General features: G+C 38.7%; 1 protein-coding gene across 1 annotated transcript; it reads right to left on the bottom strand.

Moving 5' to 3' along the window:
* Positions 1-50014: 50014 nt before the first annotated feature.
* Positions 50015-58438, bottom strand: kcna4 (potassium voltage-gated channel, shaker-related subfamily, member 4). Its single transcript, XM_061887252.1, has one exon. It carries the CDS (start codon positions 58436-58438, stop codon positions 56507-56509), a length of 1932 nt encoding a protein of 643 aa, XP_061743236.1. The 3' UTR covers positions 50015-56506.
* Between the last annotated feature and the right edge of the window lie 13651 nt (positions 58439-72089).

Genomic DNA, 72089 nt, shown 5'->3' with positions numbered 1-72089 from the left:
GCTGTATTTTACTTCTTTATCTCTTTTTGTCAACCAAAAGTGCTTTTCTCTGATTAGGGGGTACTTGAATGAAAAAAATGTTCACAGGGGGTACATCACTGAAAAAAGGTTGAGAACCACTGCTCTATATGACACAGTCTTGGAAATAACGCGAGCGATATTTTATGCACCCCAAGGACCGCGTTGTATCGAACTTTTGAGTGTAATACAATTAACACACTGGTTTTGACAGAGAACTCCTGTAGTACTTTTAAATGTACACAGTCTTGCAAATGTTTTTTAATAGAATAATCAAAAACCCCATTCTCAGTTAAAGGCCTACTGAAACCCACTACTACCGACCACGCAGTCTGATAGTTTATATATCAATGATGAAATATTAACATTGCAACACATGCCAATACGGCCTTTTTAGTTTACTAAATTACAATTTTAAAATTTCCCGCGGAGTTTCTTGTTGAAAACGGCTAAAATTTGTCTCTTTTTCATTGCATAATTACAGAGTAATTTGGACATCTGTGTTGCTGAATCTTTTGCAATTTCTTCAATTAATAATGGAGACTACAAATAAGAATGCTGTTGGTGGAAAGCGGTGGATTGCAGCTTTAAGACAGAGCGGTCAAGCGAACATGTTTCTCTACGTCAACCAGCAAGTTTTTGGATGGGGAAATTGTGATATTAAGTCAGCTCTTACCGGAGACTTCAGTGGATTATGGGACCTCCTCCTGTAGCTGTCAAAAAGGCAGCTGTGATCTTGCATCCTCCATTGGCTTCTCTCTGAGACACTGGCGTTCACCACAGCCATCCGACTTTCAGGTATGACTTTAGAATCTCACTAAAACACTATTAAATAAATAAAATAAATAAATTAAAACATTGGGCTTCACGGTGGCAGAGGGGTTAGTGCGTCTGCCTCACAAAACGAAGTTCCTGCAGTCCTGGGTTCAAATCCAGGCTCGGGAACTTTCTGTGTGGAGTTTGCATGTTTTCCCCGTGAATGCGTGGGTTCCCTCCGGGTACTCCGGCTTCCTCCCACTTCCAAAGACATGCACCTGGGGATAGGTTGATTGGCAACACTAAATTGTCCCTAGTGTTTGAATGTGAGTGTGAATGTTGTCTGTCTATCTGTGTTGGCCCTGTGATGAGGTGGCGACTTGTCCAGGGTGTACCCCGCCTTCCGCTCGATTGTAGCTGAGATAGGCGCCAGCACCCCCCGCGACCCCAAAAGGGAATAAGCGGTAGAAAATGGATGGAAATGGATGGATGGATGGAAATTAAAACAATTAGCAGATAAGGGATTTTCCAGAATTATCCTAGTAAATGTGTCTAATTACATCTGAAACGCTACCACTGCCGCCGCCCGGAGCCATCGCTTTTTCTTTTTCTTTTTTTTTTTTTAGTGCCTCACTAAATAACACGGTCACTACTGCCTACTTTGTCTTGTTATATTCTTATTTTACTGTTATATTTTTATATCCATTGTTGCTTTTTATTTTTTATTCTTATTGTAATGTTTCTCTATTTTGTTTCCATTTAAACCCCCATTATTTACTTTTTACTTTTATTTAAATTGATATCAACTCTGTACACTGCTGCTGGAATTTTAATTTTCCTTAAGGAACTCTCCTGAAGGAATCAATAAAGTACTATCTATCTATCTATCTATCTATCTATCTATCTATCTATTATTCCACTAACTTTCCTCATCCACGAATCTTTCATCCTCGCTCAAATCAATGGGGAAATTGTCGCTTTCTCGATCCGAATCACTCTAGCTGCTGGTGGCTATGATTATAAACAATGTTCAGATGTGAGGAGCCCTACAACCCGTGACATCACGCGCACACCGTCTGCTACTTCCGGTACAGGCAAGGCTTTATTATTAGAGACCAAAAGTTGCGAACTTTATCGTCGATGTTCTCTACTAAATCCTTTCAGCAAAAATATGGCAATATCGCGAAATGATCAAGTATGACACATAGAATGGACCTGCTATCCCTGTTTAAATACGAAAATCTCATTTCAGTAGGCCTTTAAATCAATCCGTGACGCATTATGCCTTGATTACTCATGTAAATTTGATCTGAAAGGGGGAAAAAAAAAAGATGACAAGCCTTGCTGGCCGGCTCGTTTTCAGTCTGGAGGAGAGAAAACGTTTTAATGGTACAACAGCTGCTTCATTTAATTAGATCGTAATGGAGGTTTTTTTTCTTTGATGACAAAATTCAGCACTTTTTGATGAGTCCATCTTTGATACTTTTTACTGAATTGGCCAAGCTATTGTGTGGCCTTCTTCTGACAAAACACCGCCGTTTATTAAGTCCATCATTTGTCATGGATATGATCTTATACACATCAAAACCCTTCACGTTTAGCATAAACATCACAGACACTCACATTAAAGGCCTACTGAAATGAGATTTTCTTATTTAAACGGGGATAGCAGGTCCATTCTATGTGTCATACTTGATCATTTCGCGATATTGCCATATTTTTGCTGAAAGTATTTAGTAGAGAACATCGACGATAAAGTTTGCAACTTTTGGTCGCTAATAAAAAAAGCTTTGCCTGTACCGGAAGTAGCAGACGTGCGCGTGACGTCACGGGTTGTGGAGCTCCTCACATCCTCACATCGTTTACAATCATGGCCACCAGCACCGAGAGCGATTCGGACCGAGAAAGCGACGATTTCCCCATTAATTTGAGCGAGGGTGAAAGATTTGTGGATGAGGAAAGTGAGAGTGAAGGACTAAAAAAAAAAAAAAAAAAAGGCGATTGCAATGGGAGCGATTCAGATGTTATTAGACACATTTACTAGGATAATTCTGGAAAACCCTTATCTGCCTATTGTTTTAGTGAGATTACACAGTACCTGAAAGTCGGAGGGGTGTTGACCGCCAGTGTCTGCATGGGAGGAGGTAATAGTCCGCCAGCAGCTGCAGGAGGACGCATCATAACTACGGTAAAAGCCAACTTACTACCACAATTTTCTCACCGAAACCTGCCGGTTGACATGTGGTCGGGATTCATGCTCGCTTGACCGCTCTGTTCCATAGTAAAGCTTTGGGAATTTTAAACAAGGAAACACCGGCTGTGTTTGTGTGGCTAAAGGCTAAAAGCTTCCCACCTCCATCTTTCTACTTTGACTTCTCCATTATTAATTGAACAAATTGCAAAAGATTCAGCAACATGGATGTCCAGAATACTGTGTAATCATGCGATTAAAGCAGACTACTTATAGCTTGGATCGGGCTGGAAAATAATGTCCACTACAACCCTACCGTTCAAAGGCAAAACCCAGTAACTCAATTTTGGTCAAAACTGAGCTGATAATAATTTAGGAGTTCCTAGGTGATACGCTTTACATTAGTGTATGCGATATTGTAATTTGTTCCGTAAGTAAGCTGTTACGCGCATGGCAGGACCTAGCAACTCCCACATAACCGTGTAGATACAACAGAAAAACCTAGTATCTCAAGGGACCAATCGGAGCTTCTTTGTCAGTCGCCTTATTGTCTTTAATGAGACATTTGCAGGAATGGGGGCCGACGGTCAACCCGATTATGTGATATTATAGCACCAGGGGATATTTGGAAGATTGGCCCAAGCACCTTCATTAAATGTATTGTTCTTGATTCTTCCCCTTGCATACTCTTTTGGGCAGATAACTGTGGAGGTCAAAGTAAAAACAGGACGCTGTACACGGCTCTTGCCCAATGTGCAAACGCAGAACGGGGCCCACCCGAGATTGTGATAAAATATCTGGAGAAAGGGCACACGTTCATGAGAGCAGATTCAATCCATGGCTCAATCGGCAAGAAAATGAAAGCTCAAGAAAACATCTACTCCAGGGGCGCTCACACTTTTTCTGCATGCGAGCTACTTTTCAATTGACCAAGTCGAGGAGATCTACCTCATTCCTATTTATAATTTATATTTATTTATTTATGAAAGAGACATTTTTGTAAACAAGTTAATGGTGTTTAATGATAATACAAGCATGTTTAACACACATAGATTCCTTTCTTTCATGAAGACAAGAATATAAGTTGGTGTATTACCTGATTCTGATGACTTGCATTGATTGGAATTAGACAGTGGTGCTGATAACGTCCGCATTTTCAAATGGAGGGAAAAAAAAGTCCTCCTTTCTGTCCAATACCACATGAAAGTGGTTGGATTTGGCATCTCATTTGTCCAACTTGCATACTCGTTTTTAAACACTTTGTTATGAGAGTAGCATATGTGTGTGGCCCTTTAATGTCTGGCAGCAGGTGAGTGACGTCAGTGACTGTGCGGGTGGGCAAGCAAGTGAGAAAGCGGTCGCTGAGGGCGGGGGAGAAATACATTGGCATCAAACTCCGTAGCTTGCTAGCTTGTGCACGCTAGCTTTCTGAGACTCTTATTTTGTTAGCACAGGCAGGATGAAACAGGTCTTTTATGGTGAAGACAGGAACTGTGCAGTCGGTCTTTAGAGTTTTGACAGTAGGTACGGAATCTCTAGAAATAAAATGTGTTTCTCTGTGTCCGCCCTGTTAGTGATTTTTTTCTTAAATTTGAGCTCGCAGCAGCCAGCGTCATCTCACAAGATCCTCGGGTGCCGAGAATGTCAAACAACTGACGAAAGTGAAGTCTTGGTATGATTGATGATTGCTCATTTTTATGTCTATTTTTTAATGCCTGGCTTGAGATCGACTGACACACCCTCCGAGATCGACCAGTCGATCGCGATCGACGTAATGCCCACCCCTGATCTACACGTTTGATGACTTTGTAGATCTTTGTAAGACGGCATCAAGATAGAATGGTTTCCCTTTGTTTTCTCAAAATCAGCTAGAAGTGAGTTACTAGGTTTTGCCTTTGGACGGGAGAACCGGTGACGTCAAACGCAAGCGTCATCATTCCGCGGACGTTTTCAACACGACACTTCGCGGGAAATTTAAAATTGCAGTTTAGTAAACTAAAAAGGCCGTATTGGCATGTGTTGCAATGTTAATATTTCATCATTGATATATAAACTATCAGACTGCGTGGTCGGTAGTAGTGGGTTTCAGTAGGCCTTTAACATGAATGAAGCGGCTGATTTCTCCGTGGGCGGGTGAACCTGACACTAATTAGCAATGCAATCTACACGTCTAGGATGAGGTAACATAATAAAGGCTGGGATATTGCCGGATTAATGCAGCCAATCGGAAAGAGGGGACCGAGAAGCAAAGAATCGGGTTGCTGGTCTTCAGCAGGGTAACATTGCATGACGGCTACCCAGAAACCGCGAGATGGTTTTAACTTACACCGGGCTTGTAATCTCCAGTGTGCTTTAATAACCGCTCTTGTCACACCCAGCTGTGAGCACTGACTTAATGTCGGTAATGGGAAGTGACAAATATTGTTTATCGAGCTCCCGATGGCCGGGCACAATTAAAAAGTTATCAAGGAGCGACTCAGCTGCCTTTGCAAACACCGACGGACTGTTTTATGGCCCTGGGGCAGGCTGCAGGGGGAATATATTTCAAGAGGCCAAATAAAGTTAAGATAGATTCTGACCTGTTTTAAATAAGACCGTTTGAATCGCTCGCCTCGTAAAAAAAAGCTGTGTAGTACAATACAGAGAGTACGTGACCACGCTGGCCGTTTCATTAGCTGCACAGAGAACCAAGAAATGCTGCACAAGGAACAAAACAATAAATCTTCCCCTTCGGGGGTCATTATAATGTTTTGATTAAAGGTGCTTGAGAGATGTTGCTATGGAGCTGACGAACTGTACGCTACTGGGTTTTGCTGCTAATAAGTGTTATGAAAATGTAAGGCTGTCATAGATTAAAATATTAAATCGTGATTAATCACTTTGGGTACATAGTTAACTTGTAAATAATCATGATTAATCGCAGTTTGTGTACGTGTATATGTACTAGAGATGCGCGGATAGACAATTATATCATCCGCAACCGCATCACCAAAGTCGTCATCCAGCCAACGCCGTTTTATCAGGACCGTACCCGCCCGCTGAAATACACCAGAGGTCGGCCGCTTTTACCACTCACAGAGCTATTTAAACCCGTTTCACAGAGTAATAAAGGCAATTGGTGCCGCTAACGTTCTCGCGACTATCCATTAGCGTTCATCCTAATGACAAGACGATGGGCGTGCTGTGAAGCCATTGCCTTAGACAACTTCAACAACATGTGCGAAACGATTGATGGTCCGGCATCATGTTAAAAGGCATACATAGTTAACTTGTAAATAATCATGATTAATCGCAGTCTGTATACGTGTATATGTATTAGACAATTATATCATCCGCAACTGCATCACCAAAGTCGTCATCCACCCGCCGTCCACCCGAACCAACGTTTTATCAGGACCGTACCCGACCGCCAACCGCCCGCTGAAATACATCAGAGGTCGGCCGCTTTTACCACTCACAGAGCTATTTAAACCCGTTTCACAGAGTAATAAAGGCAATTGGTGCCGCTAACGTTCTCGCGACTATCCATTAGCGTTCATCCTAATGACAAGACGATGGGCGTGCTGTGAAGCCATTGCCTTAGACACCTTCAACAACATGTGCGAAACGATTGATGGTCCGGCATCATGTTGAAAAGCATACATAGTTAACTTGTAAATAATCATGATTAATCGCAGTCTGTATACGTGTATATGTATTGGACAATTATATCATCCGCAACTGCATCACCAAAGTCGTCATCCACCCGCCGTCCACCCGAACCAACGTTTTATCAGGACCGTACCCGACCGCCAACCGCCCGCTGAAATACATCAGAGGTCGGCCGCTTTTACCACTCACAGAGCTATTTAAACCCGTTTCACAGAGTAATAAAGACAATTGGTGCCGCTAACGTTCTCGCGACTATCCATTAGCGTTCATCCTAATGACAAGACGATGGGCGTGCTGTGAAGCCATTGCCTTAGACACCTTCAACAACATGTGCGAACCGATTGATGGTCCGGCATCATGTTGAAAAGCATACATAGTTAACTTGGAAATAATCATGATTAATCGCAGTTTGTATACGTGTATATGTACTAAACAATTATATCATCCGCAACCGCATCTCCAAAGTCGTCATCCACCCGCCGTCCACCCGAACCAACGTTTTATCAGGACCGTACCCGCCCGCAAACCGCCCGCTGAAATACATCAGAGGTCGGCCGCTTTTACCACTCACAGAGCTATTTAAACCTGTTTCACAGAGTAATAAAGACAATTGGTGCCGCTAACGTTCTCGCGACTATCCATTAGCGTTCATCCTAATGACAAGACGATGGGCGTGCTGTGAAGCCATTGCCTTAGACACCTTCAACAACATGTGCGAACCGATTGATGGTCCGGCATCACGTTGAAAGGCATACATAGTTAACTTGTAAATAATCATGATTAATCGCAGTTTGTATACGTGTATATGTACTAGAGATGCGCGGATAGACAATTATATCATCCGCAACCGCATCACCAAAGTCGTCATCCACCCGCCGTACACCCGAACCAACGTTTTATCAGGACCGTACCCGCCCGCAAACCGCCCGCTGAAATACATCAGAGGTCGGCCGCTTTTACCACTCACAGAGCTATTTAAACCCGTTTCATAGAGTAATAAAGACAATTGGTGCCGCTAACGTTCTCGCGACTATCCATTAGCGTTCATCCTAATGACAAGACGATGGGCGTGCTGTGAAGCCATTGCCTTAGACACCTTCAACAACATGTGCGAACTGATTGATGGTCCGGCATCATGTTGAAAAGCATACGTAGTTAACTTGGAAATAATCATGATTAATCGCAGTTTGTATACGTGTATATGTACTAGAGATGCACGGATAGACAATTATATCATCCGCAACCACATCACCAAAGTCGTCATCCACCCGCCGTCCACCCGAACCAACGTTTTATCAGGACCGTACCCGCCCGCAAACCGCCCGCTGAAATACATCAGAGGTCGGCCGCTTTTACCACTCACAGAGCTATTTAAACCCGTTTCACAGAGTAATAAAGACAATTGGTGCCGCTAACGTTCTCGCGACTATCCATTAGCGTTCATCCTAATGACAAGACGATGGGGGTGCTGTGAAGCCATTGCCTTAGACAACTTCAACAACATGTGCGAACTGATTGATGGTCCGGCATCATGTTGAAAGGCATACATAGTTAACTTGGAAATAATCATGATTAATCGCAGTTTGTATACGTGTATATGTACTAGACAATTATATCATCCGCAACCGCATCTCCAAAGTCGTCATCCACCCGCCGTCCACCCGAACCAACGTTTTATCAGGACCGTACCCGCCCGCAAACCGCCCGCTGAAATACATCAGAGGTCGGCCGCTTTTACCACTCACAGAGCTATTTAAACCTGTTTCACAGAGTAATAAAGACAATTGGTGCCGCTAACGTTCTCGCGACTATCCATTAGCGTTCATCCTAATGACAAGACGATGGGCGTGCTGTGAAGCCATTGCCTTAGACACCTTCAACAACATGTGCGAAACGATTGATGGTCCGGCATCATGTTGAAAGGCATACTGGGTGATACAGAGTACACTGATGGTACATAAACGCAACACAACAAATATCCATAAACCTTTGTATCCGTGACACTTCCTGACTATATTTCACACCCCCGCAACCCCGCCCACCTTACCGACGCACTAGCGAGGTATATAAAATAGTCAGCAAGTTTCATGAATACAAAGGATTCTGGGTATTTGTTGTGTTGCGTTTATGTTGTGTTACTGTGAGGATGTTCTCCCGAAATGTGTTTGTCGTTCTTAATTGGTGTGGCTTCACAGCGTGGCGCATATTACTAAGAGTGTTAAAATTGTTTATATCACAACCATTAGTGTGCTCTGTGTCACCCAGTATGCCTTGCAGTCGTGTGCGTGTTGCCACGGAAGCCACACACAACATGATGCTGGACTGACAAGCAGATCGTACATGTTGAAGGCGACAAAGTCAATGGCTTCATAGCACGCCCTAATACTAAATATCTGGGTGACTGCCGGCAGTCATTCAAGAGAATAATAGCGTCTCCTATTGTCTTCTTTGCTTTATGACACGGGTCTTAAATGGATCTTCGAATGGCAAAGGAAACCTATCCCAGAACCATGTATATCAATTATTTCCGGATGATTCAACCGCCACCCGCCCGAATCTAATTAAAATCTATTTTTTCGTCATGTCAACCGCCCGCCCCGCGGTTTATCCGCGGACTCCGCGGATGAGACCGCAAACCGCGGATCTCTAATATGTACATATGTATATATAGTACAGGCCAAAAGTCTGGACACACCTTCTGATTCAGTGGGTTTTCTTTATTTTCATGACTATTTACTGGGCGGCATAGCTCGGTTGGTAGAGTGGCCGTGCCAGCAACTTGAGGGTTGCAGGTTCGATTCACGCTTATGCCATCCTAGTCACTGCCGTTGTGTCCTTGGGCAAGACACTTTACCCACCTGCTCCCAGTGCCACCCACACTGGTTTAAAAAATGTAACTTAGATATTGGGTTTCACTATGTAAAGCGCTTTGAGTCACTAGAGAAAAGCGCTATATAAATATAATTCACTTCACTACTAGCGGTGTAGGAAAAAATTGATTCGAATCTATTCTCTTTTTTTTTTTTTATCAATTCAACAAACCACTACACAGCAATACTGTCAGGACTATGACTTAGGTTTAGTTTTGCTTCTTCGATGCAGAGGGAATTTGGGACGAGCCAGGCGTGAATTCAGGTACATGATTAATTTATTAAACACTAAATACAAAAATGAGCAAGGAGGTACTAATACTAGACTACCAAATACAAACATGAAACAAAAACACTTGCTCGATTGCATGAATAATGAACTTTAAACAAAACTAGCACAATGGCTTAAATAACAAAAACTTACTTGACGTGGACAAAACCGAATAGCATGGCATGAAGGTAGGAGCAGCATGTAGCAAGCAGTACAGCATAAGCAGGAAGTAGAATGCAACCAGCAATAGCAAAGTTCCCAGGCCGATGAACAGGGGAAAAAAATGGTTTAAATAGTGACTATGATGATGAGAAACAGGTGCGGGACTGAGGGCAGGGGCGTGACTTAAAGACCAGGTGGAAACTACTGCGTAACTATGGAGACAAACAAAATCAGGAAGTGCAAAATGGGAAACGAGAGTCCAAAAACAAAACATGATCAAACATAAACTGATTTACAGGCATGACAAATACCATAACAATGCAATCCAATTCCAAAACCAAACCTGACCCAGCAACACTCAGAACTGCAATAAACAGAACAATTGAGAGGAGACACAAACACGACACAGAACAAACCAAAAGTAGTTAAACAAAAATGAATATTATCAACAACAGTATCAATATTAGTTATAGTTTCAGCATAGCAGTGATTAAAAATCCCTCATTGACATTATCATTAGACATTTATAAAAAAAAAAAAGAACAATAGTGTCACAGTGGCTTACACTTGCATCGCATCTCATAAGCTTGACAACACACTGTGTCCAATGTTTTCGCAAAGATAAAATAAGTCATATTTTTGGTTTGTTTAATAGTTAAACCAAATTTACATTATTGCAATCAGTCCTTTACAATTATAAAAGCTTTTTTTTTTTTTTTTTTAAATCTACTACTCTGCTTGCATATCAGCAGACTGGGGTAGATCCCGCTGAAATCCTATCTATTGAATAAATACAGAATCGTTTTGTATCGGAAAAATATCGTTTTTGAATCGAGATTCGAAAAAAATCTATATATTATCGAATCGCGACCCCAAGAATCGATATTGAATCGAATCGTGGGACACCCAAAGATTCGAAAACCCTACTATTTACATTGTAGATCCAAACTATGACACCTGTGAAGTGAAAACCATTTCAGGTGACGACCTCTTTAAGCTCATCGAGAGAATGCCAAAAGTGTAAGGCTGGACGATATATTGATATAGTGGATATATCGCGATATAGAAAATGACTATATCGGGATATTCGAGTATACGTTCTCACGCAGTTGCTTTTAGCTGCGGGCATTGCACTACAGGCTTTTATCACTCTTTCTTGTCTCTCCTTCTCACAGACAGTAAGCGCACCTTCTTACACACGTCACTTACTGTCACGTCAAACGTCACTTACCTAGACGCCCTCGCGGAGCAGAGAGGTAGCAGCATGGGTAACATTAGCTGTGATGCTAGCGGAGCTGTGCGAGTGGTAATACGAGAGAAAGAAGGTGAAAATCTGGTAACAAATGAAGGAACAATTAATCCCCAAGAAAAACAGCAGGGGCTACATCGTTTGGCTGTGGTTTGGCTTCAAGTGGGAATATGTCGTACAGACAACCATAATTTGTCAAGTGTGGTGCTAAAGCGTTGCTACAAAAAGTAACATCACTGCTATTATGTAGCATCATTTAAAAAGTCACCTGCTGGAGAATGAAGAGTGCTTACTTCGCATGTCAACATCTCCATTCGGTGTCACACACCCACAAAATCATGCACAAAAAGTGCACTTTATTTGTTTTAAACTATTGTATTGGCGTTCTGTCCAAAAAGTGCACTTTCTTTAGTGTTGTTTTGATACGTCATCTCAGTGACATCATGCACAAAAGTGCACTTATAGCTTGTTTTCAAATGTCTCAATGTTGCACTTTCTGTTTTGGAAATGACATGAATGTTTGTGCCACTGCTTAATAACTGTTTAATAAACACAGTTTTGGTCAATTGGCTTAGTTTTGATTTCCTTCACTGCATGAAAGTTTAAAACGAGCATTTATTAATGCAGTATGAACAAGAATGTTTTAATATAGTTACAAAGAATCATCATACTGCTGAGATTGTATGCATCAAGTGTTCATTCAAGGCTAAGGCAAAATATTGAGATATATATTGTGTATCGCGATATGGCCTAAAAATATCAAGATATTAAAAAAAGGCCATATCGCCCAGCCCTTCAAGAGTGTGCAAAAAAAGTAATCAGAGCAAAGGGCGGCTATTTGAAGAAACTAGAATATAAAACATGTTTTCAGTTATTTCACCTTTTTTTATAAAGTACATAACTCCACATATGTTCATTTATAGTTTTGATGCCTTCATTGACAATCTACAATATGAATAGTCATGAAAATAAAGAATGAGAAGGTGTATCCAAACTTTTGGCCTATACTATATATATATATATATATATATATATATATATATATATATATATATATATATATATATATATATATTCATCCATTTTCTATCGCTTGTCTCTTTTGGGGTCGCAGGGGGTGCTGGAGCCTATCTTCGCTGCGTGTGTATATATATATATATATATATATATATATATATATATATATATATATATATATATATATATATATATATATATATATGTATGTATATACATATATACATATATATACTGTATATGTATATATATATATATTTTATATGTATGTATATAAATATATACATATATATATATACACTGTATATGTATATATATATATATATATATATATATATATATATATAGATAGATAGATAGATAGATAGATAGATATATATATATATACACTGTATATGTATATATGTTTATATACTGTATATGTGTATATGTATATATACACTGTATATGTGACTTGTCCAGGGTGTACACCGCCTTCCGCCCGATGGTAGCTGAGATAGGCACCAGCGCCCTCCGCGACACCAAAGGAAAAAAGCGGTAGGAATGGATGGATGTATATATGTACATATATGTATGTATGTGTCTATATATATATATATATATATATAGACATATACATATATATATATATATATATATATATATATATATATATATATATATATATATATATATATATATATATATGTAGGTGTGGGAAAAATCACAGAACTGTTTCATGAGGGGTTCCCTCAATCATCATGAGGGGTTCCCTCAATCATCATGAGGGGTTCCCTCAATCATCAGGAGATTGAGGGAACCCCTCATGAAACAGTTCTGTAGAGATGAAGTAGTCTTGCGATTTTTCCCACACCTACATATTGCGCTCTACCACGGTATCGAGCACTATTCTCTGGATAATCCAATTAAGACATATATATATATGTATATATATATATATATATATATATATATATATATATATATATATATATATATATATATATATATATATATATATATATATATATATATATATGTGTCATTTACTGTTTTTGGATGTTAGTGCTGTTACTGCACACGACATACAGAATTAATTATACACACACACATATATATATATATATATATATATATATATATATATATATACATGTGTGTATATATACATATGTCGTATGCACTAACATCCAAAAACAGTAAATGACACATATATATTTAGTGCTGTTACTGCACACGACATACATACATATATACACACACATTATATATATATATATATATATATATATATATATATATATATATATATATATATATATATATATATATATATATATATATATATATATATGTGTATATATACATATGTCGTATGCACTAACATCCAAAATCAGTAAATGACACATACATCTGTAGCTTAAGGAGGAACCTTGTAGACATTGGACATATTAATAATTAAATGTAATGTGTTTATATTATATGATAATATAGAATATATTGCCCTTATACAATATAATATTCAAATACAATATCATAATCAAAGATGTATAAATAATAAATTTATAACTGAATTTTGAGGCCCTCAAAGATTCCACCGCTATAAATGACAATAATAAAAAATAACCCATTATTTTCATCACGTTAACTTCACAGCCCTAATTTGAGGCTAAATGACTCTTAAGTACGGGTTTAAAAAACACAACATTGTATTTGGTGGATGGGTGGTGTCATAAACTCCAGTTTTTTCGGTTCAAGGATGGTTCCTCAAACCATCTTTTATCGGACAAAAAAATGTTTTTAAAAAAAAACTATGAGTTAAAAATGACTTTGTGTTTCATGTTTCAGAAACCTCCGGACAACACTAATCACCAATGCTTCCATGATGAAAACAGCTGGGAATGTCCGTTGGCAAACCTTTATCAGGCCTGATGAATGTTAAAGCGAGACACTTTAATGAGACGTTCCAGCCTTGTGACATTTCGCTCTGTTTTTGGCTGTTTTCCTTTCACGTTGCTTAGGTTACGTCCACATCGGTTATCCATGCCAGCTCATCTATGAGTAATTATACTAAATAACATACAGTCTTCTCAGACTTCATGATGTTTTTGGGACAATGCCGGATCGTTTGATTGATTACTTTTCCATAATAATCGTCATTTATCCTTTTTATGACTGCATCAGTGAAAATATAAACTGAGGTTAAGTATCGGGGTCGCATTTCAACCACAGACATGTGGACAGATGTTTGTAATCACCGTGCTTTGCAATTTACTTCCATAGTAATTGAAACCTGAAATATAATGCCAAATATTCATAGTCATGTGGTCAAGGGAGTTTGAGCAGAGCCTCATCATAAAAATAAGAACCAAACATAAAGTAAATAAATACATATTTTTAATTTTTTAATTGAGATATATATATATATATATATATGTATATATATATGTGTGTGTGTGTGTGTGTGTGTGTGTGTATGCATGTGTGTATATATATACAGTATATATACATACGTATACATACATACGTATATATTTATATATATATACTGTATATATATATTATATATACATACACAAGTGTGTATATATATGTGTGTGTTTATGTATGTATATATGTATGTATACATGTGTGTATATGTATATGTATATATATGCTTATATGTATGTATATATGTGTATATTTGTATGTATGTATATATGTGTGTGTGTATATATATATATATATATATATACATGTGTGTGTGTGTGAATATATATATATATATATATATATATATATATATATATACATACATACACATTGTAACTTCCTTCCAGTAAACCTGCAACAACTTGTTCTTCTCTGTTTTCCCTTTTTACGTGTTCATACTTTGCATTATTTTGTTACACTTTATTAAGCATTTCCTGCGTATCGCTTATTTTTACAATTCAAAGAGGTTTTTGGTAAGTCTTTATTGTGGTTTTAAAATGTGTGTTTTCCATTGTTGTGTTGACATTTCATTTCTTCTCTGCCTTGATAATAAGAAGAAAGTTAAATTTAACATGAAAATATTAATATCAATTATTTTTTTCTGTCCCATATTTTCCATAGATCATACAAAATATCAATTATAAATATAAACCAGTAAAAAGAACTTATATTCTGATGCAGTTTTCAGCGATATTGCCCCTGCCCTTCTTTATTCTACCTTTTTTATGTGTTTCCTCATAGCCTGAAGCAAAGGGGGAGTCGCTAAGAGCTTGACTTATCGTCCAAATAAGTACGTCCACCTCGCTGTGATGTCATAACGTAGCCAGAATGCAAAACCCCTGCAAGATCACGCCAAAAAGCATGAACCTTATGTTTTAATGCTTTTGCATTGTTTAACGCAAGTATCCAACATTGTAACAACATTAATAATCATTAACTTTTTATGGCAGCAACACATTACATAGAATGCTGCCATGGTATCATTTTTAATTCTTTAGTACCGCAGTACTTTATTAGTAGCGGTGTATCGTACAATCCAATTATCGCGATATAGATATCAGGCCATAACACCCGTCCCTAAAGGTAGGGTCAGACAATCAAAAGCACTTTTAGTTGGGACAACAATCTGTTGGGAGGTTTTTGCAGCTCTGAACGAAGGGGAACAGTTTTATCATCATTCCTCGACAGCAACAAAAACAAGGGTTTCAAAAGTTACCGGAAAATGAAAATGTAACATTCTAAATAAGTTCTTGATAGTGTACTTTGTTCACTGTCCACAGTGGTCTCCTTTCTTGCTCTGTATCAGAAATGGGAAAATTAAGGCCCGGGGGGCACATGCGGCCCGATAAGCTTTTCAATCTGGCCCGCCGGACATTCCCAAATATTTTTTTTAGATCTTTAGGATGGAAAGTGTAGCTGCCATTATGATGTGCAGTCATGTTTTCTAATGACCGTAAGCCTTGAACTATAAAAATATTTCAATGGTTGGAATATGCGCTTATGGATGATATACTAGTTACTATGGTAATCTAATTAGTTACTATGGTAACCTACGTCACAGCAGCTTAGACGAGGCACCAAGCAGTGTGGGCGGGAAGCGTTTCCACAAACGAAGAAGGAGCGTTTCACAACAAAGTTTCAAAGCTTAGTGATATATCAAATATATCAGATTGTTGGTGGGTTCATTTTGTACCCTTTGTTCATATTTCACTGTTTGTTGAATTTTTGTTGCGTTTCACTTGATTGTAAAATATGTCAAACATTCACATTTTGTCAATATTCAGTGTTTTATCATTCATAGAAAAATGTACAATTCCATTACGTTTTTTAAGGCGGTGTGTCATAACGTTTTTAGCATTCAATCAGACATTATTGTGAAGTTTTGTATTAGTGTACCTAAAAATAGATACACCGGCCCCCCCAAACACATTTTTTTCTCTAAATGTGGTCCCCGAGTCAAAATAATTGCCCAGGCCTGCTCTATATCAATGTCACCTGGGTAAAAAGCACATCTATTTTTTGCAACTTAACGCCAAAAAAACGGAAATGCTGATTATCGGTCCTGCTAGACACCGACCTCTATCTAATAATACAACTTTAACATTTGACAACCAAATAATAAAACAAGGTGACTCGGTAAAACATCTGGGTATTATCTTCGACCCAACTCTCTCCTTTTAGTCACACATTAAAAGCGTTACTAAAACAGCCTTCTTTCATCTCCGTAATATCGCTAAAATTCGCTCCATTTTGTCCACTAAAGACGCTGAGATCATTATCCATGCGTTTGTTACGTCTCGTCTCGATTACTGTAACGTATTATTTTCGGGTCTCCCCATGTCTAGCATTAAAAGATTACAGTTGGTACAAAATGCGGCTGCTAGACTTTTGACCAGAACAAGAAAGTTTGATCATATTACGCCTGTACTGGCTCACCTGCAATGGCTTCCTGTGCACTTAAGATGTGACTTTAAGGTTTTACTACTTACGTATAAAATACTACACGGTCTAGCTCCATCCTATCTTGCCGATTGTATTGTACCATATGTCCCGGCAAGAAATCTGCGTTCAAAGGACTCCGGCTTATTAGTGATTCCTAAAGCCCAAAAAAAGTCTGCGGGCTATATAGAGCGTTTTCCGTTTGGGCTCCAGTACTCTGGAATGCCCTCCCGGTAACAGTTCGAGATGCTACCTCAGTAGAAGCATTTAAGTCTCACCTTAAAACTCATTTGTATACTCTAGCCTTTAAATATACCTCCTTTTTAGACCAGTTGATCTGCCGTTTCTTTTCTTTTTCTCCTATGTCCCCCCCTCCCTTGTGGAGGGGGTCCGGTCCGATGACCATGGATGAAGTACTGGCTGTCCAGAGTCGAGACCCAGGATGGACCGCTTGCCTGTGTATCGGTTGGGGACATCTCTACGCTGCTGATCCGACTCCGCTTGGGATGGTTTCCTGTGGACGGGACTCTCGCTGCTGTCTTGGATCCGCTTTGAACTGAACTCTCGCGGCTGTGTTAGAGCCACTATGGATTGAACTTTCACAGTATTATGTTAGACCCGCTCGACATCCATTGCTTTCGGTCCCCTAGATGGGGGGGGGTTGCCCACATTTGAGGTCAGCATTGTCACTGGCGTCCCACTAGGTGTGAATTCTACCTGCCCACTGGGTGTGAGTTTTCCTTGCCCTTATGTGGGTTCTTCCGAGGATGTCGTAGTAGTAATGGTTTGTACAGTCCTTTGAGACATTTGTGATTTAGGGCTATATAAATAAACATTGATTGATTGAGATGCATTTGCAACTATAAAGTCAACGAAATCACAAAGGTAAGTTTTGTTGACGTTGACTGCCAGCTAATCGATGCTAACATGCTATGCTAATCGATGCTAACATGCTATTTACTGGCGGTGCTGAAGGAGACATGGCACAGAGATGTATGGATAACCTGCAGATGCGTTTGCAACTATATTATGTTTCCTTCCATCCACATTTAATGCGAAAAAAACATACCAATCGAATGATATGAGTTGCTCCAGTGTCACAGGATGCGAAAGTCCTGATCGTTTGGTCCGCACATTTTACCCGCGATGCTAATGCAGATATTCGGCCATGCTATGGCTATGAATAGCGTCAATAGCTATTGGCTCAATAGCTTCAGTTTCTTCTTCAATACTTTCATACTCCAACCATCCGTTTCAATACATGCGTAATCTGTTGAATCGCTTAAGCCGCTGAAATCCGAGTCTGAATCCGAGCTAATGTCGCGATTCGCCATTGTTTGTTTACATTGGCAGCACTGTATGACGTCACACGAAAATGGATAGTGTCTTCGCAAAAAAAAAAGGCACTTTAAAACTTTTTTTAGGGATATTCCGGGACCGGTAAAATTAAAAAAAAAATTAAAAAAATACAACAAGCCACTGGGAACTGATTTTTATTGTTTTTGACCCTTTTGAAATTGTGATAATGTTCCCCTTGAAAGAATGCACATCCTGCGCACAGCCCCACCCCGTCTTCAACCATCAACGTCTTTGTGTACAGTGCCTCTAAAAAGCCCAGCGTTAAACAAGGATTGATGACAAGTGTAAATGTACAGGAATGTGGCACGGGGACAGGCTCCGGCGTCCCTAAGCAAGTATTTGGCTGCAGGTACGACTTATTTTCTCAACGGCTAAATGGGCCATTTGTCAGCCCAGTCGGTCAGGACTTTTAGTGCTGCTTGTCAGCACAATTTGGCCATGCAGAGCAGGTCACTACAGTCTGTAGAATACCATATATGCTTTAGTACAGGGGTAGGGGACCTATGGCTCTAGAGCCAGATGTGGCCCTTTTGATGACTGCATCTGGCTCTCGGATAAATCTTAGCTGGCATTGCTTAACACGATAAGTCAGTGTTTTTCAACCTTTTTTGAGCCAAAACACATTTTTTTCATTGAAAAAATTCTGAGGCGCACCACTAGCAGAAAACTTAAAAAAAGATTAAACTCAGAGGCCGATATTGACAAAAAAAAATTGTTCTCGCAATAGCTCTTGTCTCTATGTAGGTGTACTGTCAAGCCGTAACTTATTTTGAGGTTTTTTTGGTGTTTTCCTATGTGACTTGTGCTCCTATTTTGGTGGCGTTTCCTCTTTTGTTGGTATTTTCCTGTAGCAGTTTCATGTCCTCCTTGAATGCTATTCATCGCACCTGCTTTGTTTTTACAATCAAGACTATTTAAGTTGTGCGGACGCACTCCTTCTTTGTATGGACATTGTTGACTGTCATGCCATGTACGGATGTACTTTGTGGACGCCATCTGCTCTGTAAGTCTTTGCTGTCGTCTAGCATTCTGTTTGTGTTTACTTTGCAGCCAGTTCAGTTTTAGTTTTGTTTTGCTTTAATGCCTTTTCTTAGCGGCACTCGCCTTTTGTTTATTTTTAGTTTAAGTGTTCGATACCTTTTTATGCCTCCAGCATATTTTGATCACGACATACCATGTTCCCGACATCTACAAAAGCAATTAGCTACCTGCTTCCACCTACTGATATGGAAGAGTATTACACGGTTACTCTGCCGAGCTCTAGACAGCACAGACACTCAAAAACGGCACATTTTTGAACTATAGTTACAGGTTTGCAAAAAATATTATCAACCCAATTAGGGGAAATGACATAATATCTCCCACGACACACCAGACTGTATCCCAAGTAATGAATAATTCCGCTGGTGTTAAAAATAACGTCCAAAATATAAAATATTCTATCGCATTTTAATCCATCCATCCGTTTTCTACCGTTCCTGTTCAAGACGTCGCATTAATGGTAAGAACTATTTTATTCATTAGCTTCAGAATAACAATGTTGTTAAAAAGAAGAAGATACTTACTATATTCTTAAAATGTTGGTCTTACTTAAAAATGCACACATTTATTTGTATTCAGTTTTAAAAAATATTATATGGCTCTCTCGGAAATACATTTTATAATATTTGGCTTTCATGGCTCTCTCAGCCAAAAAGGTTCCCGACCCCTGCTTTAGTATGTAATTGGGCTGCGACAATTAGTCGACATTGTTGGCAAATGTCGGCAATGAGATTTGTCACCGACAATTATAATTGTGTTGTTTTGATTATGAAGCCCTGTTCATAATGAAAACAGACCTATAATGCAAATCCAACCTTTTGGGATTTACATAAATCCCAAAAATGTGTAATCAAATCATGGAGGCATTTTGGAGATGTTTATAAAACAATCTTGCCTTCCTTCATGCTTCCTCCAAACGAGCCGTTAGGAATTTGCCCAATTTGTTACGGTTTTCCAAAGTGTGATGACAACGGATTGTCCATATAGAATGGAATAGGATATAATAGAATAGAATAGAATAGAATAGAGAGTACTTTCCTAATCCTTGGGGGAAATTCAGCACCATAGTTTGCTCACAATTGACAATAATCCATCCATTTTCTACCGCTTATTCCCTTTTGGGGTCGCGGGGGGCGCTGGCGCCTATCTCAGCTACAATCGGGCGGAAGGCGGGGTACACCCTGGACAAGTCGCAACCTCATCACAGGGCCAACACAGATAGACAGACCACATTCACACTCACATTCACACACTAGGGCCAATTTTAGTGTTGCCAATCAACCTATCCCCAGGTGCATGTCTTTGGAAGTGGGAGGAAGCCGGAGTACCCGGAGGGAACCCACGCATTCACGGGGAGAACATGCAAACTCCACACAGAAAGATCCCGAGTCTGGATTTGAACCCAGGACTGCAGGACCTTCGTATTGTGAGGCAGACGCACTAACCCCTCTCCCACCGTGACAATAATAATAATTAATAATATATAGATTCCAGAAAACACAGAGTGAGATGTTCTACCTCTTGTGCGAAACACAAATGTATAAAATGACTTAACACATTAAAATGACTAGTAAAACATTAAAAAACACAACAAACAACTTCTAAAACATTAAAAACGACTCCAAAACACATAAAATGACTCCGAAGAAATGTACAGTGACATTTAAAACGTAAATTACTCCTAAAACACATAACAAGACTCCTAAAACACATAATAAGACTCCTAAAACACATAAAGACTCCTAAAACACGTAAAAACTCCTAAAACACGTAAAAACTCATAAAACACGTAAAAATACTCCTAAAAACACATAACAAGACTCCTAAAACACATAATAAGACTCCTAAAACACATAAAGACTCCTAAAACACGTAAAAACTCATAAAACACGTAAAAATACTCCTAAAAACACATAACAAGACTCCTAAAACACATAATAAGACTCCTAAAACACAGAAAGACTCCTAAAACACGTAAAAACTCATAAAACACGTAAAAATACTCCCAAAAACACATAACAAGACTCCTAAAACACATAATAAGACTCCTAAAACACAGAAAGACTCCTAAAACACGTAAAAACTCATAAAACACGTAAAAATACTCCTAAAAACACATAACAAGACTCCTAAAACACATAATAAGACTCCTAAAACACATAAAGACTCCTAAAACACGTAAAAACTCATAAAACACGTAAAAATACTCCTAAAAACACATAACAAGACTCCTAAAACACATAATAAGACTCCTAAAACACGTAAAAACTCATAAAACACGTAAAAATACTCCTAAAAACACATAACAAGACTCCTAAAACACATAAGACTCCTAAAACACTGAAAGACTCCTAAACCACGTAAAAACTCATAAAACACGTAAAAATACTCCTAAAAACACATAACAAGACTCCTAAAACACATAAGACTCCTAAAACACTGAAAGACTCCTAAACCACGTAAAAACTCATAAAACACGTAAAAACTCATAAAACACGTAAAAATACTCCTAAAAACACATAACAAGACTCCTAAAACACATAAAAAGACTCCTAAAACACAGAAAGACTCCTAAAACACGTAAAAACTCATGAAACACGTAAAAATACTCCTAAAACACATAATAGGACTCCTAAAACACAGAAAGACTCCTATAACACGTAAAAACTCATAAAACACGTAAAAATACTCCTAAAAACACATAACAAGACCCCTAAAACACATAATAAGACTCCTAAAACACAGAAAGACTCCTAAAACACGTAAAAACTCATAAAACACGTAAAAATACTCCTAAAAACACATAACAAGACTCCTAAAACACATAATAAGACTCCTAAAACACAGAAAGACTCCTAAAACACGTAAAAACTCATAAAACACGTAAAAACTCATAAAACACGTAAAAATACTCCTAAAAACACATAACAAGACTCCTAAAACACATAATAAGACTCCTAAAACACAGAAAGACTCCTAAAACACGTAAAAACACATAAAACACGTAAAAATACTCCTAAAACACATAATAGGACTCCTAAAACACAGAAAGACTCCTATAACACATAAAAACTCATAAAACACGTAAAAATACTCCTAAAAACACATAACAAGACCCCTAAAACACATAATAAGACTCCTAAAACACAGAAAGACTCCTAAAACACGTAAAAACTCATAAAACACGTAAAAATACTCCTAAAAACACATAACAAGACTCCTAAAACACATAACAAGACTCCTAAAACACAGAAAGACTCCTAAAACACGTAAAAACTCCTAAAACACGTAAAAACTCATAAAACACGTAAAAACTCATAAAACACGTAAAAACTCATAAAACACGTAAAAATACTCCTAAAAACACATAACAAGACTCCTAAAACACATAATAAGACTCCTAAAACACATAATAAGACTCCTAAAACACGTAAAGACTCCTCAAACACGTAAAAACTCATAAAACACGTAAAAACTCATAAAACACGTAAAAATACTCCTAAAAACACATAACAAGACTCCTAAAACACATAAAGACTCCTAAAACACGTAAAAACTCATAAAACACGTAAAAATACTCCTAAAAACACATAACAAGACTCCTAAAACACATAATAAGACTCCTAAAACACGTAAAAACTCATAAAACACGTAAAAATACTCCTAAAAACACAGAACAAGACTCCTAAAACACATAATAAGACTCCTAAAACACATAAAGACTCCTAAAACACGTAAAAACTCATAAAACACGTAAAAATACTCCTAAAAACACATAACAAGACTCCTAAAACACATAACAAGACTCCTAAAACACATAAAGACTCCTAAACCACGTAAAAACTCATAAAACACGTAAAAATACTCCTAAAAACACATAACAAGACTCCTAAAACACATAAGACTCCTAAAACACAGAAAGACTCCTAAACCACGTAAAAACTCATAAAACACGTAAAAATACTCCTAAAAACACATAACAAGACTCCTAAAACACATAATAAGACTCCTAAAACACATAATAAGACTCCTAAAACACGTAAAGACTCCTCAAACACGTAAAAACTCATAAAACACGTAAAAACTCATAAAACACGTAAAAATACTCCTAAAAACACATAACAAGACTCCTAAAACACATAAAGACTCCTAAAACACGTAAAAACTCATAAAACACGTAAAAATACTCCTAAAAACACATAACAAGACTCCTAAAACACATAATAAGACTCCTAAAACACGTAAAAACTCATAAAACACGTAAAAATACTCCTAAAAACACAGAACAAGACTCCTAAAACACATAATAAGACTCCTAAAACACATAAAGACTCCTAAAACACGTAAAAACTCATAAAACACGTAAAAATACTCCTAAAAACACATAACAAGACTCCTAAAACACATAACAAGACTCCTAAAACACATAAAGACTCCTAAAACACGTAAAAACTCATAAAACACGTAAAAATACTCCTAAAAACACATAACAAGACTCCTAAAACACATAACAAGACTCCTAAAACACATAAAGACTCCTAAACCACGTAAAAACTCATAAAACACGTAAAAATACTCCTAAAAACACATAACAAGACTCCTAAAACACATAATAAGACTCCTAAAACACGTAAAAACTCATAAAACACGTAAAAATACTCCTAAAAACACATAACAAGACCCTTAAAACACATAATAAGACTCCTAAAACACAGAAAGACTCCTAAAACACGTAAAAACTCATAAAACACGTAAAAATACTCCTAAAAACACATAACAAGACTCCTAAAACACATAATAAGACTCCTAAAACACAGAAAGACTCCTAAAACACGTAAAAACTCATAAAACACGTAAAAACTCATAAAACACGTAAAAATACTCCTAAAAACACATAACAAGACTCCTAAAACACATAATAAGACTCCTAAAACACAGAAAGACTCCTAAAACACGTAAAAACACATAAAACACGTAAAAATACTCCTAAAACACATAATAGGACTCCTAAAACACAGAAAGACTCCTATAACACATAAAAACTCATAAAACACGTAAAAATACTCCTAAAAACACATAACAAGACCCCTAAAACACATAATAAGACTCCTAAAACACAGAAAGACTCCTAAAACACGTAAAAACTCATAAAACACGTAAAAATACTCCTAAAAACACATAACAAGACTCCTAAAACACATAACAAGACTCCTAAAACACAGAAAGACTCCTAAAACACGTAAAAACTCCTAAAACACGTAAAAACTCATAAAACACGTAAAAACTCATAAAACACGTAAAAACTCATAAAACACGTAAAAATACTCCTAAAAACACATAACAAGACTCCTAAAACACATAATAAGACTCCTAAAACACATAAAGACTCCTAAAACACGTAAAAACTCATAAAACACGTAAAAATATTCCTAAAAACACATAACAAGACTCCTAAAACACATAATAAGACTCCTAAAACACGTAAAGACTCCTCAAACACGTAAAAACTCATAAAACACGTAAAAACTCATAAAACACGTAAAAATACTCCTAAAAACACATAACAAGACTCCTAAAACACGTAAAAACTCATAAAACACGTAAAAATACTCCTAAAAACACATAACAAGACTCCTAAAACACATAATAAGACTCCTAAAACACATAAAGACTCCTAAAACACGTAAAAACTCATAAAACACGTAAAAATACTCCTAAAAACACATAACAAGACTCCTAAAACACATAACAAGACTCCTAAAACACATAAAGACTCCTAAAACACGTAAAAACTCATAAAACACGTAAAAATACTCCTAAAAACACATAACAAGACTCCTAAAACACATAAGACTCCTAAAACACAGAAAGACTCCTAAACCACGTAAAAACTCATAAAACACGTAAAAATACTCCTAAAAACACATAACAAGACTCCTAAAACACATAATAAGATTCCTAAAACACAGAAAGACTCCTAAAACACGTAAAAACTCATAAAACACGTAAAAATACTCCTAAAAACACATAACAAGACTCCTAAAACACATAATAAGACTCCTAAAACACAGAAAGACTCCTAAAACACGTAAAAACTCATAAAACACGTAAAAATACTCCTAAAAACACATAACAAGACTCCTAAAACACATAATAAGACTCCTAAAACACAGAAAGACTCCTATAACACGTAAAAACTCGTAAAACACGTAAAAATACTCCTAAAAACACATAACAAGACTCCTAAAACACATAATAAGACTCCTAAAACACAGAAAGACTCCTAAAACACGTAAAAACTCCTAAAACACGTAAAAACTCATAAAACACGTAAAAACTCATAAAACACGTAAAAATACTCCTAAAAACACATAACAAGACTCCTAAAACACATAATAAGACTCCTAAAACACATAAAGACTCCTAAAACACGTAAAAACTCATAAAACACGTAAAAATATTCCTAAAAACACATAACAAGACTCCTAAAACACATAATAAGACTCCTAAAACACGTAAAGACTCCTCAAACACGTAAAAACTCATAAAACACGTAAAAATACTCCTAAAAACACATAACAAGACTCCTAAAACACATAAAGACTCCTAAAACACGTAAAAACTCATAAAACACGTAAAAATACTCCTAAAAACACATAACAAGACTCCTAAAACACATAATAAGACTCCTAAAACACATAAAGACTCCTAAAACACGTAAAAACTCATAAAACACGTAAAAATACTCCTAAAAACACATAACAAGACTCCTAAAACACATAACAAGACTCCTAAAACACATAAAGACTCCTAAAACACGTAAAAACTCATAAAACACGTAAAAATACTCCTAAAAACACATAACAAGACTCCTAAAACACATAAGACTCCTAAAACACAGAAAGACTCCTAAACCACGTAAAAACTCATAAAACACGTAAAAATACTCCTAAAAACACATAACAAGACTCCTAAAACACATAATAAGACTCCTAAAACACAGAAAGACTCCTAAAACACGTAAATACTCATAAAACACGTAAAAATACTCCTAAAAACACATAACAAGACTCCTAAAACACATAATAAGACTCCTAAAACACAGAAAGACTCCTAAAACACGTAAAAACTCATAAAACACGTAAAAATACTCCTAAAAACACATAACAAGACTCCTAAAACACATAATAAGACTCCTAAAACACAGAAAGACTCCTATAACACGTAAAAACTCGTAAAACACGTAAAAATACTCCTAAAAACACATAACAAGACCCCTAAAACACATAATAAGACTCCTAAAACACAGAAAGACTCCTAAAACACGTAAAAACTCATAAAACACGTAAAAATACTCCTAAAAACACATAAGACTCCTAAAACACATAATAAGACTCCTAAAACACAGAAAGACTCCTAAAACACGTAAAAACTCATAAAACACGTAAAAATACTCCTAAAAACACATAACAAGACTCCTAAAACACATAATAAGACTCCTAAAACACATAAAGACTCCTAAAACACGTAAAAACTCATAAAACACGTAAAAATACTCCTAAAAACACATAACAAGACTCCTAAAACACATAATAAGACTCCTAAAACACATAAAGACTCCTCAAACACGTAAAAACTCATAAAACACGTAAAAATACTCCTAAAAACACATAACAAGACTCCTAAAACACATAACAAGACTCCTAAAACACGTAAAAACTCATAAAACACGTAAAAATACTCCTAAAAACACAGAACAAGACTCCTAAAACACATAAAGACTCCTAAAACACGTAAAAACTCATAAAACACGTAAAAATACTCCTAAAAAACACATAAAAAGACTCCTAAAACACATAACAAGACTCCTAAAACACATAATAAGACTCCTAAAACACATAATAAGACTCCTAAAACACGTAAAAACTCATAAAACACGTAAAAATACTCCTAAAAACACAGAACAAGACTCCTAAAACACATAATAAGACTCCTAAAACACATAAAGACTCCTAAAACACGTAAAAACTCATAAAACACGTAAAAATACTCCTAAAAACACATAACAAGACTCCTAAAACACATAATAAGACTCCTAAAACACGTAAAAACTCATAAAACACGTAAAAATACTCCTAAAAACACATAACAAGACTCCTAAAACACATAAGACTCCTAAAACACTGAAAGACTCCTAAACCACGTAAAAACTCATAAAACACGTAAAAATACTCCTAAAAACACATAACAAGACTCCTAAAACACATAAGACTCCTAAAACACTGAAAGACTCCTAAACCACGTAAAAACTCATAAAACACGTAAAAATACTCCTAAAAACACATAACAAGACTCCTAAAACACATAAAAAGACTCCTAAAACACAGAAAGACTCCTAAAACACGTAAAAACTCATGAAACACGTAAAAATACTCCTAAAACACATAATAGGACTCCTAAAACACAGAAAGACTCCTATAACACGTAAAAACTCATAAAACACGTAAAAATACTCCTAAAAACACATAACAAGACCCCTAAAACACATAATAAGACTCCTAAAACACAGAAAGACTCCTAAAACACGTAAAAACTCATAAAACACGTAAAAATACTCCTAAAAACACATAACAAGACTCCTAAAACACATAATAAGACTCCTAAAACACAGAAAGACTCCTAAAACACGTAAAAACTCATAAAACACGTAAAAACTCATAAAACACGTAAAAATACTCCTAAAAACACATAACAAGACTCCTAAAACACATAATAAGACTCCTAAAACACAGAAAGACTCCTAAAACACGTAAAAACACATAAAACACGTAAAAATACTCCTAAAACACATAATAGGACTCCTAAAACACAGAAAGACTCCTATAACACATAAAAACTCATAAAACACGTAAAAATACTCCTAAAAACACATAACAAGACCCCTAAAACACATAATAAGACTCCTAAAACACAGAAAGACTCCTAAAACACGTAAAAACTCATAAAACACGTAAAAATACTCCTAAAAACACATAACAAGACTCCTAAAACACATAACAAGACTCCTAAAACACAGAAAGACTCCTAAAACACGTAAAAACTCCTAAAACACGTAAAAACTCATAAAACACGTAAAAACTCATAAAACACGTAAAAACTCATAAAACACGTAAAAATACTCCTAAAAACACATAACAAGACTCCTAAAACACATAATAAGACTCCTAAAACACATAATAAGACTCCTAAAACACGTAAAGACTCCTCAAACACGTAAAAACTCATAAAACACGTAAAAACTCATAAAACACGTAAAAATACTCCTAAAAACACATAACAAGACTCCTAAAACACATAAAGACTCCTAAAACACGTAAAAACTCATAAAACACGTAAAAATACTCCTAAAAACACATAACAAGACTCCTAAAACACATAATAAGACTCCTAAAACACGTAAAAACTCATAAAACACGTAAAAATACTCCTAAAAACACAGAACAAGACTCCTAAAACACATAATAAGACTCCTAAAACACATAAAGACTCCTAAAACACGTAAAAACTCATAAAACACGTAAAAATACTCCTAAAAACACATAACAAGACTCCTAAAACACATAACAAGACTCCTAAAACACATAAAGACTCCTAAACCACGTAAAAACTCATAAAACACGTAAAAATACTCCTAAAAACACATAACAAGACTCCTAAAACACATAAGACTCCTAAAACACAGAAAGACTCCTAAACCACGTAAAAACTCATAAAACACGTAAAAATACTCCTAAAAACACATAACAAGACTCCTAAAACACATAATAAGACTCCTAAAACACGTAAAAACTCATAAAACACGTAAAAATACTCCTAAAAACACATAACAAGACCCTTAAAACACATAATAAGACTCCTAAAACACAGAAAGACTCCTAAAACACGTAAAAACTCATAAAACACGTAAAAATACTCCTAAAAACACATAACAAGACTCCTAAAACACATAATAAGACTCCTAAAACACAGAAAGACTCCTAAAACACGTAAAAACTCATAAAACACGTAAAAACTCATAAAACACGTAAAAATACTCCTAAAAACACATAACAAGACTCCTAAAACACATAATAAGACTCCTAAAACACAGAAAGACTCCTAAAACACGTAAAAACACATAAAACACGTAAAAATACTCCTAAAACACATAATAGGACTCCTAAAACACAGAAAGACTCCTATAACACATAAAAACTCATAAAACACGTAAAAATACTCCTAAAAACACATAACAAGACCCCTAAAACACATAATAAGACTCCTAAAACACAGAAAGACTCCTAAAACACGTAAAAACTCATAAAACACGTAAAAATACTCCTAAAAACACATAACAAGACTCCTAAAACACATAACAAGACTCCTAAAACACAGAAAGACTCCTAAAACACGTAAAAACTCCTAAAACACGTAAAAACTCATAAAACACGTAAAAACTCATAAAACACGTAAAAACTCATAAAACACGTAAAAATACTCCTAAAAACACATAACAAGACTCCTAAAACACATAATAAGACTCCTAAAACACATAAAGACTCCTAAAACACGTAAAAACTCATAAAACACGTAAAAATATTCCTAAAAACACATAACAAGACTCCTAAAACACATAATAAGACTCCTAAAACACGTAAAGACTCCTCAAACACGTAAAAACTCATAAAACACGTAAAAACTCATAAAACACGTAAAAATACTCCTAAAAACACATAACAAGACTCCTAAAACACGTAAAAACTCATAAAACACGTAAAAATACTCCTAAAAACACATAACAAGACTCCTAAAACACATAATAAGACTCCTAAAACACATAAAGACTCCTAAAACACGTAAAAACTCATAAAACACGTAAAAATACTCCTAAAAACACATAACAAGACTCCTAAAACACATAACAAGACTCCTAAAACACATAAAGACTCCTAAAACACGTAAAAACTCATAAAACACGTAAAAATACTCCTAAAAACACATAACAAGACTCCTAAAACACATAAGACTCCTAAAACACAGAAAGACTCCTAAACCACGTAAAAACTCATAAAACACGTAAAAATACTCCTAAAAACACATAACAAGACTCCTAAAACACATAATAAGATTCCTAAAACACAGAAAGACTCCTAAAACACGTAAAAACTCATAAAACACGTAAAAATACTCCTAAAAACACATAACAAGACTCCTAAAACACATAATAAGACTCCTAAAACACAGAAAGACTCCTAAAACACGTAAAAACTCATAAAACACGTAAAAATACTCCTAAAAACACATAACAAGACTCCTAAAACACATAATAAGACTCCTAAAACACAGAAAGACTCCTATAACACGTAAAAACTCGTAAAACACATAAAAATACTCCTAAAAACACATAACAAGACTCCTAAAACACATAATAAGACTCCTAAAACACAGAAAGACTCCTAAAACACGTAAAAACTCCTAAAACACGTAAAAACTCATAAAACACGTAAAAACTCATAAAACACGTAAAAATACTCCTAAAAACACATAACAAGACTCCTAAAACACATAATAAGACTCCTAAAACACATAAAGACTCCTAAAACACGTAAAAACTCATAAAACACGTAAAAATATTCCTAAAAACACATAACAAGACTCCTAAAACACATAATAAGACTCCTAAAACACGTAAAGACTCCTCAAACACGTAAAAACTCATAAAACACGTAAAAATACTCCTAAAAACACATAACAAGACTCCTAAAACACATAAAGACTCCTAAAACACGTAAAAACTCATAAAACACGTAAAAATACTCCTAAAAACACATAACAAGACTCCTAAAACACATAATAAGACTCCTAAAACACATAAAGACTCCTAAAACACGTAAAAACTCATAAAACACGTAAAAATACTCCTAAAAACACATAACAAGACTCCTAAAACACATAACAAGACTCCTAAAACACATAAAGACTCCTAAAACACGTAAAAACTCATAAAACACGTAAAAATACTCCTAAAAACACATAACAAGACTCCTAAAACACATAAGACTCCTAAAACACAGAAAGACTCCTAAACCACGTAAAAACTCATAAAACACGTAAAAATACTCCTAAAAACACATAACAAGACTCCTAAAACACATAATAAGACTCCTAAAACACAGAAAGACTCCTAAAACACGTAAATACTCATAAAACACGTAAAAATACTCCTAAAAACACATAACAAGACTCCTAAAACACATAATAAGACTCCTAAAACACAGAAAGACTCCTAAAACACGTAAAAACTCATAAAACACGTAAAAATACTCCTAAAAACACATAACAAGACTCCTAAAACACATAATAAGACTCCTAAAACACAGAAAGACTCCTATAACACGTAAAAACTCGTAAAACACGTAAAAATACTCCTAAAAACACATAACAAGACCCCTAAAACACATAATAAGACTCCTAAAACACAGAAAGACTCCTAAAACACGTAAAAACTCATAAAACACGTAAAAATACTCCTAAAAACACATAAGACTCCTAAAACACATAATAAGACTCCTAAAACACAGAAAGACTCCTAAAACACGTAAAAACTCATAAAACACGTAAAAATACTCCTAAAAACACATAACAAGACTCCTAAAACACATAATAAGACTCCTAAAACACATAAAGACTCCTAAAACACGTAAAAACTCATAAAACACGTAAAAATACTCCTAAAAACACATAACAAGACTCCTAAAACACATAATAAGACTCCTAAAACACATAAAGACTCCTCAAACACGTAAAAACTCATAAAACACGTAAAAATACTCCTAAAAACACATAACAAGACTCCTAAAACACATAACAAGACTCCTAAAACACGTAAAAACTCATAAAACACGTAAAAATACTCCTAAAAACACAGAACAAGACTCCTAAAACACATAATAAGACTCCTAAAACACATAAAGACTCCTAAAACACGTAAAAACTCATAAAACACGTAAAAATACTCCTAAAAAACACATAAAAAGACTCCTAAAACACATAACAAGACTCCTAAAACACATAATAAGACTCCTAAAACACATAATAAGACTCCTAAAACACGTAAAAACTCATAAAACACGTAAAAATACTCCTAAAAACACAGAACAAGACTCCTAAAACACATAATAAGACTCCTAAAACACATAAAGACTCCTAAAACACGTAAAAACTCATAAAACACGTAAAAATACTCCTAAAAACACATAAAAAGACTCCTAAAACAAGTTAAAAACAATATATATATATATATCTCTATATTGTCAGGCTTGGACATGGATGGCGTGTGCTCCTTCGACGCAGCGGGATTACAGGACGAGCCAGGCGTGAATTCAGGTCCATGATTTATTAAATAAACAAACAAAGTACAAAAAGGCAAACCAAGGACGCGCTCTGTGGCGGATAAAAATCTATACTATACTTAAAACAAAACAGCACAATGGCATGACTATATACAAACAAAACAAAACTAGCACAATGGCATAAATACAAAAACTTACACGGCATGGAACTGTGGACGAGGACGTGAAGGTTTGAACAGCATGGGTTGGGTGCGTGCGAGTGTGAGAAGATCCCAGAATGATGAACAGAAAAAGAGTGACTTAAGTAGCTGTGATGATTAGTTGAAAACAGGTGAGGCTGAGAACAGGGACGTGACAGGTGAAAAGTAACGAGTTGGCATGGAAACAAACAAAACCAGGAAATGCAAAATGTGACTGAATGTCCAAAATCAAAACATAACATGACATATATATATATATATTTTTTTTTTTTTTTTTTTTTTTTTTTATAGTATTTTTAGAATGTGCTGTGGTCCTTTAAAAAAATAGCTGCGGGCCTTTTGAGTTCGACACCTGTGTTCTAAATCGAGCAACCCTGTTGTATTTGCAAGTTGGGATGGTAACAATACAAGAAACAAGCCATTCCAAATATATATATTTTTTTTTTACGGCGGACTAATTTGCACTTTTCCCTGGTCAATCACAAGACACCCATGGACAAACAACCATTCAAAGTCACAGAGCGGGAGCCGAGGGAGCTACTATTGTTTAAACCAGGTGTGTCAAACTATTTTTAGATGGGGGGGGGCATATGGAGAAAAATCTACTCCCAAGTGGGGCGGACTGGTAAAATCACGGCACAATAACTTGAAAATAAAGACAACTTCAGATTGTTTTCATTGTTTAAAAATAGAACAAGCACATTCTGAAAATGTACAAATCATCCATCCATCCATCCATCTTCTTCCGCTTATCCGAGGTCGGGTCGCGGGGGCAACAGCCTAAGCAGGGAAACCCAGACTTCCTTTTCCCCAGCCACTTCGTCTAGCTCTTCCCGGGGGATCCCGAGGCGTTCCCAGGCCAGCCGGGAGACATAGTCTTCCCAACGTGTCCTGGGTCTTCCCCGTGGCCTCCTACTGATTGGACCTGCCCTAAACACCTCCCTAGGGAGGCGTTCGGGTCACCTCATCTGGCTCCTCTCGATGTGGAGGAGCAGCGGCTTTACTTTGAGTTCCTCCCGGATGGCAGAGCTTCTCACCCTATCTCTAAGGGAGAGCCCCGAAACTCATTTCGGCCGCTTGTACCCGTGATCTTATCCTTTCGGTCATGACCCAAAGCTCATGACCATAGGTGAGGATGGGAACGTAGATCGACCGGTAAATTGAGAGCTTTGCCTTCCGGCTCAGCTCCTTCTTCACCACAACGGATCGGTACAACGTCCGCATTACTGAAGACGCCGCACCGATCCGCCTGTCGATCTCACGATCCACTCTTGCTGTTAATAGTATTCTATCTTTATTTGTCGTTATTTATAATATAATTATGTGACAATGTTCATCAGTCAACTCTTTGGTGTTCATTTTCAATCTATCAAGATAAAAAAAATAATATCAAAATCAAATTACAGGATTTTTATTCATGTAGTTTGCTAATTTTCCTCGACTGGTGCACTGGTTTATTTTGTTTTACATATGTAGCATTATCTACAAAAATACAAAGAATTGCTATTGTGACATCTAGTGGACACATTTAGAACAGCAGTTTCTTTCATTCAAAAATTTCGGCTCATTTTTATACTTAGCAAACTCATCCCGCGGGACGGATAAATCATCCCACGGGCCGTACGTTTGACACCCCTGGTTTGAACCGCATCTATATTTTAGTACAACAACTGATCAGTGCTCTGGATCTGAGGCCTTTTATTATTTCTATAGAGTTGTTCACAATCACATCAGGACTGGCAAAAATTGCGATCTAGGAGAAAAACCAAACCTTAAAACTAAAAATTGCGCTCTATTGCAATTTTTTAATAAAACACAGAAAAAACTGCTCCTAGGAAGAGGAAACAGATAAAACTGCTTGTAACTTCTGGTAGGAATGTCGGACAGACATGAAACAAAAACCTCAATGTAGGTCTCACTTAGACCTACATTTTGATCATTGGCATCTTTCAGTTAAAATCAACATGAAGTTGGCAATTACCCCTTCAAAATAAAAGTTTTGTAAAAAGCCGTCACCTTTTTCCAGACAAAACTAGTTGTAACTTCTGTTAGGAATGTCGTAGAGACATGAAACAAAGACCTCTATGTTGGTCTGACTAAGACCAGGGCTTCAGTCACGGGGGCAGCAGCCAAAGCGGAGCAGCCAAAGGCGGACCCGACCAACGCTGCAAGCAGCGTTGGTCGGGTCAGCGTTGGTCGGGTCCGCCTTTGGCTGTTGCCGCCGTGTCCCGAGTCCCGATCTTAGTCAGACCTACATAGAGGTTTTTATTCCATGTCTCTACGACATTTCTAACAGAAGTTACATGCAGTTTTGTCTGTATTTTTTCCTAGGGGGCGCTAAGCGCAATTTTGATTTTTGGGGTTTGGTTTTTTATTAGATGGCAGTTTTTGCCGGTCCTGATATGTGTGTAAAATTTGGTGAGTTTTGAAGCATGTTAAGGGGCTGAAATTACAGATCGGCGATTCTGGATGTTGTTGATAAATTGCTTTCGGTCTGCATAACAGAGCTTTAACTTGCACTTTGAAGCATTTTAAGTGGGTCAAATTACAGGTCAAAGAGGCAAAAACGTCATTTTTTAGGAAAATTTGCGCAGGGGTTTTTTGAATGCGAGTAAAATCAAAACCTGTGAACTTATCAAAACTTTGATCTATAATTTTAATCAGAAGGGTTCAAACTCTCCCCTGTGCGAGTTTGAAGCCGAAACGACAAACTCGCTTAGAGGAGATAACTTTTGAAAAAAGGTGACGGGTTTTCACAAAACTTTTATTTTGAAAGGGCAATTTTTAACTTCCTGTTGATTTTTGCCGAAGGATGTCAATTATCGAAATGTAGGTCTAAGTGAGACCTACATAGAAGTTTTTGTTTCATGTCTTTCCGGCATTCCTACCGGAAGTTACAAGCAGTTTTGTCTGTGTTTTCTTCCTGGAAGCAGTTTTTTCTGTGTTTTATTCAAAAATTGCGCTAGAGCGCAATTTGGACTTTTATTTTTATTTTTTTTCATTAGATCGAAATTTCTGCCAGTCCTGATGTGTCTGCCAAGTTTGGTGAGTTTTGAAGTTTTTTAAGGGGGTCAAATTACAGCTCAGAGGCAAAAATAGCATTTTTTGCGAAAATTTTGCTTTGAAAGAGTTTTTGCAAAATTTCTGTTGATTTTAGGTATAGGAGTTTCTAATGGGGAATCTAGGTCTAAGTCAGTGACTAAGTGTTGCGTTTATTGATCGCACTTTATTATAAGTAACATGATGCATCGGGAGAAGCGTCGGTGTGGAAGCTGCAGGCTTTTAACAGGATCGATGGACAACTAAAGAAGTGTTTGTAATATTTTTGTTTTGTTTTGCAGGTTTATTGCCAGCTACTGCACGTTCATAGACCTGTGTGCATAAAGCTAGAATTCACAACGTCGGGGGGGGGGGGATAGTTTTCAGCGTTGTCCTTGTTGTCGTAACTCCAGGATTTAACTGCTTTATAAAACTATTCGGATGGGAAATAGCTTTTCGACTGAACAGCTTGGAACTCCATTGAGACTTTGTGGGAAAAGGGTCAAAATAAAGAAAATATAATAAACCGCAAGCTTTTTTATTGGCGTCAAGAACATGAAATTTAACGGTTATGGGACGATATATCACCGCGGTTGCTGGCTCTGCTATAAAAAGTTCAATAAATCCAATAAGACCGGACAAAGAACGTAAGAGAAGTTGTGTCTCTCATAGATCAGTCAGCCAAAATCCCTGACATAAAGTACTTCATAATATTTGTAATTAGGGATTTTCCGACCGGGGTTTCATGCTGCCGATTCTAATACCACATTAATGATATGGCGAGGCAATTGAAATAATTAAATGATGTGGCGAGCCAGATCTGAGAACAAAGTAAATAACTGAAGGACAGACAAACGGCATTGATTACATAACCTATTGGCAGACGTATCAATACGCTGTGAGATTGCATTGATCATCTTATCAGTGTCAATACGTGGACTATGAGGTGGTTGTTTTCCCGAGATGCAAGTGAACTTGGACCGGAGATGGCGTGAAGGTAGAGACATCTTTTATGTTAAAGGCCTACTGAAATGAGATTTTCTTATTTAAACGGGGATAGCAGGTCCATTCTATGTGTCATACTTGATCATTTCGCGATATTGCCATATTTTTGCTGAAAGGATTTAGTAGAGAACATCCACGATAAAGTTCGCAACTTTTGGTCGCTAATAAAAAAGCCTTGCCTGTACCAGAAGTAGCAGACGATGTGCGCGTGACGTCACGGGTTGTGGAGCTCCTCACATCCTCACATTATTTATAATCATAGCCACCAGCAGCGAGGGCGATTCGGACCGAGAAAGCGACGATTTCCCCATTGATTTCAGCGAGGATGAAAGATTCGTGGATGAGGAAAGTGAGAGTGAAGGACTAGGAAAAAAAAAAAAAACGAGGCCAGTGGGAGTGATTCAGATGTTATTAAACACATTTATTAGGATAATTCTGGAAAATCCCTTATATGCTTATTGTGTTACTAGTGTTTTAGTGAGATTATATGGTACCTGAAAGTCGGAGGGGTGTGGTGACCGCCAGTGTCTCCAGAGGGAGGGGGTAAGAGACTCCGCAGCTGCAGGAGGACGCAAGCTCCACTCATGTCTACGGTAAGAGCTGACTTATTACCACAATTTTCTCACCGAAACCTGCCGGTTGACATGTCGTCAGGAACCATGTTCGCTTGACCGTTTTGTTCCATAGTAAAGCTTCACCTTCGGGAATGTAAACAAGGAAAACCCGGCTGTGTTTGTGTTGCTAAAGGCAGCTGCAATACACCGCTTAACACCTACATCTCTCTTCTTTGACTCCTCCATTATTAATTGAACAAATTGCAAAAGATTCAACAACACAGATGTCCAGAATACTGTGTAGTTATGCGATTAAAGCAGACTACTTATAGCTTGGATCGGGCTGGAAAAAAATGTCCGCTACAAACCCGAGACGTCAAACTCACGCGTCATCATACCGACGTTTTCAACAGGATACTTCGCGCGAAATTTAAAATTGCAATTTAGTAAACTGAAAAGGCATGTGTTGCAATGTTAATATTTCATCATTGATATATAAATCCGACTGCGTGGTCGGACGTAGTGGGTTTCAGTCGGCCTTTAACACTACAGCTACTAAAAACAAAAGGCGCTCACGAGGAGGTACAAAAAATTGGCAGTGAAAACAAAAGTTGCACTAAGGCAAAACTATGAACATAAAACAAAAACTTGCACTAAGGCAAAACTATGAACATAAAACAAAAACTTGCACTATGGCATAAATAACGAAAAGCTTACTTGGAACGGAACGAGAAGGGGACATGGATCATTGGCATGGTTCATTACAAGGTGCGTAGCAGGTGATAGATGGTGGTAGAAGTTGATGTTGCCAGCCTGACTACATTGCAACTGTGGCTTAAATAATACTGTGGTGATTAGTGAAAACAGGTGTGCGAGTGCAAAACGTGAAACAGGAAAAAAATCATGGGTAGTCATGGTAACAAAACAAACCAGGAAGTGCAAAAACAGGAACTGAGTGGCCAAAAAACAAACAGAACATGACTAAAACAAAACATGATCACACAGACATGACAATCAGTGGGTTTAATATTGCGATATTTCACCATATCGATACTTTATCGTGGATCGATTCTGCACGAATCGTGAATTTTTGTACCTAACTATGATAAGTAAAAAGCAGAGAATCCATCCAACCACGTCAGGAAACCTTTTAAATATCTGATTCAGGGGTCCTCAACCTTTTTGATTTTGAGGCTCAACGTTTTCACTACACAAGGACCCAGTGTATATTATGTTTTTCAATAATTCAATAATTAATCAAACCCAATTGTCAAATGATAAGAAAGCTTGTGTTAATCACAAATATTATTATCAAGGTCAGGCTGATTACAAAAAAATAAATAGTAATCAAATATACTGCAAAAGAAGGCACTCATTAAATGCTGATGAAAAATACACTTACATACAAAACAATTCTGACTAAATAAATGATAAATATGTTTACTCAAATAAACTGTAAATAAAATTTAAGTGGAAATAAAAATCTGCGATGAGGTGGCGACTTGTCCAGGGTGTACCCCGCCTTCCGCCCGATTGTAGCTGAGATAGGCGCCAGCGCCCCCCGCGACCCCAAAAGGGAATAAGCGGTAGGAAATGGATGGAAATAAAAATACAGCTTTACCATCGTAGTCATATTTTTTGTGCGTAAAAAAATTCTTTATAACTTTAGCTCCAGACTTCTTCTGTTTATTTGATGTTGTCATTACTGCCACTAGTGGTGCAAAAGTGAACCACATCCGAGCGCTGCCGGGGCCTATCTGGACCAAAGCTAAGAAACAGATATTTTTTGGTGGCCCTCTTGTTGGGCCGCGAAGGTTAAGAACACTGGTCTAACTGTTTCAAATTTGCCACCAACTTGTGGACAACGTGAGTACATCAGGTCAATGGCCATAAATTGTACTTTAAAATTTACACAGCACAACATATACTTATATGACCCAATCCAAACAACATTTCTCCCTGCAAATAAACTGCAGCCAACACAGGAAGTCAACACACAAGATGAAACGTAACACAACCTGCTCAAATAACTTGGTGGATGATATAACATATTTCAAAATAACAACCATTTAAATCCACGACCATGCATGATAGGAAAAAATGCAAACCACTCTCTACATTAGTCAATGGTTGACACGTTTTAGCGGCTTGATATTTCTGATTGATTACAAAGCTTTAAAGAGGTCGTCACTGAAGTAAACAGGGGAGGAGTTGAATTTTCATATACTCTTAATATCGAATTATGATTATTAATTATATATATATATATATATATATATATATATATATATATAATTTCATGACTATTTACAATGTAGATTGTCACTGGGGCGGCATAGCTGGGTTGGTAGAGTGGCCGTGTCAGCAACTTGAGGGTTGCAGGTTCGATTCCCGCTTGTGCCATCCTAGTTACTGCCGTTGTGTCCTTAGGCAAGACACTTTACCCAACTGCTCCCAGTGCCACCCACACTGGTTTAAATGTAACTTAGATATTGGGTGTCACTATGTAAGGCGCTTTGAGTCACTTGAGAAAAGCGCTATATAAACATAATTCACTTCACTTCACTGAAAGTATCAAAACTATGACACCTGTGAATTGAAAACCATGTCAGGTGACTACCTCTTGAAGCTCATCGAGAGAATGCCAGGAGTGTGCAAAGCAGTTATTAGAGCAAATGGTGGCTATGTTAAAGAAACTAAAATAAAACATATGTTTTTAGTTATTTCACCTTTTCTTTTTAAGTACACAACTCCACATGTGATCATTCAAAGTTTTGATGACTTCAGTGACAATCTACAATGTAAATAGTCATGTAAATAAAGAAAACCCATTGAATGAGAATATATATATATATATATATATATATATATATATATATATATATATATGTGTAGGCTATGTGTGTGTGTATACTATATATATATACATACATACACACACACACGCACACATATATATATATATATATATATATATATATACATATATATATATATATATATATATGTTGGCCCTGCGATTAGATGGGGACTTGTCCAGGGTGTACTCCGCCTTCCGCCCGATTGTAGCTGAGATAGACACCAGCGCCCCCTGCGACCCCAAAGGGAATAAGCGGTAGAAAATGTATATATATATATATATACATACATATACAGTATATATATATATACATACATAAATACATACATACATATATATATATATATATACATACATACATATATATACATACACACATACATATACATATATATATATATATATACATACACACATATATATTTATATATATATAAATAAATATATATAAATAAATATAAATATATATATATATATATATATATATATATATATATATATATATATATATATATATATATATATATATATATATATATATATATACCAATGTTTATTTATATAGCCCTTAGTCACAAGTGTATCAAAGGGCTTCACAAGCCACAACGACATTCTCAGCTTAGATCCCACAAATTTAATATGGCGCTGACAAGCACAGAGGCGCTCCAACTGCTCCCCGGTCATGCTTTGGAAAAACAAAGTTTTGTCTTTGTCTTTAGCTGTAAGCTAATGATAATGGTCGGCTCATGTGGGGTTCATTGTGACATTTGTTACTTTTTCCGTATTTTTTAGAGGGCTTTATTGGCGGAGTAGATTGTATCTCCATTGTTAGCCACCTCATACTAGCAGATTTTTTCTATTTAGAACGCACCGGAAAGGGAAAGACGTGAAAGGCCGAAAGCCCCCGACCATCTTTTTTTAGCCCAATGCGGCCCCCGAGTCAAAAAGTTTGGACACTAGTGCATGTTTGGCATCCTCTGTGTTGATTGGAAAAAACTATGAAAAGACTCCCATGCCACCTTGTACGTCCTTTGACAGACATGGGAAACCTTCTGAGGAATAACTATAAATAAGTCAGTTTGTCACATGGCCCCGGCCATATGGTCTCACAAACACTGTCCGTGCATGTGACACCACAACAGACATTCAGCTCCGTCGCGTGGCTGGAGACGATGCAGCCTGTTTTTCACACTCGCCTCTCAAAATATGCCTGACCCACACACTTTGCTTGACAAATGTTTTGGATTGCGCCTCTTCTTGCCATAAGCCACATTATGTAAGCGATAAAGTGTGAGGAACAAAGTGGTGTGCCAGGCCGGGGTTGTTCTAGTACAGGGGTGCTCAAAGGTTTTGCCTCCAAGGGCCGAGGTGAAAATGTGCCAATGGTCCATGGGCCAAATTTTTACCACAAATGTATCCTCACACCGTTATGGTAGAGCACTGTTTTTTAACCTTTTTGGAGCCAAAACACAAACAAACTGTCAGTGGTAAGCCTGACAAAATTGTGAGTCAAGAATTCTGTACTTTGGACACTATCACATTACAAAAGTAAGTTAGAAACTCAGTAGAAGACATACAGTAAATATGCTGAATATTATCCATGAATACAGCTGAGCAGTGCCTTGGTTTAGTCACTATAAAATGTCTTTATTAGGCAGGGAATTGAAACCCCACATAGGGATTTTTTTTAGGAGAGCCAGGACCATTATCATTAACATAGTGCTTCCCTGACTTTTGCACGAAGGTAATATAAGGTGACAACTCCAGTGACATAGTGGTTAGTACCGGTACGTATGTCAAGTCTGGACGAGATGTGGGTTCAAATCTCCCATGGAGCATCTCTGTGTTGATTTTGCATGGTCTCCCAGTCTTTTCCAAAGCATGCTTCTTAGGATCACTGGAGACTCTAAATCAGGGGTCACAGACACGCGATACGTGGGCCAATTGCGGCCCGCAAGACATTATTTTGCGGCCCCCACTTTACTATGAAAGTTTAATGTTAGTGCGGCCCGCAAGTTATATATGAATGCCGCTTGACAGCATTGTTAGTTGGGTCCAAAATGGCTCTTTCAACGTACTGGGTTGCCTACCCCTGCATTAGTGGAAAAGCGGCGAATGAGTGAAAGCGACGGAGACGATGCCATGGAGACTCGGTTTTTCTTACGTGCCTGGCGGCAGTCACACACTTCCATCCATTTTCTACCGCTTATTCCATTTTTGGGGTTGCGGGGGGCGCTTGCGCCTATCTCAGCTACAATCGGGCGGAAGGCGGGGTACACCCTGGACAAGTCGCCACCTAATCGCAGGGCCAACACAGATAGACAGACAACATTCACGCTCACATTCACACACTAGGGCCAATTTAGTGTTGCCAATCAACCTATCCCCAAGTGCATGTCTTTGGAACTTGTCCGTCAGTAATAACAGTCCCCGATAACCTGGACCAATTTAAACCATTATTTGTTTTTTTTAATTGTTTAATTTGCACTGCCTCACACCATGAACACTACATATTAGGGCTGCGAATCTTTGGGTGTCCCACGATTCGATTCAATATCGAATCTTGGGGTCACGATTCGATTCAAAATAAAAAAAGATTTTCGATTCAACACGATTCTCGATTCAAAAACGATTTTTTTTCCCGATTTAAAAGGATTCTCTATTCATTCAATACAAAGGATTGCAGCAGGATCTACCCCAGTCTGCTGACATGCAGGCAGAGTAGTATATTTTTTAAAAAGCTTTTATAATTGTAAAGGACAATGTTTTATCAACTGATTGCAATAATGTAAATTAGTTTTAACTATTAAACAAACCAAAAATATGACTTATTTTATCCTTGTGAAAATATTAGACACAGTGTGTTGTCAAGCTTATGAGATGCGATGCAAGTGTAAGCCACTGTGACACTATTGTTCTTTTTTTTTATTTTTTATAAATGTCTAATGATAATGTCAATGAGGGAATTTTAATCACTGCTATGCTGAAATTATAACTAATATTGATACTGTTGTTGATAATATTCATTTTTGTTTCACTACTTTTGGTTTGTTCTGTGTCGTGTTTGTGTCTTCTCTCAATTGCTCTGTTTATTGCAGTTCTGAGTGTTGCTGGGTCAGGTTTGGTTTTGGAATTGGATTGCATTGTTATGGTATTGCTGTGTATTGTTTTGTTAGATTGATATAAAAAAAATAAAAAAATAGATTTTTATAAAAATGAGAATCGATTACAACAATTTGAATCGATTTTTTTCCCACACCCCTACTATATATATTTCTATATGACGCCGGATAACACTCCGGGAGCCATCACTTTTTTGTGCTCGCTATCCAGGTACTTTGCCGGCTATTATCTGCCGACAGCCGTGTTGCTGTAGGGAGGAAAAGCGGAACGACACATTGCGGAAATTACATGATTCTCCGTGCATCGGCTAAATACAAATATATTCCACAACCCCAAACAAGTCTTTTTCAAAGCCTGCAGTGAAGAGAAAGGTTATTGATGAGCGAAGACAATTCCAGGAAAAGTTGGAGATGCAAAATTTCTTCATTGAGCACAGGGGCAGCCCGAAGTGTCTTATTTGCATAAAGAAAGTTGCGGTGCACAAGAGATACAATTTGAAACTTCATTATATAACTAAACATGCTGAGGAGTATGCAAAACACATTTTGAGAAATATTTTCTTGCGGCCCAGACTCTGCATCCAGTGGCCCCCAGGTAAAGTGAGTTTGAGACCTTTGCTCTAAATCAGTGGTTCTTAACCTTGTTGGAGGTACCGAACCCCACCACTTCCATATAGGCCAGGCCTGGGTAATTATTTTGACTCGGGGGCCAAATTTTGAGAAAAAAATGTGTCTGGGGGCCGGTGTATCTATTTTTGGGGAAACTAATATAAAACCTCACAATAAAGTCTGATTGAATGCTAAAAATGTTCTGACAGACCGCCTTAAAAGCGGAATGGAATTTACATAGCTCGGTTGGTAGAGTGACCGTGTCAGCAACTTGAGGGTTGCAGGTTCGATTCCCGCTTGTGCCATCCTAGTTACTGCCGTTGTGTCCTTGGGCAAGACACTTTACCCTCCTGCTCCCAGTGCCACCCACACTGGTTTAAATGTAACTTAGATATTGGGTTTCACTATGTAAAGCGCTTTGAGTCACTTGAGAAAAAGCGCTATATAAATATAATTCACTTCACTACATTTTTTCTATGAACGATAAAACCTTGAATATTGGCAACATATGAACGTCACACCCCCTCTCCATTGAAATATTTTACAATCAAGCCAAATGCAACAAAAATGCAAGAGCGAAATATGGACGCAAAGGGTAAAAAAACATCTACAATCTGATATATCTGATAAATCACTAAACTTTAGAACTTTCATGTAAAAATCTCCTTTTGCATCTGTCCCGGACACCCACATTTCAGGCTCGGGAAACCCTCTGTGGAAACGCTCCCAACCCACACTGCTTGGTGCCTCGTCTGAGCTGCTGTGACGTAGATTATCATAGTCACTAGTAGGGTTGTACGATATACGGGTATTATTATAGTACCGCGCTAGTAATGAATCATATTTGGTACCCTCTGAAAAGTACCGGTCCGCCACACCCTAAGATCTTTTGTAAAAATAAAGCTAATAATGCATTTTTTTCGGGTCCCTTTTATTTAGAAGAGTATCGAAATAATGTTGGCATCGGGACAAAACTACTCACTAAAATATCATTCAAAATTGCAGATTTCAACCATTGAAATACTTAGTATAGTTGAAGACTTACGGTCATTAGAAAACATGAGTGCACATCATAATGGCAGCTACATTTTCCATCTTAAAGATCTAAAAAAAATTATTTAGGAATGTCCGGCGGGCCAGATTGAAAAGCTTAACGGGCCGCGTGTGGCCCCCGGGCCTTAATTTGCCCAGGTCTGATATAGGCATTCCCCGAACCCTTCTTTAGCAAAAAATAAAATTTGTGTTTTTTTTTCAAATTCAAGATAAAGTTATCTGTTTTTTTTACTGGGGCACAAAATGAACTGTGCATTAACGTCACCTTGTTAAAAAAACAAACCAACACAGTGCATGAACTCGGGGCGGTTTAGCTCGGTTGGTAGAGCGGCCGTGCCAGCAACTTGAGGGTTGCAGGTTCGATTCCCGCATCCGCCATCCTAGTCACTGCCGTTGTGTCCTTGGGCAAGACACTTTACCCACCTGCTCCCAGTGCCACCCACACTGGTTTGAATGTAACTTAGATATTGGGTTTCACTATGTAAAGCGCTTTGAGTCACTAGAGAAAAAGCGCTATATAAATATAATTCACTTCACTTCACTCACAACAAATCACACAGATGGAAAATTAGAGGGAACATTTTTTTGGGGGGTATCCATAATACGCCGATAGGGAAAAGTTTGTATTTACACAATGAGTCAGGTGTGTCCTGACCTCCGCGATGGAGGCTCTGCCGAACCCCTGAGGCCGACTCACCGAACCCCTGGGGTTCGATCGAACCCATGTTAAGAACCACTGCTCTAAATTGTACATATGTGTGAATATTGTGTACTTAGACTGGACCAGTTGGAATAGACTGTAGTCACCCTTGACCCTAACAAAGATCAATCAATCAATGTGCACTTACATAGCCCTAAATCACAAGTGTCTCAAAGGGCTGCACAAGCCACGACGACATCAAGATAAGCAGTACAGATCGATGGAGGGTCGACCATCCTTGCTTACATACACATGTTGCTCATTTATAGTTTCCAGTGACCTAACATGCATGTTTTTGGGGGAGAATACTGTGGAATACTGTCCAGAGTCGAGACCCAGGATGGACCGCTCGTCGGGACCCAGGATGGACCGCTCGCCTGTATCGGTTGGGGACATCTCTACGCTGCTGATCCGCTTGAGATGGTTTCCTGTGGACGGGACTCTCGCTGCTGTCTTGGATTCGCTTGAACTGAACTCTCGCAGCTGTGTTGGAGCCACTATGGATTGAACTTTCACAGTATCATGTTAGACCCGCTCGACATCCATTGCTTTCGGTCCCCTAGAGAGGGGGGGTTGCCCACATCTGAGGTCCTCTCCAAGGTTTCTCATAGTCAGCATTGTCACTGGCGTCCCACTGGATGTGAATTCTCCCTGCCCACTGGGTGTGAGTTTTCCTTGCCCTTTTGTGGGTTCTTCCGAGGATGTTGTAGTCGTAATGATTTGTGCAGTCCTTTGAGACATTTGTGATTTGGGGCTATATAAATAAACATTGATTGATTGATTGATTGAAATTGGTAGTGAAGTGAAGTGAAGTATATTTATATAGCGCTTTTCTCTAGTGACTCAAAGCGCTTTACATAGTGAAACCCAATATCTAAGTTACATTCAAACCAGTGTGGGTGGCACTGGGAGCAGGTGGGTAAAGTGTCCTGCCAAGGACACGACGGCAGTGACTAGGATGGCGGAAGCAGGAATCGAACCTGCAACCCTCAAGTTGCTGGCACGGCCGCTCTACCAACCGAGCTATCCCGCCAACTCTACACAGAAATGTTCCAATAGGGATTCGAACCCACAACTTCCGACTAGAGCTGCGCCGATCGATATCGACCGATTTTTGTGAAAAAGTACATGTCAATTAATGCCTTTTAATGCTGATCTTTTCTGGCGAACACACGGTTGGCAGCTATATACGTGTCTCCATACACAGTGTGGAGCCGCTTCCCTAAATTACCGTTATTGTACAGACAGTCGAGCGCACTGGTATAAAAATTGCCCCCACAAAGTCAGGGGTGTCAAACTCATTTTAGATGGGGGGGGGGCATGTACTTATCACAGCACGATAACATGAAAATTGTCATGTCTTGTGATCGTGTTCTGTTTAGTTATGTTCTGTTTTGCTTAAGACTCCATTGTTTCCTGTTTTTGCACTTCCTTTGTTTCCATGACTACCCATTAGTTTTCACCTGTCCTCATGTCACGCACCTGTCTCACGTTTTGCACTCGCACACCTGTCACTAATCATGTCTATTATTTAAAGCGAAAGTTGCCAGGAAGTCAGCCTGGCGACTTTGCCTCCACTCTGCTTCATGCCATGTTTACGATTCACGCTGCTTGTTTCATAGTTCCATGCCAAGTAAGTTTTTGTTTATTGTTCATAGTTTCTGCCGTTGTGCAAGTTTTGTTTGCTTTTTTTTTTTGTAGTAGTGTTAAAATAAAAGATGTCATTACCTTCACGCCTCGCCCGCTCCAACTTTCCTTTACCTTCCGGGAAAACAACCATCACAGCCCATGTCTTGACATAAATACAGACGACTTTAGATTGTTTTCTTTGTTTAAAAATAAAACAAGCACATTCTGAAAATGTACAAATCATAATGATTTTGGGTTTTTTTTTTACACTTACATGTTGCAGTTAATAGTATTCTATCTTTATTTGTCGTTATTTATACTTTCTGAATAAGTGATGTGATAATGTTCATCAATCAACTCATTGGTGTTCATTTTCAATCCATCAAGATTAAAAAATATTATCAAAATCATTTTCCTCGACTGCTGCACTGGATTATTTTGTTTTACATATGTAGAATCATCTACAAAGATACAAAGAATTGCCACTGCGACATCTGGTGGACACATTTAGAACAGCAGTTTCTTTCATTCAAAAAATTTCGGCTCATTTTTAGACTTAGCAAACTCATCCCGCAGGCTGGATAAAACCTGGGCCATATGTTTTAGAAGAACATTTTTTTTACATATATTAGCCGCAGATATATATTGTGCATTGTGATATGCGTCATTTAGACAGATTTTGTAAATGTTTTTTTAAATACCGTAATTGTTTTCTAATTGTCTGTAACACGGCAGTAAAACGGCTGATCAAACAAAACAGAAGTCATCGTCATGGACTTACGAGCTGCGAAAGCTAGCTCACCAATCAGCTAAACTCTACGGGGACGTTTTGGAGAATTTACAAAACTGAAAAGTTACCAAAAAACTGCCATGTGAGGGTGTGAGGAGCCCTACAACCCGTGACATCACGCGCACATTGTCTATACTTCCGGTAAAGGCAAAGCTTTTTTATTAGCGACCAAACGTTGCGAACTTTATCGTCGATGTTCTCTACTAAATCCTTTCAGCAAAAATATCGCGAAATGATCAAGTATGACACATAGAATGGACCTGCTATCCTCGTTTAAATAAGAAAATCTCATTTCATTGGCCTTTAAAAATTGCAACAAAACACATTTGGGGATTTTCAAAACTCTGCTGCCATCTGGCCGCTCAAGTGGATCTTGTCACGTTTCATGTGTCAGGTAAACTGCGACGAACGGGGCCGTATGAATCCCCTTCCAACTGTAATGTGTTTTTAAACACCATCGGATAAGAAACCTGTGTCTCTATCTACAGCCAAAGACTCGGATGAATGTCTTTCCGGGCAGTGTTATGCCGCTTCCGCATGGGTAATCGCGCATCAATCCTCGGCAGCAGAGACATTCAAGCATTAAGAATAGATGCTGAATGAAGATGGGCGATTACTACAAGGCACGTGGAGGCTGATGCATACACGGAGGTGAAATTAAGTTAGCGGCGTTTCTCCTTCACAGATAAACAAACAGTGGCTGTCAAGGGAAATCATATTTACCTTGGAAGACGTCCACATCCACATGAGCGCAGAGGTCATCGTAGTCCTCTTGAGCAAAAAAAAAAAAGGAAATATATAGTCCATCTATCGAGGAAGTTGCTTGTACAACCTCCTCATAAGGAGTCTATTTTTTTCTTTTGCTTCAGTGTTCCATTTTTCATAAAGGGATATTTCGGTTTGGTGGTGACTTAATAGGGACACTGACGTCCTGTCCGGTAAAAAAAAAAAAAGCCGCAGGGACACGTTTGTCCGAATATGGTGACTCCTGTGCTTGGTTCTGACGTGGAGGCCTAGAGTACGACACCATTCATTCTAGCCCTGCTTTGTTGTGATGACCGTTAGTTAAAATGTGCTGCACTCGCCACCAGCGTCACTTCATACAGGCGGCGGCGCTCTAAGAAGACGACATTGAGGTGGTTTTTGTTCTTTCCTTTCCAGGGTAAGGTGCATTTGAAGACTAGCTGTGAAAATCAAAAAGTGCATCCGTTTCACCATAAACAGAGTGTTTCAAAAATGGCCTTTCTTAATCGTTTTGTATAGTTAACGGCTAAAACGTCGCAAAGTGGGAAACAAATGGTTTTTAGCTGTTTTTTCTTGATGAGGCTTTAATTCAGGGGTCTCACGCCTTTTCTTTTTTCCAAAATTACATGTCTACTTGTTTCTGTAATGTGTATTTTCATAAATTATTTCAAAGCTTGTCTAGCCTGACAATTAACAAAATCTTGGTATCCACATCTCACCAATTTGTATTCAAAAAATACAAACCCCGTTTCCATATGAGTTGGGAAATTGTGTTAGATGTAAATATAAACAAAATACAATGATTTGCAAATCCTTTTCAACCCATATTCAATTGAATGCGCTACAAAGACAAGATATTTGATGTTCAAACTGATAAACATGTTTTTTGTCTGCAAATAATCATTAACTTCAGTTTAATTTGATGCTAGCAACACGTGACAAAGAAGTTGGGAAAGGTGGCAAAAAATACTGATAAAGTTGAGGAATGCTCATCAAACACTTATTTGGAACATCCCACAGGTGTGCAGGCTAATTGGGAACAGGTGGGTGCCATGATTGGCTATAAAAACAGCTTCCCAAAAAATGCTCAGTCTTTCACAAGAAGTGATGGGGCGAGGTACACCTCTTTGTCCACAACTGCGTGAGCAAATAGTCAAACAGTTTAAGCACAACGTTTCTCAAAGTGCAATTGCAAGAAATGTAGGGATTTCAACATCTACGGTCCATAATATCATCAAAAAGTTCAGAGAATCTGGAGAAACCACTCCACGTAAGCGGCAAGGCCGGAAACCAACATTGAATGACCGTGACCTTCAATCCCTCAGACGGCACTGTATCAAAAACCAACATCAATCTCGAGAGGATATCACTACATGGGCTCAGGAACACTTCAGAAAACCACTGTCACTGAATACAGTTCATCGCTACATCTGTAAGTGCAAGTTAAAGCTCTACTATGCAAAGCGAAAGACATTTATCAACAACATCCAGAAACGCTGCAGGATTCTCTGGGCCCGAGATCATCTAAGATGGACTGATGCAAAGTGGAAAAGTGTTCTGTGGTCTGACAAGTGCACATTTCTAATTGTTTTTGGAAATATTCGACATTGTGTCATCGTGACCAAAGTGGAAGCGAACCATCCAGACTGTTATCGACGCAAAGTTCAAAAGCCAGCATCTGTGATGGTATGGGGGTGCATTAGTGCCCAAGGCATGGGTAACTTACACATCTGTGAAGGCACCATTAATGCTGAAAGGTACATACAGGTTTTGGAACAACATATGCTGCTATCTAAGCGCCGTGTTTTTCATTGACGCCCCTGCTTATTTCAGCAAGACAATGCCAAGCCACATTCAGCACGTGTTACAACAGCGTGGCTTCGTAAAAAAAAGAGTGCTGGTACTTTCCTGGCCCGCCTGCAGTCTAGACCTGTCTCCCATCAAAAATGTGTGGCGCATTATGAAGCGTAAAATACGACAGCGGGGACCCCGGACTGAACGACTGAAGCTCTACATAAAACAATGGGAAAGAATTCCACTTTCAAAGCTTCAACAATTAGTTTCCTCAGTTCCCAAACGTTTATTGAGTGTTGTTAAAAGAAAAGGTGATGTAACACAGTGGTGAACATGCCCTTTCCCAACTACTTTGGCACGTGTCGCAGCCATGAAATTCGAAGTTAATTATTATTTGCAAAAAAAAGTTTTTATTTATGAGTTTGAACATCAAATATCTTGTCTTTGTAGTGCATTCAATTGAATATGGGTTGAAAAGGATTTGCAAATCACTGTATTCCGTTTATATTTACATCTAACACAATTTCCCAACTTATAAGGAAACGGGGTTTGTATTTTCATCTGCATCTTATATTTCAGTATGAATTTCTTTCTAGTGCAGTTTTTCGAATCCCTATTTGAGATTTTGCGTTCTATTTTTATGAGTGGCAACCATTAAATTGTATTTTAAATAGAAAGCATGTTTCCACTCATAAAGTATCGTTGTATGCTATTTTGAGCTAATTTGTCATTAAATCAAGGCATCATGTAGAGCTATAAAAATACTAAGTTTAAGCCAAGGGTTTAAATGTTTTTTATGTTATTAAAAAAATCATAACAAACACTATATGTAAAGACAAAACTTTGTGTCAGATTTGTGTTATAAGTGACAAAGTGTATTATTATTAGCTATACGTATCAACATTTTAGCTTTTTCCTCAATATAGTAATTATTTTTTTTGCTTTATTTCTTACATTCGTACTATTGTTTGAATGTTTCATTTGATTCAGACAATTTTTTGCAGGTCAAAAAAAAATCGAGCAGCGAGCTGCAAATGGCCCTCGAGCCACACTTTGGATACCCCTGGTTTAAGCACATATTCTTTAACTACGCTACCAAAAATCAGTTTAAAGGTTGGAGACCCCCGCTTTAATTTGCTCTCTTATAGCCTGACTTATGTTCAACATTGTAATCTATTGAGATGAATGTATTGATGATATAGAGGTTAATGTGTGCCTTAATTCCCAAAGATTGTTTTGGGCACTGAATTTTGTGAACTGAATTTTTTTTTAAGCAAATTATGCTGACAATCCCACTGATTGAAAATTGGTGAGCAAAATTGGTGCGTTTGATAAAAATCCAGTGTAAAAAAAAAGATGGAAAGATTTGTTGAAGTTTTTTTGTGACCCTGGGTCACATGACTGCAAACTTGTCACCTCATTGGCTGCTTCTGAGACAGGATGATTGCTTCATTCTTAATTTACCAGAAGTGAGTATTGAGTTTTAAAGCAACCACTATTTCTGCACTGATTTTTTTTTTATACTGTTTTTTTACACACTGAATGTTTACATTTTAACCTTTTTTTTTTTTCATTATTTTAAACACAGACATTTTGTCAGCATACTTTGATGTAAAAAAAATTCAAACACAAAAAATGCCCTTAAATAAATTCAGTGTCCTAAAAAGACAAAAATGTACCTCAGTGTGTGTATTCTAAGCCAGTGATTCTCAAACTGCAGCAAGGGTGTCAAACTAATTTTGGATCGTGGGTCACATGGAGAAAAAACTACTCCCAAGTGGTAAAATCATGCCACGATCATTTAAAAATAAAGACAACTTCAGATTGTATTTTTTGTTTAAAAATGTATGTTGTTGTTGATGTGTTTTGTTTTTTTTCCACTTCCATGTTACGGTTAATAGTATTCTATCTTTATTTGTTTGTATTTATACTTTCTGAATAAATTATGTACTAATGTTCTTCAGTCGACTTATGGGTGTTAAATTTCAATCTATCAAGATAAAAAAAATAATATAAAAATCAAATTACAGGATGTTATTTAGTTGTGCTCATTTTCCTCGACTGGTGCACTATCATGTGGTTTATTTTTTATTTTTTTACATATGTAGCATTATCTACAAAGATACAAAGAATTGCTATTCCGACATCTAGTGGACACATTTAGTACAGCAGTTTCAAAAATTTCGGCTCAATATTATACTTAGCAACCTCATCTCGCGGGCCATATTAAACATGTTCGCGGCCCGTATGTTTGACACCCCTGGTCTACAGGTACGCCGAAGAGTTGGTTCATAATTTAGGTAGTTTTTTTTTCTTCTTCCTAAATTCAAACACAGTGTTACCGTTCAAACTGTGTGGCCAAAATTGTTAAAAACACGTGTTAAATAAAACATCTGCCTTGTTTTTAATGAATATCGTATTTCCTTGAATTGCCGCAGGGCGTATAGTATGCGCCTGCCTTGAATTACCGCCTGGTCAAACTCGTGACGTCACGAGTGACACTTCCCCTGTCATCATTTTCAAAATGGAGGAGGCTGATTTCAATACCGGTAATTTGAAATTGCATAAAGGGAAGAAGATTAAGAGCTATTCAGTAGGGTTTAAGGTCCAAGCTTACATCACACTCAAATTTTTACTGCATGCCTTTGGTAAGTGCCGGAGTGAGAAGAGGTTTTAAAATAATTAGCGCATGCTTACTTTTACCGCATGCCTTTGGTAAGCGCTGGAGTGAGAAAAGGTTTTAAAATAATTAGCGCATGCTTACTTTTACCGCATGCCTTTGGTAAGCACAGGAGTGAGAAAAGGTTTTAAATTAATTAGCGCCCCGGCGGCAATTCAAGGAAATACGGTACTTAGGCCTACTGCGCTACCGTATTTTAACGTTGGACATTACGTTGATACTTGGAGAGCAACGTTTGTTTTTTTCCAAAATAAGTTTGAGAACCACCGCTCTAAATATTCCCTCGCTCAAACTTGGCTTTATTGCACTACCCATCAAGATGTATTTCATAAAGTGCACAGTGCAGTGCGTACTTTCTTGCCTAATTTAGAAACCAATTTAAGATGAATCAAATGAATAAACCATTTGGCAAATGTTGGTCCTAATAGTGTGGCTCTAGAGTTTGTTTGACATGGTTACCATGGTGACCAAGCTTTGACTGCATGGAGGCGGAACTCTGCAGGACGCGTGCGCAAAGCTCGTTTTTTGGGTGTTTCTAACAATGTCTCTATTTAGGGAAACAATAATAATGATAATAAAAAAGTATTATAATCACACGTCAGTCTGAATCGATTTGGAGTTAGTACTGTTCCGTCTGGTAATGTCCATTCGGCAGATGTTGGTCCTAATAGTGTGGCTCCAGAGCAGTGGTTCTTAACCTGGGTTCGATCGAACCCTAAGGTTGGGTGAGTCGGGCTCAGGGGTTCGGCGGAGGTCAAAACAGGCCCGACTCATCGTGCAAATAAAAACTTCTCCCTATCGGCGTATTACGGATACAGCAACAGCTGACTGATTTGCAGGTGTGTCATTTGTTGTGAGTTTATGCACTGTGTTGGTTTTGTTGTTTAAACAAGGTGATGTTCATGCACGGTTCATTTTGTGCACCAGTAAAAAAAACATGGTAACACTTTAGTATGGGGAACATATCCACCATTAATTAGTTGCTTATTAACATGCAAATTAGTAACATATTGGCTCTTGACTATTAAGTACTTCTTAATGCCTTATTAGGCATGGCGCTATTTTAACCATGAATTGATTAACGTGGACCCCGACTTAAACAAGTTGAAAAACGTATTCGGGTGTTACCATTTAGTGGTCAATTGTACGGAATATGTACTGTACTGTACAATCTACTAATAAAAGTATCAATCAATCAATCAATCAATCAAACCCTAACCTTCTAACCCCAACCCTAACCAAATAACTCTGAATCAATTTTGAATATGTTCCCCTAGTGTCCAAATAACTCTAAATTAAGTCTTTGTTACTTAGAATATGTTCCTCTAGTGTCCAAATAACTCTAAATTAAGTCTTTGTTACTTAGAATATGTTCCCCTTGTGTCCAAATAACTCTAAATTAAGTGTTTGTTCCTTAGAATATGTTCCTACATAGTAAATTGGTACCAAAAACATACTACTTTGTCTTAAATTTGCAAAAAAATACAAAACATTTTATTTTTCGGTGAATACGCATACTTGTTCGGTACCTCCAACAAGGTTAAGAACCACTGCTCTAGAGTTTGTTTGACCTGGTTACCATTGTGACCTGCTTGACTGCATGGAGGCGGAACTCTGCACGAACCGTGCGTAAAGCTCGTTTTTTGGGTGTCTCTAACAATGTGTCTAATAATAATAAAAAATAAATTGTAAATCACTTCAGTCTGAATCGATTTGGAGTTAGTACTGTTCCGTCTGCTAATGTCCATTCGGCAGATGTTGGTCCTAATAGTGTGGCTTGTTTGACCTGGTTACCATGGTGACCAAGCTTTGACTGCATGGAGGCGGAACTCTGCACGACCCGTGCGTAAAGCTCGTTTTGGGTGTCTCTAACAATGTCTCTAATAGTAATAAAAAATATTGTAATCACGTCAGTCTGAATCGATTTGGAGTTAGTACTGTTCCGTCTGCTAATGTCCATTCGGCAAATGTTGGTCCTAATAGTGTGGCTCTAGAGTTTGTTGGACCTGGTTACCATGGTGACCAAGCTTTGACTGCATGGAGGCGGAACTCTGCACGACCCGTGCGTAAAGCTCGTTTTTTGGGTGTCTCTAACAATGTTTTTAATAATAATAAACAATGTTTTTAATAATAATAAAAAAAAATATTGTAATCACACGTCAGTCTGAATATATTTTGGAGTTAGTACTGTTCCGTCTGCTAATGTCCATTCGGCACATGTTGGTCCTAATAGTGTGGCTTGTTTGACCTGGTTACCATGGTGACCAAGCTTTTTTTTTATAAGCTTTGACTGCATGGAGGCGGAACTCTGCACGACCCGTGCGTAAAGCTCGTTTTGGGTGTCTCTAACAATGTCTCTAATAATAATAATAAAAATATTGTAATCACACGTCAGTCTGAATATATTTTGGAATGAGTACTGTTCCGTCTGCTAATGTCCATTCGGCATATGTTGGTCCTAATGGTGTGGCTTGTTTGACCTGGTTACCATGGTGACCTGCTTGACTGCGTGGAGGCGGAACTCTGCATGACCCGTGCGTAAAGCTCGTTTTTGGGTGTCTCTAACAATGTCTCTAATAATAATAATAAAAAATATTGTAACCACACGTCAGTCTGAATATATTTTGGAGTTAGTACTGTTCCGTCTGCTAATGTCCATTCGGCAAATGTTGGTCTTAATAAGGTGAATCTAGAGTTTGTTGGACCTGGTTACCATGGTGACCTGCTTGACTGCATGAGGGAGCGAGAGGAGGAGGCGGAACTCTGCACGACCCGTGCGTAAAGCTCGTTTTTTGGGTGTCTCTAACAATGTCTCTATTTAGGGAAACGAATAATAATGATAATTAAAAAAAATACTGTAATCACACGTCAGTCTGAATCGATTTGGAGTTAGTACTGTTCCGTCTGCTAATGTCCGTTCCGTTCCCTTTACTGGGACTCTTGTCCAGGCCGCACAGGGACTCCGTGACGCCCTCTTCCATCTCCATGTACTCCGCTTTGTCCCCCAGCGAGGAGCCGGACGGCGAGCCTTTGAATTTGCGTAAAAAGTCCGGGAAGTGCGGGCACCCGGGCGGCATGCTCTCGACCACCGGCGCCTGGTCCTCGTTGTCGGTCTCCCGGTGGTAGAAGTAGTTGAAGTTGGACACGATCACCGGCACCGGCAGCGCGATGGTCAGCACGCCGGCGATGGCGCACAGCGAGCCCACGATCTTCCCGCCCACGGTGATGGGCTTCATGTCCCCGTAGCCCACCGTCGTCATGGTGACCACCGCCCACCAGAAGGCGTCGGGGATGCTGGTGAACTGCGATGTGGGCTCGTCCGCCTCGGCGAAGTAGACGGCGCTGGAGAAGAGGATGACGCCGATGACCAGGAAGAAGATGAGCAGCGCCAGTTCGCGCATGCTGGCGCGCAAAGTGTGGCCCAGGATCTGGAGGCCCTTGGAGTGGCGCGACAGCTTGAAGATGCGGAACACCCTCACCAGCCGGATGATCCTCAGGATGGCGAAGCTCATCGCCTGCTGCCCGTTGCCCTGGTGCTGCGCCAGGTCCGTGCCCAGCGTGATGAAGTAGGGCAGGATGGAGACGATGTCGATGGTGTTCATGATGTTCTTGAAGAAGTCCGCCTTGCTCGGGCAGGCGAAGAAGCGCACGACGATCTCGAAGGAGAACCAGACGATGCACACCGTCTCCACCACGAAGAAGGGGTCGTTGAAGGGCGTGAAGCCGTGCTGGGCGGTGGCGTTCGGGCGCAGGTACTCCTTGTCGTCGCGGAACTCCGGCAGCGTCTCCAGGCAGAAGATGACGATAGAGATGACGATGACGAGCACCGATACCACCGCGATGCCCCGCGCCGGGCTGGAGCTCTCCGGGTACTCGAAGAGCAGCCAAATCTGCCGCTTGAACTCGTCCTCCGGCAGCGGCTTCTCCTCCTCCTTCACGAAGCCCTCGTCCTCGCGGAACTTCAACATGGCCTCCTCGCCGAGTTGGTAGAACTTCACCTCCTCGGAGAAGACGTCGAAGGGCACGTTGGCGGGTCTTTTCAAGCGGCCCCCGGACTGGTAGTAGTACAAAATGGCGTCGAAGCTGGGCCGGTTCCGGTCGAAGAAGTACTCGTTCCGCAGCGGGTCGAAGTAGCGGGTGCGCTTCTCCGCGTCCCCCAGCAAAGTGTCCGGGAACTGGGTGAGAGTTTTCAGCTGGGTTTCGAACTTCAGCCCGGACACGTTGATGACGACTCGCTCGCAGCAGCCCAACTCGCTGAAGAGGTTCTCGTATCCGGACTGGGGACGTTTATCGGTGATGGACACCGTATCGTCGTCGTCCTCATCCGCGTCCATGTTGGGCGGGAAAGTCTTACTTCCATCCGCCTCCTCCTCCTCCTCCTCCTCGATCATGACGTCCTCCTCGGAGCCGAGCAGCGCCAGTTCGGAGTGGCGCAGGTCCCCGCCGAGTCTCCAGCGTCCGGCGCCGCGTTGCCGTTTGCGCCCTCTGAGGAACTCGGAGTCCTGGTGGTGCGGCGGGGAGGAGGAGGAGGAGGAGGAGGAGGCGGTGCTGCTGATGGAGGAGGCGGCGCGGTTGTTAAGGAGATGCGCGCCCGAGGAGGAGGAGGAGGAGGTGGAGGATGAGGAGGAGGAGGAGGAGGTGGACCCCCCGGCTGCGTCCGCGCCGTCCGCTGCCGCCGCCGCCGCCGCCGCCGCGGTTGCCGCCCGCGCCCTCTCCCGCTCCCGGGCGCGCGCGTACCCGTAGGGCGGGTGGCTGTTACACCCGCCGTCCGCGCCCACCATCGCAAATTCCATTATAAGTCACGTGATGGGGGGAGGGGGGTGTGGAAGGGGGGGTTGTCGCTTTAGAGGTGCAGGAGCCGAATTTGCGATGACGTCACTCCCCCGGCCGAGGCGCACGGCGCCGTTACGCGCGCCTGGATCAGGTGCTCCCGTCCTCCGCGCGCGTCTTTTGATCCGGTTGCCATTTTAAAGGAGGCATAAAAAAAACAAAAACGAATCCCGTGATGCGAGAACACGACATAAAGGATTTATTTATGCGTATTAATTGCATCAATAAAAGGCGTACTCACAGATGCGTGGAATAAACCCCCCGCCCCCTCCCTCCCTCCCGCTCATCCACTATACGTGCGTGACGCACTGGCGGACTTTTTCTCGGGCTGCGTCTCGACGTCTTGATTCAACAGGATCCGCCGCGACTTTAGCTCGTTTCCGCTCCATCGCGCCTCGCAGCTTGGAGATTTACCCACCCCCGAAAATTAAAAAATATAAAAAAGGCATAGGTGGAGCGAAAAAAGTTTACCTTCCACACCCGCCGGATGCGAATGTCCACCTCGCATGGCGGAGTCTGAGCATCTGTCTGCAGCTGTGGGCATACACACACCTATCCTCCTGTATCCTTTCCCCGTGTGCGTGGAGTGATCCGAGCGGTGGTTCAGTCGGGCTGGCGGTGCTCGGTCCTCCCCCAGTGGACGCAGGTGGTCACTGCCGCCGTGCTGCAGTCTTAAAGTCCCACTGAAACCCACTATTACCCACCACGCAGTCTGATAGTTTATATATCAATGATGAAATATAAACATTGCAACACATGCCAATACGGCCTTTTTAGTTTACTAAATTGCAATTTTAAATTTCCCGGGAGTTTCGTCTTGAAAACGTCGTGTAATGATGACGTGTACACAAGACGTCACAGATTTTTAGGAAGTATGAGCGCTACGCACACACACACAGCTAAAAGTCGTCTGCTTTAACCGCATAATTACACAGTATTTTGGACATCTGTGTTGCTGAATCTTTTGCAATTTGTTCAATTAATAATGGAGAAGTCACAGTAGAAAGATGGAGTTGGGAAGCTTTAGCCTTTAGCCACACAAACACACAGTGATTCCTTGTTTAAGATTCCTGGAGGTGAAACGTTACTATGGATCACGACGGAATGTCAACCAGCAGGTTTCGGTGAGAAAATTGTGATTAAAAAGTCGCCACTTACCGGATATCAGCTGAGCTTGTGTCGTCCGTACAGCTGCCGTTGACAACCGTGAGACATGGCGTCAAGACAACCGTGGACACACCCCTCCGACTATCAGGTACTAATAAACTCACTAAAACACTAGCAACACAATAGAAAGATAAGGGATTTCTCAGAATTCTCCTAGTAAATGTGTCTAAAAACATCAGAATCCGTCCCAATGCAATCGCTTTTTTTTTTGTTTGTTTTTCTAGTCCGAGGCTATCAATATCCTCAAACACGAATCTTTCATCCTCGCTCAAATTAATGGGGAAATTGTCGTTTTCTCGGTCCGAATCACTGTTTTTTTTGGAGGCTCCCATTAAAATCAATGTGAATATGTGAGGAGCCCCCACACTTGCGACGTCATCGTCTGCGACTTCCGGTAAAGGCGAGGCTTTTTCAGGAAGTACCAAAAGTGGCAAACTTTATTGTCGATTTTCTCTACCAAATCCTTTCAGCAAAAATAGGGCAATATCGCGAAATGATCAAGTATGGCACATAGAATGGACCTGCAATCCCCGTTTGAATAAGAAAATCTCAATTTAGTCTGATAGTTTATATATCAATGATGAAATATTAACATTGCAACACATGCCAATACAGCCTATTTAGTTTAGTAAATTGCAATTTTAAATTTCCCGGGAGTTTCGTCTTGAAAACGTCGTGTAATGATGACGTGTACGCAAGGCGTCACGGGTTTTTAGGAAGTATGAGCGCTACGCACACACACACAGCTAAAAGTTGTCTGCTTTAACCGCATAATTACACAGTATTTTGGAGATCTGTGTTGCTGAATCTTTTGCAATTTGTTCAATTAATAATGGAGAAGTCAAAGTAGAAAGATGGAGTTGGGAAGCTTTAGCCTTTAGCCACACAAACACACGGTGATTCCTTGTTTAAAATTCCAGGAGGTGAAACTTTACTATGGATCAGAGCGCGGTCAAGCCAACAAGGTTCCCCACCAAATGTCAACCAGCAGGTTTCGGTGAGAAAATTGTGGTAAAAAGTCGCTTACCGGAGAAAAGCTGAGCTTGTGCCGTCCATAGCTGACGTCGACTCCCCTGAGACACTGGCGTCAAGACACCCGTGGAGACACACCTCCGACTATCAGGTAATATTAAACTCACTAAAACACTAGCAACACAATAGAAAGATAATGGATTCCCCAGAATTATCCTAGTAAATGTGTCTAAAAAAATCGGAATCCGTCCTAATGCAATCGCGTTTTTTTTTTGTTTGTTTTTCTAGTCCGAGGCTATCAATATCCTCAAACACGAATCTTTCATCCTCGCTCAAATTAATGGGGAAATTGTCGTTTTCTCGGTCCGAATCACTGTTTTTGTTGGAGGCTCCCATTAAAATCAATGTGAATATGTGAGGAGCCATCAACAAGTGACGTCATTGTCTGCGACTTCCGGTACAGGCAAGGCTTTTCTCTTAGCACCGAAAGTTGCGAACTTTATCATGGATGTTCTCTACTAAATCCTTTCAGCAAAAATATGGCAATATCGCGAAATGATCAAGTATGACACATAGAATGGACCTGCTATCCCCGTTTAAATAAGAACATCTCATTTCAGTAGGCCTTTAAAAAGGGGCGTCCTCCTCCAGAACCATCAATTAAGGATCAATCATCGATCATTGCACACCTCATTAGGAGAGGAGAAGGATGCAATGACGTCATCTTTATCACTTTATAGAACAGGATGTCAAATACAAATATATGAGCCATTGAATTTCCCTAGGGGTCTATTTATAGATTTGGACCCATAAACATGCGGTCTCAGAGCTAAAGTTGGCCCCAAGTATAATTATTTGTATTTATTTATGAAAAGCTATTACAGTAATCCTCCTTTACAGCTGTTAACTGGTTCCAGACTTGACAGTGGTACACAAGTATAAAGGAATAATTAAAGGCCTACTGAAATGAGATTTTCTTATTTAAACGGGGATAGCAGGTCCATTCTATGTGTCATACTTGATCATTTTGCCATATTACCATATTTTTGCTGAAAGGATTTAGTAGAGAATATCCACGATAAAGTTCGCAGCTTTTGGTCGCCAAGAGAAAAGCCTTGCCTTTACCGGAAGTCGCAGACGATGACGTCACCCGTTGAGGGCTCCTCACATCCTCACATTGTTTTTAATGGGAGCCTCCAACTAAAAGAGCTATTCGGACCGAGAAAACGACTATTTCCCTATTAATTTGAGCGAGAATGAAAGATTTGTGTTGGAGGATATTGACAGCGACGGACTACAAAAAAAAAAAAAAAACGCGACTGCATTGGGACGGATTCCGATGTTTTTAGACACATTTACTAGGATAATTCTGGGAAATCCCTTATCTTTCTATTGTGTTGCTAGTGTTTTAGTAAGTTTAATAGTACCTGATAGTCGGAAGGGTGAGTCCACGGGTGTCTTGAGGCCAGTGTCTGATGGAAGACGACGGCAGCTGTATGGACGGCACAAGCTCAGCTGATCTCCGGTTAGTGGCGACTTTTTAACCACAATTTTCTCACCGAAAACTGCTGTTTGACATTTGGTCGGGATCCATGTTCGCTTGACCACTCCGATCCATAGTCAAGCTTCACCTCCGGGAATTTTAAACAAGGAATCACCGTGTGTTTGTGTGGCTAAAGGCTAAAGCTTCCCAACTCCATCTTTCTACTTTGACTTCTCCAATATTAATTGAACAAATTGCAAAAGATTCAGCAACACAGATGTCCAAAATACTGTGTAATTATGCGGTTAAAGCAGACGACTTTTAGCTGTGTGTGTGCGCAGCGCTAATATTTCCTAACAGTCCATGACGTCACGCGTACACGTCATCATTACGCAACGTTTTCAACAAGAAACTCCCGGGGAATTTAAAATTGCAATTTAGTAAACTAAAAAGGCCGTATTGGCATGTGTTGCAATGTTAATATTTCATCATTGATATATAAATTATCAGACTGCGTGGTCGGTAGTAGTGGGTTTCAGTAGGCCTTTAATTGTAAATTGAATATTTTCAAAGCTCAAACATTTAAAAGGAAAGCAAACATCTTAAGGGTGTAATTTATTCATATAAACTACATTTGATGAAATGATGAATGTTTATATTTAAGTTTTTTTTTTTTTTATTTAATTTTGCATATTCATGCTTCTAATTGTAAGATTTGGACTATGACTTGGACTATGGGATTGTTTGTTTCTCCGATGCAAAGGGAAACTGGCACGAGCGAGACGTGAATGTAAGTACATTTTGACAACAAACTACAAAAAAGCAAACAAATGGCGCTAAATGGCAGAAAACAAACTTGACTAATGAAAAACAAATGACTAGCATAAAGGCTACAAACTATAAACATGAAACAAAAACACTTGCACTGTGGCATGAATAACAAAACGTACGTGGCGTGGACAAAATGAACAGCATGGTCTTTGGCATGAAAGGAGTTGAGGAATATGGAATGTGAAGTTGCCAGACTGTCTACCAGGTAACCGTGGTTTAAATAATAACTATGATCATTAAAAAACAGGTGTGAGGGCTGAGGACAGGGGCGTGACATGAGGGCCAGGTGAAAATTAATGAGTTGCTATGGAAACAAAGAAAACAAGGAAGTGCAAAAGCAAGAACTGAATGTCCAAAAAACAAAACAAAACATGATTTCCTGGGCGTGACACTAATATATATATATATATATATATATATATATATATATATATATATATATATATATATATATATATATATATATATATATATATATATATATATATATATATATATATATACATCCTTCCATCCGTCATATATATATATTTGTAAAAAACTTAATATCATGGCTGTCTTGAGTTTCCAATAATTTCTACAACTCTTGTTTTTTGTGATAGAGTGATTGGAGCACATACTTGTTGGTCACAAAAAACATTCATGACGTTTGGTTATTTTATGAATTTATTATGGGTCTACTGAAAATGTGACCAAATCTGCTGGGTCAAAAGTATACATACAGCAATGTTAATAGTAGATTGCACAGTTCAGAGTTCAATACATATTCCGTACAATTGACCACTAAATGGTAAGACCCGAATCCTCGTTAATCAATTCATGGTATATATATATATATATATATATATATATATATATATATATATATATATATATATATATATATATATATATATATATATATATATATATATTTATATATATATATATATATATGTGTGTGCTTACCGCACATATACAGGTGCTGGCCATATTATTAAAATATCATGAAAAAGTTGATTTATTTCATTAATTCCATTTAGAAAGTCAAACTTGTAGAATGTATACATTCATTCCAAACAGACTGATACATTTCAAGTGTTTTTTGCCAAAACGGAGATGATTATAGCTGACAACCAATGAAAACCCTAAATTCAACATCTCAGAAAATTAAAATATGGTGAAAAGGTCAGATATTGAAGAAACCTGGTGCCACACTCTAGTTAGATAACTAACTCAAAACACCTGGAAAAGCCTTTAAATGGTCTCTCGTTTTGATTCTGTATGACACACAATCATGGGGAAGACTGCTGACTTGACAACTGTCCAAAAGATGACCATTGATACTTTAAAGAAGGAGGGCAAGACACAAAAGGTCATTGCCAAAGAGGTTGGATGTTCCCAGAGCTCTGTGTCCAAGCACATTAATAGAAAGGGAAGACAAAGATTTGGTAGAAAAAAGTGTACAAGCAAGAGGGATAATCGCGCCCTGGAGAGGATTGTCAAACAAAACCGATTCAAAAATGTGGGGGAGATCCACAAAGAGTGGACTGCAGCTGGAGTCAGTACTTCAAGAACCACCACGCACCGACGTATGCAAGATATGGGCTTCAGCTGTCGCATTCCTTGTGTAAAGCCACTCTTGAATAAGAGACAACGTCAAAAGCGTCTCGCCTGGGCTCAAGACAAAAAGGACTGGACTGCTGCTGAGTGGTCCAAAGTTATGTTTTCAGATGAAAGTACATTTTGTATCTCCTTTGGAAATCAAGGTCCCAGAGTCTGGAGGAAGACAGGCGAGGCACAGAATCCACGTTGCCTGAAGTCCAGTGTCAAATTTCCACAATGGGTAATGGTCTGGGGTGCCATGTCATCTGCTGGTGTTGGTCCACTGTGTTTCCTGAGGTCTAGGGTCAATGCAGCAGTCTACCAGGAAGTTTTAGAACACTTTATGCTGCCTGCCGCGGACCAATTTTATGGAGGTGAAGATTTCATTTTCCAACATGACTTGGCACCTGCACACAGTGCCAAATCTACCAGTACCTGGTTTAAGGACCATGGTATCCCTGTTTTTGACTGGCCTGCAAACTCACCTGACCTTAACCCCATAGAAAACCGATGGGGTATTGTGAAGCGGAAGATGCGAGATGCCAGACCCAACAATGCTGAAGAGCTGAAGGCCACTATTAATGCAACCTGGGCTCTCATAACACCTGAGGAGTGCAACAGACTGGTGGACTCCATGCCAGGCCGTATTGCTGCAGCAATTCAGGCAAAAGGAGCTGCAACTAAGTATTGATTGCCGTACATGCTGAAACTTTCCATGTTCATACTTTTCAGTTGGCCCACATTTCAAAAAAATATTTTTTGGTACTACTCGTAACTAATATTCTAATTTTCTGAGATACTGAATTTGGGATTTTCAGTAATTGTCAGTACTAATCATCAAAATTTAAAGAAATAAACATTTTAAATATATCACTATATGTGTAATGAATTGATATAATATGTAAGTTTCACGTTCTGAATATAATTACTGAAATAAATCAACTTTTTCGTGATATTTTAATAATATGAACAGCACCTGTACTATAATAGTGTTTCAAAAAACTATGGCAAAAGTGTTGAAGCTGTATTTTCATTTGCACTTCCAAACATATATTATAAAGGCTATAAAATTTGTCAGACTTTATTTATTTTATTTTGTCCGTTTTTTATATTCATTTTACATATACATTTATGTTTATTTGTATTTATTTTAGCGCTGTAATTTTTGAATGGTATTAAAATCAAGAGTAAGATTGCTAATTAGTTTGTAGCCTTTATCCTAGTCTTTTGTTTCATAGCCCAGTTTTTGTACTTCCGCCCTCGTGCACGCTTTTTGTTTAATCCTTTATAGTGTTAAAATATCTTTACCTTCACGCCATCGCCGCTTCCACTCCATTCGCTTCGCACTTGGTTTTATTGACTATTGAGTATTTTATTGATTATGGGATAAGCAGCAGAAAATGGATGGATGATACTTTTTCGTCACTTATTGTTTGTCTTTGGTACACTAATGTGTATATTTTAGGCCATTGGTTCTTTGTTTTATTTTTGCAAAAATGTATACAGTATATCTATTTTTATATTGCTATTTTTATCTTTGGTATGAAAATTATTATGTAACAACATTTATTAGTATTTTTTGGTTCTCTGTTGTTGCTATTTTTGTATTATGACAATTTATTATTGGATCATGTTGTACTGCATTTTAATCGTTTGTTCTGTGGTTGTGTGATGTTTTTTGCCTGGACCCCAGGAAGAATAGTATCCACTGCGGTGTAGACTAATGGGGATCCTTAATACACTAAACTAAACTAAATAAACCTCGGGAAAACAACCCAAGTCCAAGTTTGACAGCCTGGCAATGTACTGTATTAGGAATCTTCGGGCACCTTACGATTCGATTCCGATTACTGGTGTGGTGATTCGATCCAGAATTTATTCCAGTTGTACATTATTTCATTTATTGGGATTGGTGGTTTTATTGGTAATTTGTCATGAATTACATCATGTTCACATTTATCTACATAACACTAATCTTATTTGAAAGTGATTCTACAGGCTCATCAATACATTTGAAGTTAAAAGATTAGACAGATCCAATAGATTCTGATATACAAGTGATCTAAAGCAGTATTGGCGTCACACATACATGTTTCCAACCTGTTCTACATGGAGGTCTCATGTTGTCGTGCATGTAATGTGTGGGTACCCCTTTCAACTTAATGAGTACGTAGCCCACAACGGCCATTCCCTGAGATTGGAACAATTCATCTGACGGAAACACTAATTAGAACGAGAGCAGCTCGTCAATGCAGACTGTAAAATCACTCCAAAATTGAGAAACATATCCCGATGGGAACAACTCTCCGGGCGACCATCCTGTCGTAATCTCCCGGTTTGCTTTCTTGCGCACTGGCTTGCGACGACCATGTTGTGTTACTTGCCTTCCAAATGCAAAAGTAAACTTATATTTCTGTTCTGCCCATTTCAGTAGTTTGTTTTTTTTTTGTTTTTTTTGTACATCATGCAACTCTGTCAGCACCAGGGGGAGGTGTGAGGCCGCTAATGATGACAAGTGGACATGTCACCTGTGACCCGGATGTCGGGGTGAACATGAACTGCAGAACAGGTGTGTCTGCTCCATAATCCTGCCTTCAAATGATGGGACCACTGTGCGAGAGAGATACTCATATCCCAGGGACAGGCATTAGAAGACGGTGCTCATTAGACCTCTATGGTTTGGGGGTTTAGGGTTGAATAATCAAGTTTTATGAATGTCTGATAGTAATTCTAAAAAACATCCATCCATCCATTTACTACCGCTTGGTCGCGGGGGGTGCTGGAGCCTATCTCAGCTGCATTCGGGCGGAAGGCGGTGTACACCCTGGACAAGTCGCCACCTCATCGCAGGGCCAACACAGATAGACAACCATACTTGCCAACCCTCCCGTGTATTCAGCGCCTCTCCCGAAAACCTCCCGGGACAAATTTTCTCCCAAAAATCTCCAAAAATTCAGGCGGGGCTGGAGGCCACGCCCCCTCCAGCTCCATGCCGACCTGAGTGACGTGTCGACAGCCTGTTTTTACGTCCGCTTTCCTACAATATAAACAGCGTGTCTGCCCAATGACGTCATAACTGTAGAATGATCGAGGGCGAATTTTTGGTTTCTTACTGTATGTGGGTTTATTGTTAGGCAGTTTCATTAATGTCCTCCCAGCGCGGTAATAACACACAACAACAGCAGTCACGTTTTCATCGACTGTAAAGCAGTTTGTCTGCCGTAAACAGCAATCTTGTGACACTCTTAAACAGGACAATACTGCCATCTACTGTACATGCATATGTGACAATAACATCTACGGCTTTTAGAGAGTGCATTGTACAACTGCGCACACAACAAGGAGACGAAGCAGAAGAACGAGGACGATACAGCCATGGCGACGCCGACGACGAGTAAGATGAAGAAATACGCTTGTAAGTTCCAAGCCGCAGCTGCGATTGGACCTGGATAGCCTCCGGGAAGAAGTAATGGACTACCAAGTGCTTGGCAGTGAAGATCTTCCTCAGGAAGCAAAGATTTACTGATTTTTTTTTTGGGCCATGCTAGGGAGAGATGGAAGATTCCAGACTCTAGTGCATTTGATGAAAGCACTTTTATGCTTGCCACAACAATGCATCATCAGAGAGGGTGTTCAGCATGGTTAAAAAACAGTGACAGAGAATAGAACAAGGATGGACAATTCAACCCTTAACTCAACAATGAGTAGATGACTGTTATGTGTGTGTATATGTGTAAATAAATGAACACTGAAATTCAAGTATTTCTCTTATATATATATATATATATATATATATATATATATATATATATATATATATATATACATATGATAAAATAAAATTAAAAATATATAGCTAGAATTAACTGAAAGTCAAGTATTTCTTGTATATATATATATATATATATATATATATATATATATATATATATATATATATATATATGAAATACTTGACTTGGTGAATTCTAGCTGTAAATATACTCCTCCCCTCTTAACCACGCCCCCAACCACGCCCCCGCCCCCAGACTTTTTCAGCATTCACACACATGTTCTACTGAAATTGCTTTTTTCTAGTTTCTTTATCATTTCTAAGGCGTTCCCTGGCAGTCAAGGGTGGCGTACTTATTAAAATTAGATTTTTTTGTCTTTGTATTTGGGTGGAAAAAAATTATCTAATACAGTGGCCATAAATTGTACAAACCTGAGGCTCAAAGGTTCAGAATGGGAAAAAATAATAATTACATAATTTTATATTTTTTAATTTTCCTGCGACCCTAAAAGGGATAAGCCGTAGAAAATGAATGGATAGATGTTACTAAGTAATCTTTTCTTTGAACAACAGGGATTAAAGGCCTACTGAAATGAGATTTTCTTATTTAAACGGGGATAGCAGGTCCATTCTATGTGTCATACTTGATCATTTCGCGATATTGCCATATTTTTGCTGAAAGGATTTAGCAGAGAACATCGACGATAAAGTTCGCAACTTTTGGTTGCTAATAAAAAAGCCTTGCCTGTACCGGAAGTAGTAGACGTCACAGGTTGTCGGGCTCCTCACATCCTCACATTTTTTATAATCATAGCCACCAGCAGCAAAAGCGATCCAGACCGAGAAAGCGACGATTTCCCCATTAATTTGAGCGAGGATGAAAGATTCGTGGATGAGGAAAGTTAGAGTGAAACACTAGAAAAAAAGAAAAAAAGGCGAGGGCAGTGAGAGCGATTCAGATGTTATTAGACACATTTACTAGGATAATTCTGGATAATCCCTTATCTGATTATTGTGTTACTAGTGTTTTAGTGAGATTGTAAAGTCATACCTGAAAGTCGGAGGGGTGTGTTGACCGCCATGGAGGAGCCAAGAAAGTCGCGAGGACGCAAGCTCCGCTCATGTGTCCGGTAAGAGCCGACTTATTACCACAATTTTCTCACCGAAACCTGCCGGTTGACATGTGGTCGGGAAACATGTTCGCGTGACCGCTCTGTTCCATATTAAAGCTTCACAACAAACAAAGAAACACCGGCTGTGTTTCGGTTGCTAAAGGCAGCTGCAATCCACCGCTTTCCACCAACAGCATTCTTCTTTATAGTCTCCATTATTAATTGAAAAAATTGCAAAAGATTCAGAAACCCAGATGTCCAGAATACTGTGTAATTATGCGATGAAAAGAGACGATTTTTAGCCGTGAGTGGTGCTGGGATAAAATGTCCGCGTCAACCAATAACGTCACAAACACGCGTCATCATAAGAGTCATCATACAGGAAACTTTGCGGGAAATTCAAAATTGCAATTTAGTAAACTAAACCGGCTGTATTGGCATGTGTTGCAATGTTAATATTTCATCATTGATATATAAACTATCAGACTGCATGGTTGGTAGTAGTGGGTTTCAGTAGGACTTTTAAATTGTTTACTGTTAAAGAAAAACAACTATAAGATGAGATGGGAGAGCCTTCAATAAATTATATGTGTACAAAATACATCATTATGTTCCTCTTGGAATTAAAAAGCAAAGGAAACTAAATGTACTCACAAATCACAAGTAGCATGTTTGTCTTTCATTTGAGGCTTCAGAAGGTGATCCTTCCTGGGAAGACAAAAGGTGACACGTCATAAAAGTTGGAGTTTTGTTTGCTGGATTTCCAGCACAATGCAGTAAGTCCCTGAAGACTGCGAGAGTGCAGATAAAGCCGCCATGAACTTGCTGCACAAAGTTAAATTGGACTGTCCCTGCAGATTTAGAAGCCTGTGGAGCATGGGTGTCAAACTCTGGCCCGCGGGCCAAATGTGGCCCGCTTTTTAATTTCATTTGGCCCTTGTGGCAATATGAAATTAACATTAGAGCTGGCCCGCCGGTATTATACACCGCATTCACCGCTAATACTTATACTGGCCAACCCCCCCGAAAATCGCCCGGGGCAACCATTCTCTCGAATTTCTCCCGATTTCCAACCGGACAACAATATTGGGGGCGTGCTGCTTTTTACCTCCCCTTCAACCTGTCGTCACGTCCGCTTTTCCTCCTTACGGCACAGGCAGGTAAAATGTGTAGCTTCTACACACACCTATGTGAATGCAGAGCATACTTAGTCAACAGCCATACAGGTCAAACTGAGGGTGGCCGTATAAACAACTTTAACACGGTTACAAATATGCGCCACACTGGGAAGCCACACCAAACAAGAATGACAAACACATCCGCACCGTAACACAACGGAATAAATACCCAGAACCCCTTGCAGCACTAACTCCTCCGAGACGCTACAATATCTGACTTGGGCACATCAGATTAAATCAGCGTGTCGCGGACTGAGCAATAAAAAGGCCTGAATGTTTGATTCATTCATTCATTATTGTTATTTTATTTTCAAATGTAATATTAGCCTGTGGAAAAAAGTTTATTTTGATATTTACCTCAGAAAGCTGCAAATTGGTATTAAAATTGTATTTTTGATATGCCATTGATATTTTTGAATTATTATCATTATGATTTGAAACTCAATTTTGCATGTCACTTTAAAGTTATATAAGTCTTGCTTGTTCAATATTCAATGCAAAATTTGTTTGGGTCCCTATTAAAAGGTTAATTTGTTCAACCTTGGCCCACGGCTTTGTTCAGTTTTAAGTTTTGGCCCACTCTGTATTTGAGTTTGACACCCCTGCTGTGGAGCAACGTGAAGGTTTCTCTGAATGCACCAAAATACAGACTTTGTCTGAGACTGTCATGCCGGAACTGTGGGTGTTTGTGCTTCCTCGATGCGAGTCAGGCATGAATGTAAGAACATTTTTATTTGTTACTAAAATACAAAAGGCAAAACAAAAAGCACGCTCGATGGCGGATAACAATCTATGCTAAAACGTTAACAAAAACAGCACAAAGGCAGGACTATCTACAAATAAAGAAAAGATGCTAACAAAGATACTCAATAAACCAAAACTTGCACTTAGGCGAAAAAATACACGGATCTTACGTGGCGTGGTCCAAAGGTTTAGCAGCGTGGCAAGGCGTGAAGGTTGGTACGAGAAATGCAGGCATGAGGCTGAGTGCAAAAATCCCAGAACGATAAACAGAAAGCAAGTGACATAAATAGTGGCCGTGGTAACTAGAAACAGGTGTGAGAGGCTGATGATCGGGGCGTGACTAGGGGAAACTAATGAGTAGCTATGGTAACAAAAACAAACCAGGAAGTGAAAAGACAGAACCAAATGTCCAAAAAACCAAACCGAACATGAACCAAAACAAAACATGATCCATGGGTGTGACAGAGACAGACACTAGAAGGACGACACAGGAAGTGCACTGAACTATTTTTACACTTTACACTATAAAGCAGTGTTTTTCAACCTTTTTTTGAGCCGAGGCACATTTTTTGCGTTGAAAAAATGCGGAGGCACACCACCGGCAGAAATTATTTAAAATTGAAACTCACTTAACAGTAAAATGTGGTTGTTACAATTGTTGGATATGACCTTAAAGCAGGGGTCGGGAACCTTTTTGGCTGAGAGAGCGATGAAAGCCAAATATTTCAAAATGTATTTCCGTGAGAGCCATATCATATTTTTTTAACACTG

The sequence above is a fragment of the Nerophis ophidion genome, linkage group LG25 (assembly GCF_033978795.1).
Source record: "Nerophis ophidion isolate RoL-2023_Sa linkage group LG25, RoL_Noph_v1.0, whole genome shotgun sequence".
NCBI classification, from domain to species: Eukaryota; Metazoa; Chordata; class Actinopteri; order Syngnathiformes; family Syngnathidae; genus Nerophis; species Nerophis ophidion.
This window is presented reverse-complemented; position numbering and strand designations above follow the sequence as displayed.

What these genes read in the sequence shown, in the direction of transcription:
- kcna4 (XM_061887252.1), bottom strand. Translation starts at nt 58,438, where the DNA reads ATGGAATTTGCGATGGTGGGCGCGGACGGCGGGTGTAACAGCCACCCG.